The sequence below is a fragment of the Rhinolophus sinicus genome, chromosome 15 (genome assembly GCF_057876585.1).
Source record: "Rhinolophus sinicus isolate RSI-liver-muscle chromosome 15, RSI-T2T, whole genome shotgun sequence".
In the NCBI taxonomy this organism is placed as follows: Eukaryota; Metazoa; Chordata; class Mammalia; order Chiroptera; family Rhinolophidae; genus Rhinolophus; species Rhinolophus sinicus.
In genome coordinates, this window is record NC_142515.1 from 102142117 (window position 1) to 102214205 (window position 72089).

At 36.2% G+C, this 72089-nt stretch overlaps 1 protein-coding gene across 1 annotated transcript; it reads right to left on the minus strand.

Moving 5' to 3' along the window:
* Nucleotides 1-17965: 17965 nt before the first annotated feature.
* Nucleotides 17966-46347, minus strand: HPGD (15-hydroxyprostaglandin dehydrogenase). The gene is made up of 7 exons (XM_019733237.3): nt 45911-46347; nt 45464-45587; nt 42227-42333; nt 35331-35427; nt 23542-23618; nt 21248-21411; nt 17966-20238 (listed from the first exon to the last, which is right to left on the minus strand). The coding sequence occupies exons 1-7, from the start codon at nt 46001-46003 to the stop codon at nt 20100-20102; spliced, it is 801 nt and encodes a 266-aa protein (XP_019588796.1). The 5' UTR covers nt 46004-46347; the 3' UTR covers nt 17966-20099.
* Between the last annotated feature and the right edge of the window lie 25742 nt (nt 46348-72089).

Here is a 72089-nt window from a genome sequence, read left to right on the forward strand (position 1 = left end):
TCATGTTGAAATGTTGGTTTTATGAAATATAAATCTATTCACTTCTTTTTCCATGTAAAATCTGGTGGCTTCTGTACTTTTGTGTTGGTTGTTTTTCCTCTTGGAAATATGCCAGTATACTGAAAGTTAGAGATCACACTGAGAATTTATTTCTTTAAGATTTTAAAGAAATAGTCTTAAAGATTTTGGATAGTGTAGACAATTTGTGTAGACAATGGAATATACAAATGATGTATTATAAAGATCTACATCTGAAACTTATATAATGTTATTAACCAATGATCCCCCAATAAATTTAATTTTAAAAAGATATTAGCAAATGTAGCCATATTCTAAAGTTGTCATTTAAACAATCAATTCTTCTATCTTTGAGGTAGAGATTTTCAGAGGGAATTAAAAAATAAGTTCCTGAGTTTGCTTTATGCCATTTTCTCAAGTTCTTTCCGATAAGTACTTCACATATTTTCCAGAAATTGGAATCAGATTCTTTGGCTGTAAGAATGAAGTACTATAATTATCAACTGGTCATGAGGGCCATAGTGAGAGTGGTGTGCAAGTAGACTTTCTGAGTTTTAATTTTTTGGCATCATACTTATAAATGTTTTATTAGAGATTTATAAACAAATTTAAATTGATCTGTCTTCTGAGTCTGGGATTCTCTGCTACACTCCACTTGATTTAGAAACTCCAAGGTTCTTTTTCGGATTGCATTACTAATTTCTAGGGTGGGAGTGGGTCTGTGGGACGGGGAGTACTGTAACAAGGACAATTAAGACATTGTGTATCCTGTAGTTTGATAAATTTTGATATTCTACCAGGCTTAATCTACTTTTGCCAGAGCCCCTATGGAGGAAAGCAGGCTGTTGGCAAGTGAGCTGATATAAAACGTAGAAGCCTAAAATAAACAGAGTAATTTTAAAATTCCCTGATTAAACAAAATAAAAGTAAATGGTTGGAATCTCAAAAATAGGAGGATTTGACATTAATTTACTAGTAAATTAGTACTGTGGGGAAGAGGAGAAATTCTTCTTTCCTTCCTCTGGTTCTTTTGGATGGCTGAATAATCAAATCAAGACACATATTAATAAGAGAAAATCAAATTGCATTTGGACACTGGAACCCTGCATACACAAGAGAGTCAGAGACCCCACATACTTGAGAGGTTCTGAGACAGAAAGGGAAAAATGGATATATATTTATATCTCTGCAGGATTTATTACTTCAAAATAATTGTACAGGCATTAGTTTTTCTTAATAATGTAATTTGACAAAGAATTTTCTTAGTATTATACATTTTTGTAACATATTAACTCAATACCAAGTTGTCAAGTGATAGTTTTACACCTTAATATAATATTTTTTCTCTCTCTCTCTCTCTCTCTCTCTCTCTCTCTCTCTCTCTCTCTCTCTCTCTCCCTCTCTCCCTGTTAGAAATAAAAACCCATTTTTAAAGTTTTGGGTTTTTTTAGGAAGAAAAAGTTTATTTTTCCAAAGTAATTTTATAAAGATTTTTCTTTCAAGAGTATCCATAAATATTTGGAAACCTCCCTCAAATCAAATAACCTTTTATTTGGTAAGTTAGAAAAAAAAGGCAGTCAAAGATGTAGTTCATAGAGAGCAGAATGGAAGGGACAGAAGGACCCCATTTCTTTGAGAAATGCAAAGTTTATTAAAGAAGAGCTGCACAAACTTCAATTATATCTGGATGCAATCCTAGTAGTTAATCGTGTTTTGTTCCAATGAGACAAGTAGAAATTTTTTCACAAAGCTGGTTCATTTCCAGTTTAGATGGAAAGTGCAGCAGAGAAATCATGCAAATATTTTGTAAGGCCAGATTGCCAAGAAAATCATTGATTGGTGGGATCAGGTAGAGTGAGGGAGGAAGGGAAAGGAAGTAGGAAGGCAATTTGCAAAATTTTAAATGTGGCGCCTATTCAGTTTGTTTGTAGCAAGTTTCTGGCTTGAACTCTCTTCTAGTTCTAGGATATGTTCTTCTTACTTTGCCAATTGTTGGTGTCAGGTTCATACCCATATAAATAAGTAGCCCAAACATTAGGATATAATTTATCAACGTTCTCTACGTAGACTGGTTCTGGAGGAACTTAAAGTAAATGAGGTTAGTTTTTGAGTAATCTTTATCACTTTAGTACTCTTTCCTCACCCTAACCTTAATATCTGGTCTCCACTGAAATCTGCCTTCTTCTGTAGGTTATCATGGTGCAGAAATTTTTCTTCCCTGCCTTTCCTCCACCTAACAAAATTTGTAGTTTTCCAATTTCTGAGGGTTATTTCTCTGCTGGAACTAATTTGATAACTTAATGCCTGCTGAGTTGTTTAATAATAAATGATTGTTCTTACCTTGCCCATCTAAGATTATAATTTTGATTATTAAGATCTTTCAAATCCTTATCTTGTAAGCATGACTAATGTTAGATATTTTGTGCAGTAAAATAGCTCATCAGTAGAGAGAAAAATTTAGACAAAGCAATCCCTAAAAGGCTCACTCCCCTTTCTGGGAATATTTTTCTAACAGGACTTTCAAAAGTGGCATCAAACATTTATTTTAAAAAGCACTTGAATTGACTACTGCATGTATACAATATCAAATAGTGTTTGGTCCTGATTAACTGTTTTGTCTATCCGATGTTCTTGAATCCATGAAATGTTACAGTGAATGAAAATAAATAGTACTGCTCAGTTTAACCTTCACTATATTCTTGTATTCATTTCCTGGATAAATCCACATTCCCAGATGCTTCATATATTAGTTGGAATTTTTTTGGTTGCAAATTACAGAACTCCAACTCAAATTAGCATAAATAGTAAATGAGATTTATTGGCTCACATATCTGAAAAGTCCAGGCATGTTTTGATTAAAGCAGTCTCCCAGTTTTCTGTGATTCTCTTGGCTATGCCCTCCTCTCTGTATTCTGGCTTCATCCCCAGGTTGGCTTCCATCGTATTCACAAAATGGCTGTCAGTAGCAACCAGGGCAACGTGTTACTTGATTCATATCTAAGGGGAGAGATATTGTCACTTTCTATAATCATTTAACAAAAACCTTGAGATTTACTCTGATGGGGCCAATCACTGTGGTCAAGAAGAAATCAAATGCTGATAGATCTGGGCTTGGGTGAAAGCCCTTGAGACAATTTTTTTTTAAGTGGGGAAAAATCATATAGCTTGGAACTGGGATGGAGTCAATCCTTCCGAAGTTCATGGTTATAGCATAGTGGGGGAGGGGCATTTCCAAAGGAAAATCAGCGCAATTAGTAAAAGTGAACAAATTCTAATGACATAACCAAATCTTATTCACCAAGTTCCTTTATATGGAGTCCTTTCTTTCAACCTTTGAAAAAATGTACAGGAAAACAGAGGTACAGAGTTTTGTTTGTCAAACAGGAAAATTGTATGTGACTCATATTTAGTCAGGCAAAGAAAGTTCCCTTCTAGTCTGTAGTAACCGAATCTTTACTCATTTCTTAGAACTGATATACACATTTAACCATGTGAGAAATTCTAAGTACTATAACATTAAATGGCACTTTTAGCCCCCAGCCATGTGAAGTTCTGAGATGCCACATACAGTTAACTTATGAGGAAAAAGATCAAAATGATACCCAGACAAGTGTGAGTTCCACACGGTTTGGTGTATAAGGTTTACAACGCTCATCCCTGCAACAGAACACAAGGCATGTGTGAATGTCTAATTTATGAAACAGAATTCTGAGGAAAGAACCAATTTAATGCTTGAAGGGTTATCTAGGAATCAATTTCCTTGATCGTCATCTCACTTTTTGATTCTATGGTACTATTACTTCTAACAATTAGTAGTTAGAAATTTTAATCTGATATCCTTAATAATTGCTCCTACTTCATTACAGTGGTTTTCTTTTAAATAAATGAAGGGGGAATGGTAGGGGAAAATCTGTCTCCAGTTTCTTCACTTTCAGATCATCATGTTCAAATATTTAAAGACAACCCAGCTACCAGAATGCAGAAAATAACTATTTTTTTCTGCATGATATTGACATATACTTCTGTGGAAGCCATGTCCCAATCCCCAACTTTATTGCTCCCAGAGTCTCTATACCCACAAATATATCTTTACCTTCTTCTGGTGTCTAGAATTTTTATCTGTGGCATCATTTCTGATTTGCGTTTAGACCTTGTCCAGACCAGTTACTTTTTAGAATGCTTAAAACAGCTTACATAGAAAACATGTTACTATTATGCAAATTAAATCATTGTGTCATGGAATATGAAATGGTTAGCTCTTGCCTTTCTGGCCCTGGTTGCATGTCTTTTATCACCTACATGTTGCAAAGTTCTAGTTTTAAAATGGTAGAATAGATGTAGAGCTCTATTTGCTACCGCAAAAGGGCAGGCATGGTAAGATTGCTGTGGAAAAGATGTCTGAATGAAAGTGTGAGAGCTGCCCTTGAGTAGAAGGGCCAGCTGGGTAAGGAGTTGGGAAGAGTACTACTATGAAACGTCCCATTGTTAGAGCTGAAAACTTAAATTGTTTCTGTTCATCGACTTAAGTTCATGTAAATCCAATCCCACAAGTTTGAATGCTTGTGTATTAGAAATTGTATGGAGTTGTCTACCCAGCAACCCTCATTCTCATGGGACTGTAGAACTTTCTCTATAATTCCTCTCTCCTGTTGCTGTCCTGTTCAGAGACAGACACCATACCTGAACTGGATCAACTGGAATCCTTATAAGAGTTTTAGAATGAAAGTCAATATCCTTTAGTATGCCAGGGGTTTAGGGATAAAGGCAGAAATGTGGGAGCAATAGTTTTACTCTGCGGATAGAAGCCAGAATGCAATCACTAGTGTGATATTTGATTCAAACAAAGTAATGAAAGCTATGCAAGCTCCAATAGATGTTACTTAAATATCAAAAGAAACATAAAAACAGAAATACATAATCCTCACATGGTGAAAATGTTAGCTAACATCGCAAGTGGTAGAATTCCATTTATTCAATCGGATAGAAATATTAGAGAAAGGAATGTCTTGAGTCTTGTTGTCAGTGGCAGGAGCAGTATCAATCGGTATGTCTACTGTCCCAGGTGTTTCATTTTAACACACTGAGATGGCAATACCAATTCTTCTTTGAAGAGCACGATTGTCTCCTGGAAGAGGTTTAAAATAAAACATAAAAATGGTTAAGTACACCGAATTCATATACCTTGGTATCCTTATAATTTCTTTCACTTGAAGCCAAGAGCCTGAGCTCATCGATGTGTGTTTTTTTCTAGAATCTCTTCTGTATGAATGTAATTTGTGAACTGCAAACTGGAGACAATATCTTCTCTAATAATAGTAATTCTAGGAGAGCCAGTAAAAGCTCTCCAGCACGGGCATGAGGAGACTCACAGTTTCATTCCTGAGCTGCCATCATTTTTTTCTAGATCAGTCAACTTCCCCATTTATTAAAATAAAGTGGATTTCATATTTGACCCCGGCCTCATGTTGATATGGAGAAAACAAATAATAAACTTTTAGGCCAGCCCTTACCTATTCCATTCTGAACCCACCCTGAGATTGTCTTCTCAAGCACAAATCTGTTCATATTATTTCTATCAATAGCCATGAGGTTTCCCTATTCCCAACATAAAGTGCACACCACTTCACATGACACACAGGATGCGTCACACAACTTTCAACCCCAAGTTCTACCCTGAACTCACAGGGACCTGATTAGAGTTTGTTGAACTAGTTACAATTTTTCCTCTCGCTAGATCTTCCTCCCTAACGCTTAAAAATCTTTCAAGGCTGGGCTCTAGTGTCTCCTTGTTTATGAACCCTTCTCCTTTCCTGACCCCTTCAAGCAGAGTTTGCATTATAATTTTCCCATCAATCTTACAGATAAATCTATTATAATCTTTATAACATGGAATGATGACGTTTTTCCTCTACACGTTTGTTTCTGAAACATGATTGTGAGCTCCTTAAAGCCAGCCCTGTGACTCGTCTTTGGCTCCTTGGTGTACGGCACTGTGCTTGAAACAAGAGGGCTATTCAACAAATATGGGAAATTGAAGGGAGAGCTATCGATATTCTTTTTTATAGCATCTGGTTTTCTTCTTCTTTTTTTTTTTAATTAAAATGTATTGGGGTGGCAATGTAAGATTACATAGGTTTCAAGTGTACAATTCTGTAATACATCATCTACATATCACATTGTGTGTTCACTACTGAGTCAGTTTTCCTTCCATCACCATATGTTTGACCCCATTTACCTTATTCTATCACCTCCCTCCCCCATAACCCTCTTGTAACCACTAAACTGTTGTCTGTGTCTATGAGTTTTTGTTTCTTTATTTGTTTGTCTTGCTCCTTTGTTGCTTTCCCACATATGAGTGAAATCATATGGTCCTCAACTTTTTCTCTGTGACTTATTTCACTTATCATAATAATCTCAAGATCCATCCAGGTTGTCACAAATGGCATTATTTCATCCTTTCTTATGGCAAAGTAGTATTCCATTGTATATATATATACATCTTCTTTATCCAATCATCTATCAAAGGACACTTTGGTTGTTTCCATGTCTTGGCCACCGTAAACAAAGCTGGCTGTGGAGAAAAAGGAACCCTCACACACTATTGGAGGGAATGAAGATTGGTGCAGCCACTATGGAAGGCAGTGTTCCTCAAAAAATTAAGAATAGAATTACCATATGACCCAGCAATCCCTCTCCTGGGTATGTACCCAAAAAATCTGAAAACATCTATCCATAAAGATATATGTGCTACTGATATTCTTGAAATTTACAATATTAAATGTAATTTAAATTTAAAATTCAATTAAATTAAAAAATTCCCACAGTAAATATCAGGCTTAAAATATTCACAAAAAAATTAACTGGCCTCCCAAATTTCTCTTCTGTTGGGGAAAAAGCACTGTTTGTGACTATAGCAGAGCACTAAATTAGATTAAAGCACTAAATTAGATTATAGATAGTGAAATGGGAAAGAATAGAAAAGTATTTCATTACTTCAATTATTACATGCAGGTTAAAACATCATTAAAATATGATTTGTCACAGATAAATTGAAATACAACAGTGTTGACTGACTAGATTTAAGTTAAATAAGGGGATTTTAAAGAAGGGTTACTTTCACTTTATTTACTTTTTGTTTCAATGTTAAAGGGGAGAAGCCCAACAGAGATGGAATCAGGGAAGCTTGAGTGAAAATTGCTATGAGGATGACTCAGCTTCTTTTCTCTTCTATAAAATGCTTAAGTAGCCAAGAGGAGGGAATGAAAAAGACACGAGCATTTTGCCTTCGAAACCTTGAGAAATAAGTAGCCTTTCAAAAGAGAAAAATTTATTGGAGATTGCCATTTCTATCTTTTCTGGCTTTCTACTCATCAAGCTGTGTATTTGTGTGTGTCTGTTTATGTGTGTGAAGAGCTCTCCAACTGGTGTTATTTGGCTTAGGTTTTTTTGTGTGGGGGGGTTTTTTTTTTTTGTTTTTTTTCAAGTTTTGAATATTTTACAGCAATGATGAAAAACAGAATTGTTTGGAGTTCAGCATTCCTTATTAGTCACCCACCACAATTTGAATAAGATGAAAAAAATTATGGAAAGCAGAGATCAATCACTGCTCTGTTGCACTGTGTGAAATGATATTGAGAGACAGAGCAACTCAACAACCCAGCAACGCCGGGGCTTGATAGATGTGATGTTTTAGAACCACAAGAAAAAAGAACTGTCCAGGATTAAGTCCTGTGATGGATGGACAGTTTGGGATTATGACTGATAACCTTTCCCTACCACCAAACAGTTCAAATCAACCAGCAAGTAATAAGCATTTTCTATGTACCAATGAGGTATTGGGAACCATAGACAGGCCTACTTTTCTGTGTTAGGTGCTACGATTATCATATAAAAAGCTTATTCACTGTTTCATTGAATCTGAAGCAACAATGATTACAAACATCTGTATGCATACAATGAAATTCAAAAATATGTTCCTTATGCTTTTATACTAGGCTAAATATGAAAAACATATTTCTCTGAAATTCATTTAAGTCTCTTCCTAGTATCTTTACCCTCAAATGTCCATTACACCCTACCCCCATCCCTGATTTTAATTTTCTTCCATTTGCAGGAATTCTATCCTACCCATCTCCCTTGCACTTTCTCCTACTCCCTCCGAAGAAGATTTACAGATGAAGATAAAAAGCTAATAGAGTAAGCAAAAGTCAGGGGTGGAATTTGGGGAAGGCTGTAATTTGATAAGGATTAACCCTGATAAGGCAGGAATGGTAAATTGTGGTCTGGTTATGAAAGGCTTGGAATGTCTGTCTGGAGGTCTGGACTTCATGACTGGAAATAGAAGGTAGAAGGTTTTGAGCTACGGAATGACAATTAGAGGCATGTGTTAGATTACACCAACGCAGTATTTAGGGTTAATTGACTAGGACAGACACTGGAGGCTGGAGAGTAGTTATGAGAAAAGTCCAAATACATTAGCACATGTAAGACGTTGTGAGAATTTGATTTGGGGTAGTAGAAGTGGATCAGAGAAAAAAGGGGGGGGGGGGGAACAAAAGATCCTAGCCTAGAAAGATCCAATTTTCTGAGTCAATTTCATAAAAGGCAGCATGGTCACCCCCATAAACTCTAGGTGTCTGCTTGTGTGACTGCCATAAACTTACAAAATCCTCTTACTGATAAGATATAGGAAGAGGAGACAACAAAAAAAGATAAATGTATGGTAACACTTCAGTGGCCATCACAAAAGGATGATAAAATTTACTTAAGAAAACTGATACTTAAAACATCCTCCTTATCAAGGAAATCTTCCCACCCTTATCTCCATGGACAGAAAGAATGGAGCAGATCATTTATTACGTAACATTTTGTAAGCATTTTGCCTTGAAATCTGATTCAAACAGCATTGGATTGATCCAAAATTAGATGGTCATTGTGACTCATTTGGAGAGATCTTTGTCAGAGACTGGAATTAAGCACCTACATGATTATAAGAGGGTGTAGCAGCCACAGAACATGGTGTAGGGCCACACATTCTGGAAAGGCTCTTATCAAAATATTCCTGATATTAAATAAATAGGAGAAACCGGACATTAACAAGAATTAATAAAAAAGCAAAACAGTGAATGGAAATCATGACTCTTTATGACTAAGAAAAGCAATACCAAGTGGTATTTACTTGGTATAAACTTAACTGAAAAGACTATTCTATAGCACTGTAGAATAAAAACAAAGTTAAAAGGGATTTAAAGCTCTTTTGGTCCAACTTCTCCTTTATGCAGAAAAACTGTCTACAAGATTTCTAATAGGTGGATATCAGCCTCAACCATTTCAATGATCAGTGAAGTTTCTGTTTCCAGGACAAATGGTTTTCATTTGGAGTATCCTACATCTGATGGTACCTTACACCACATCCCTTGTACCTCCACCTACTCATAGCTCTAGTCCCTGGAGAAAACTGTGTCTATTCCATCTTCCTTACAACCACTCCAAAAATTTGAAGTTCTGTGTACTTCTCCCATTGTGCTTAAGATAGAATCCAAACTCCAGATTTCCAAGCCCTCTTAAAATGTGGTACTTAGACTCAAACACGATATCCCAGAAGTCCAACACAAAAAGGATTGAAAATATTAACTTCTGGTGTTTGAGGGAACTTACATTTTTTAAGACAGCTTAGAATGCTTTAGCCATTTAACAGACATTTCATTCATTCATTCAACAATATATACTTGATGCACACCGTGTGCTAGGTGCTGTTTTATATACTGGGATTAGATGGAGAACAGAAACAGATAAAGTCCTTGTTTCTACAGAGCTTATATTGTGGTAGAGTAGAAAAACCATAATGAAGTATAAACAAACAAACAAACAAACAAACAAACCACCAAGACAAATTCACAGAGAATCAATCCTCTGAAGGCAAAAATAAAAACAAGGGTGATGTAATAGCCTAGGATAGCATTGCTAAATGGTTAATTTAGACTGGTGTTCATGGAAGACCCTACTGAGGAGGTAGTATTAGAGCCCAGCCAACAATATTTGGGAAGAGAGCCATCTAGGTGGAAGAGTGAAGGGCCCAGAGGGGAGACAAAGTTTGACATATTCAAGGGTAGGAGAGCAAGCCTAGAGAGAAGTCAGAAAGAGGGGAATGAAAATAGGTGAGATCAGAGCAGGATTTTATTCTAACTGCAATGGGAAGCCACTGTGGGGTGTGAAGAGAAGTGTGGGATGCTTTCATTTACGATTTTATCCCTCATGCACCCATTTGTTTTCTATTGGGTCTCCCATTATACGTACTGTTTTTCATTCTTTCTTTCCTTTGGACTCAACTAATTTTTATTATTATTATAAGAATTTCTTCTGAATTAGCTTATACATTATTAGTTATACATTATTCATCTTATATATTACACTAGGCATTCTTAATTTATTAATATCTAATATTAGTTAGTTTTTTACCAAATCCTAGACAATGTGGATAACTTAGAATACTTTATTCGCACCCTCTTCACTTTTGTGCTTTCATATATTTTTAATCTTACAAGTCATTTTTCTCATTGCTTAATAAAATAAATATTTTTATTTCCTTATACCTTTTCATTTTAATTACACTTTATACTTCCCTACATTTCTCTTCCTCCAACAGCGGATCTTTTTTGGTGCCTGAAAAACTCTTTGTATTTCTTTGAATGTAGATCTGTTGTGACAAATTCTCTCTGCTTTTGTTTGTTGTTGTTGTTGTTTTCTGAAAATACCTTCTTTATTGCGCTTTCAATTTTGAAAGTTTTTTTTTAATTGCATATATAGAACTCTGGGTGTTTGTTTGTTATGGAACTTTGAAATATTATTTCATTTACTTCTGACTTATGTAGTTTCTGTTAAGAAGACAGTTACCAATTTTATTTTTGCTACCTTGAGGATATTTTATCTTTTTTTTCCCTCTGGCTGGGTTTTAGATTTTTTCTGGTCATTAGTTCTCAGTGAGTTTTACTATCATTTGATAAGGTGTGCTTTTCTTCTTGTCATTTGTATTGTTTCTTAAATCAGACGCTTGAATTACTTTTGGAAAATTCTTGAACATTACTTTCAAATTTTGCTTCTTTGTATCCTTCTTTTCAGAGCCTTCCTGCATTAGTATTTGATTCATAACAAAGAAACCATACATTAGTGGATTAAAACTATTTATCTCACAATTCTGTGGGTTGGCAATTTGGGCTGGGTTTAGCGAACAGTTCTGCTGCTGTGAGTAAGGCATGACTAATCTTGTATGGGGCTCACTCATGTATCTGCTGCTGGCTGCTGGGTTGGCTAGAAACTGATTGAAGTGTTTTGGTTCTTCTCTAGGTGGTCTCTCATTCACCAGCAGATATCCTCACACTTGGTAATGAGGTGGCAAGATTGCACACACAAAAGCAGAAGCATGAATCCAAAAAAATCTCTTCAGAAATCATGCACTATTGATTCTCCATAAAATAGACTGGCTCTACCTCTTGTTGGGAGAAGCTGCAAAGAATTGTGGCCATAGTTTTCATCTATAACACTTGTGAAAGTCATCATTAATTCTAATATTTCAATCTCTTGGACTTGTACATTGATAGCCAGATCCACTGCAAGTCATAATACTGTGTTTTCCCAAAAATAAGACTGGGTCTTATATTAATTTTTGCTCCAAAAGACACATTAGGTGTCTTATGGTCAGGGGAATGGCCTCCTGAAAAATCATGCTAGGACTTATTTTCCAGTTAGGTCTTATTTTCGGGGAAACACGGTAATTTTATTTCTTCCTTCCCATTGCTATTTCCTTTCATTGCCTGATTACACTAGATCGACCACCTCGTACAATTTCCAATAAAAGCAGAGATAGTGGACATCCTTGATTTGTTCCCAATAGCAGAGAGAAAGTGTTTTTAAACATTTCACCATTAACATGCTGTACTTTTGTGCTGAATGTTTTTTATGAGACTAAGAAATTACTCTTCTATTGTTAGGTTTTTTTTGTTGTTGTAAGTAGAATGGATGTTGAATTTTATCAAATGTTTTTTTTTTGCATGTAGGATGATCATATAGTTTTTAAAAGTTTTGTTAATATGGTAATTTTCACTGGTTAAATTTGAATGTCAGACCAAATCCAGTTGCTATAATAACCCAATGTGTTGATTTCTGCTATTTTGTGATGTGGAAGAATTTGGTGTTGTTTTTTTTTTTTGCTAACTTATTTAGGATTTTTCTATTTATGTTCATTATGGCAAAAGTATGATTTGCTTTTATTTTTTATAATGTCCTTGGGAGGTTTTGAAATCAAGCTTATAAGTTGAGAATTGTCCTCTTTACTCTGATAGAGTCCATGTAAAGTTGGAATTGCTTTTTCTTTAAATATTTGGGAAAATTAACCAATGAAGCGATCTGGGCAAAGAATTTTCTTTTTGAGAAAGCATTTAATTATAATAAGTTGGCTAGTTTGCAGTCTCTTTAGTAGTTATCCGACTAATCCAATTTCCTCTCTCCTCTTGTGTCCGTCTTAATAAATTGTATATTTCTAGGTATTTGCCCATTTTATGTAAATATACAAGTTTACTATTGTAAATTTGTTAATAATATCCTTGTGCTATCTTTACATTTTTTGTAGGATCTGTTTTTATTTCTGAAGTTAGTTATTCATGAATTCTCCTTTTATTTCCAACACTGTGAGGTGCTTTACCCCAGTTTCATCTAATTTTAACTCCATCAACAGGATGCTGCTGAGTGAAAGAGTAACATCTATAGTTAATGGTCGTTGGATAAGTTGTAGTTTATTAGCGATGGTTCTGGCAAGAAACAAATGGCATTCTCAAACCGGGCGATTTGAAGAGAGTTCAGTAAAACAATTATTTATAAAGTTATCTGTAAGGGTAGGGACACAGCAAGACATCATGTAGGACCCTGGCTGTAGTAACTGCAGGAGGTTGTTACCACCCCTGGACCCGGAGGAGCAAAGGAGAGAATGATTACCGGAATATGCTGTGAGTAACTATATGGAAAGAACTTCCTGACAGACGCTGATACAAACAACTCAGCAATGAAGCCAAGGGAAAACACCCCAATCAGAGTGAGTAGGTCTCCAAATGTGAGCAGGCTGGAGTGGATAAGAAGCAAATACACCATGTTGGCTCTCTGAGTGGAGCTATAAAACGGAGGAAACCCGAATCCTTGAATCACCCTCTTGAACTGCTGCCCACTTTACACCTGTATTGAATTCTTGTGTCCGAGAGGAATATATTTCTATTCTGTTAAGTTCCTTTGATGATGGGCTTTATCCTCTATAGCACTGAGCATTAACTATGCCAACGCAGATTGATACCACGATGGAATGTAGCTGAACAAGAACAACAACAAACCAACCTAAAATATGTGGCATTGGCTTAGTGGATGGGTAGTGGGCGGTGAGGCTAGAACAATGAAGAAGCGTGTTAAACAAAGATGAAACATTTGATAAGTACATTGTCTTCCACGCCTACTCAGGCTGATTCTAGGTGAAGAGGTTGGAAGACAGAATACTCGTGGTATGTTTTGGTGTTTTCTGGTTACAGTTAGCAAGGATGGAACTAAGAGGTAAGCAAGAGGATGGAATTGGCTAGTTTGCAATAAAAATGAAAATAAAAGAAGATCTTTTCTTTAGGTTGGAAAAGTCAACTTGTTTTAGACTCCAAATGCAAAAAAATACAATATGAAAATGTTTTCTACACTAAATGTCCACTTAAGCGTAGTTCTGCCACCAATCACTAGTGTGGCACTCCATCCAAGCCTGCTTTTCTCAATGTACTGCCATTATGTTGAAAGAAGAGCAGAATGGGAGGAGGAGGTGCAATATATATATATATATACATATACATATATGTGTGTGTATGTATATATATATATAACATATGTATATGTGTATATATATATGTATATACATACATATATATATATATTTGTATATATATAATGTATCAGGCTTAACAATTATATATATGTATCAATTATATTTATATAATTAACAATTATATATATGTAGCAGGCTTAACAATTATGATTATTGACTATTAATTACGACTATTAAGCATATTTGGGTGTATTTTTCAAGCAAATGAAATTGACAGGGAGCAAATAGATCAGAAATCTATTAATTTTTTAAGGAATTGCATAGCTAAAGAAATTATAAGCCAGACTGGAAAAGACTTTAATTGTTTAAGACTTAAAACAAACTTGTATGGACAGCACAGAGCATGTGAAAAACGACACAACTTCCTGAAGATTTGGTACCAAGAAAAAAAAAAAAAGGAGAAAAGAGACCAAAAAGAACTTCCCTTAGGGCAGAGCCAGAGGATTCCCCCACACTCCAGTATAATTGTAAAATTATTAACCCCAAACTGAAGATTGAGGTAATGTCAAGGAAATCTTCCAGGGCAGAGAGCTCACCATGCCTACTTGTAGGGTTGTATCATTACTATTTACCAGTGATCGCATTCTTTCCTTTTCCAATCAGACATTTTATTGTAGATTTTTTTATCTATGGTCTAGTATGTGTGTTTGTGCAGAGGTTAGATAAAATGTCTTTTATGTTTATAAGTCACCAGGCCATGAAAAGGCACACCATTCCAATGAAGAAGACTGCATCTACTGGAGACTGGATTTGAGTGGGATAAAGAAACTACATGGGATGTTAGATGTTTCCCTTGAGTGAGAGTGAGTGTACTCAATGTGAGGAACAAGGAGTTTATAGAGGTGTTAGATATGTCAAAAGACACAAAAGATGTGTTTGTGCGTCAAAAAGTCATGCTCCCTTTCTATTGTAGAGAGTGTTTTTCTGGAAGGCATGTGTCTGCAGGGTCTACATTTCCCAGCATCGCTTGCACTTAGATAGGGCCCTGGGACCAGTTCTCACCAATGGGCTATGACTAAGAATAATGAATGTTACTCCTAGGCTAAAATGTTTAAGAAGCAGGTACGCCTTCTTTCCTTTTTCTTCTCTGGTCCACTGGCTAGAAGTGAATGACTCCAAAGCCCTCTACAGTGAAGCTACAAGGCTAAAGGATCCTGAACCACTTCATGGAAAGCTGCTCACTGAAAACCAGCATTGGATTCTGGTGTGAGCAAAGAAAAAAAAACTCTATTGTTTTAAACCATGAACTTCAAGGCTATCTGAATCCTTTGCTAATCTTACTGAATGATTAAAGGATACATAGTTATAAAAATTACTGTGTGGGTACAGGAGCAAAATATTTGAAAGCCACTTATCTAATCCAGTTCTTTCATCTGGATATAGTGTGTGTGTGTGTGTGTGTGTGTGTGTGTGTGTGTGTGTGTGTGATTATATATGTATTATATATATATAATCACACACACACATATATAATCACATGTGTGATTATATATAATATATATATATATATATATATATATATACACACACACACACATATATATCACACACAGATGAATTTAAGGTCAAAGAAGTAAAACTTTTTATTTAAATCCATACATTTTTACTCAAATGTATACATTTTGATTTTAGACAATGGTGACTGATTAGAATGCAATCGCTTTAGGGCTACCTAAATGCAGGCATTTACCAGTTTATCCTCTTACAATTTAAATTTAGCAGCTGAGCCCAAAGATATGATAGGATTTAATAAGAGTCATTCATGGAAATCTATGTAATTTTATTAACCAGTATCTCCCCAATAAATTGAATTAAAAATAAATAATACCATCAATTTGTACTGGTATCCTTTATAGCAGCTACACAATGATGGTGAGAGAGTATTTCCTGAGTATATACCTAAGGTCACAGTATCAGACAAATATGACAAATGATGTAAAGGATTAGTGATAGGAATTAGGAATGCATACATCTCTATGCCTAAATGCATAGGCTGTTACGTACAAGATGACTGCAGTGTCATTAGCTATTGTGGAACTAGACCCCAGCAAATCATATCATTTTATTCCTGTGGAGTTAGAGTAATATCTTTATTTATGTCTCTTAAAAACAAAAACTTTAATAAGTTTTAATGGGTGCAAGGTCAAATCTATGATTGTAGCAGGAAAATGTCAAATGTATGTCGTACCTGTAATTTGCTTGTTTATTCTCAAATCCATTCTCTTCCATTACACTGCTCAGCTCTGCATCACAAGAGGTTGACCCTGTAAACTGCCTTTTCCCAACTCTCTTCTCAATTGGGATACACTGACAGGATACTTAATGGTGATCAGATGGAAGATTTCAGGGTATTTCCTCCTCCTCTTCTTATCTCTGGCAGTGGCTGCCTCCTTCCTGGTTCCAGCTCCCACCAGACAGCCCCTACTCTGTGGTCCCAGCTTTGCTTGCCAGCCTCCTCATTAATTCCTGAATGCCTGGTAGTCTCCTGAGTCCCACTGATTTGGAAGTGGTAGTGCCCTCCTGTTGCTGGTGATAAAAAGTATGACAAAGACCTTAACTGGGCATAATCAATTGGGAGCATCCGTGGGAAGAGTCAGGGTATATGGGAGGGGTTCTCACCATCTGTTATCGCCAGATCCTTATAGGAAGAACTATTTATTTACAACGGAGTTCTATGTTTATAACTGCCCCTCCCCTTCCTTTTCCCTTCTAGAAGTTTCTTCATCTTTGAGGACAGTGTGGCTCACCATGTCTGCCTGCTCTGGATTGCAATCCTTTCTTTTTCTCGAATAAACCCTTTCTGGTGGTGGAATACCTAGTGAATTCTGTTTTCCAGTTGACATTGGGTTGGATCATCATTCCATGTTTGGTTCTTTAGTTCTTCCAATACTTTTATAACCAGTTCCTCGTATTAGATTCCTTCAGACTTCAGTGTTTTCCAGACCCGAACTTAATCAATATATGTCTGCACTAATATCTAAATAGATCAGAATATACTGAAACATGTGTATGTAAATTTTACCAAAAAAAATTGTTCAGGACTTATTTGTAGAATGAGCGAATATATGTGTGAAAGTGTTATTTGAAAACTGGGGATGGGGTTATTTTAATCGTTCAAAGTTGAACTTATAAATTCCTATTAAAATTTAGTGTAACTATATGTTGACAATGAAATTTTAGTAAAAGAAATTATAAATGGTGTGAACAAGTTTAAATAGTACTGTAGGATTAAAATAGTAAACATAGAAATTCAGAAATGAAGTCTAGGGGCAATGATTGCAGTCACTATTAAAGCAAGTAGCTTTTGAATCTTGTTCACTTTGACTCACTATAAGAAATATATTTTATATTGAAAATGAGCACAATCATATATGCATGAGATGCCTGCTGTATTTTCTATTCATTTTCTTGTATTATATCCTATTCAATGTGACACACAGTTTGAAAAAGATGGATCAAGTCATGTTACAGGGACCATGATAGTATGAAAATTCATCTAACAGATTAAGGCATAATTAATCCTTTGTTCACTTTTTGTTCTTCCTCTTCAGTGGTTATCTTGTTTTTGCTGGCTCAGCATGTATTCACCCTCTTTCTGGTAATGACAGAATAATTTTCCTCTTGGAAATTATCCCTCTCCTTTTCTTAGTCCATAGAGTTCAGGTCAATTTCTTGCCCACCTCTTGTGTCCCCCACCATTCTCCAATTCTCCCAGCTCTGAGGAAGCCATATCATTTGGTTCAGGTCAAGCAGAGTAGTCACCTCTCTCACTACAAGGAATTTCTCACTAATTGTCACATAGCTAAGAAAGGTCAATGAGCTCTGTAGCCAAAAACAAGTTCTTGTTTTGCCAGATTGCAAGTTGATAAGAATCAGACTTAATATTGGAAGAATCACATGGAGAGAGCTGCCTGGGGGGAAGCCAATAAGAGGAAAGAAATGGAGGACCAATGAGAACATTTGTGACTTTGGATCCAGTCACTGTTCCTTGTGCACAGTAAATGTGCCTTTTGAAATTCTAATGTAAGGAAAAAGCTACTCAGCAAATAATATTTAGTATGTGAATGACTTAAATTTTATTAAAAATTTACATTTTCAGACCTCGTCATTATTCTAAATTTATGAACAGATAGAGCAAAACCCAACCGAAATCATCAAATAATCACTTGTATCTTAAACAGTACTACAAGTATCTAAAATTTTTTTTATATGGAAAAAATAAGTTTGTTGGACATTTCAATGTCATTCTCAAGTCTCAATCTTTACTCAGTGTCCACATATTTTTGTTTCTGCCTCTCTGGGAGCCCTACTTCATTTATTAAGAAAAACACATTTGAAAACATACATATTATTTACATTCAGATTTTCACTGAAAAATACAATTAAGGAAACTAAGATTCTCTACCCCCAATTTAATATTTATTTTTTTCTCAACCAGCATCTAGAGATAGATCATATAACGTTATAGATTTATTTAAAGCTATTTATAGAAGATAAATTTTAATGTTAAATCACCTTTAAAATATAAATCACATTTTTTTCAGTCCTACTCAGTATTTGATTTTAAAGGTTTGCATAGTTTCTTGATTTGAAAAAGATTAATTCAAAACACAAAGTATACTGAAGGCTGCAATACAAAGAATTATCCATAAATGAAAAATTTAAGCTATAGTTTTGAACATAACAGTGTAAAAATATGTGATAAGAGATGCAAAACATACAGTATTCATACTGTTCACTGATTAGTCACTGCTGGAATGTATGAACAAGTTTGTTCATATACTATACAACTTCCTTATTAGACATTTACTGATGTTCATTTCTTGGTGTTTTTTAAATACATTGTGTGAAGATGTAGACAATAGTTATTCATATTCAAATTACTTCTTAAAAGTGATGGCAATGGTTCTCTATAGCAGAATTAAAACGGAGCAAGATATGATAATACTCCAGTATCTCTAGGAAATATTTCTTAATCTCACACGGATGGATTTTCCTCCCAGCTGGGAGCTCCGGAGTTAGCAGACAGAGTGAATCACTTATATAATATGTCTATTTTGTATAAGTGATAAGAGGAAATGACTGAATTGGAAATCTTGTGCTTTTACTATTATTAGCATGAATTATTGCTCACAAATAACATTACCCAAAGCAGGTGCATTTAATGATCCTATCTTAAAATACCTGACAGGGAAACCAGCAAAGCATCACAGCTATTTTTACTTCTTGTGATTATGGCTTTGAACATACAAAAATATTTACAGTTGAGGCTGTGACAAAGTTGGTTTCTTCTCCTTAATAGCTATACACAGAATACTAAGTAAGTTCTGGAGACTAGGAAAAAAAGGTGGTTTTTTTGAAGGGTAGGCACTTTTAAAGTTGATACAAAAAAAGAAGCAAAAAAATTGTATTTATATATTTTTTTCTTAATGAGCAATCTTAAATATAATATTTTAGGAACACTGACTATCCTTTTTGCTACAACTATTAAACGTTTCGTTCCTGAGATTTTTGGAATCAGCTAAAGTTCTTAAAGCAAGCAGAGGAAAATGTTTTTCACAGATGGGAAGGTGAACTGTGGGTCACCATCTCAGCCAGTTACTTTCTGTCATTTTTCTCATATATCAGACTTTTCATTTAGGATATAGTCACACTATAATTTACATCATAACTACTGGTCCCAAAATATGCCACATCTTTAAAGAGCTGGAATGTTCAGCTGAAAGATGGTATGCAAGGTGAAAGGTTATTGTTACTAAACACTGTGGGTAGCTTCCCTCTTTTAAAATGTTAGTATCAAAACAAAATGAGTTTGTTTACATCTGGTTTGATTTCAATAACAATTCAAGTATCTCCTTTAAAATGATGTTCTGAAAAATAATACGAACCACAGATTCAAATACATTTTCTGAAAAGCATAATGTTCTTTGAACATCCTTCATTTTAATCATTACTTAGACTATAAGGACCACAGTCTAGCTTTGGTCACATTGTATTTTTGACAGTTTCTAATTTTTTTTACCTATGTATTTAACTAATCATTTAGGAAAAAATTAACATCAAATACATGAAAGAAAGCTTCAAACAATAACGTTTCATTTAAAAAGCTATATTCAAATGAAGACATGGTCTGAATATGTCATTTGTGCTTATTTTCTGTTATGGCTGATATATAAGATATTCACTGGGCTTTTACATGAAATGGAGTTGTATCGTAGTCTTGAAAATGAATTCCCTTAGAAGTTGTGATCTTCATAATAGCGCCATTTAAAGCATCATCTTCAATGAGTGTTATTAATCCATTGGCAATCATTGATGGGCTGAAAGTGAAGGAAACATTGTTCTCTTAAAACCAAAAATCAGGCATAATTATTACATCATTTTGAGTTACTTTTGAATAATCTACTACCTTTAACATGTAATAGGGAAATGTATACTATGAAATATTGCTACCTCCATTTTTTTATTCAATTAGATATTAACTAAATTATGTGATAAATTTAGTGGTAGATTTCATTGGCTAACCTGTCATTTTGACAGGAAGGATTTATGAATTTATACTTATTATTTACATTGAGAAAATGATTATTCTCTCATCTTTATCCTATCAGTAGATCTTAGACTTATCAGATAGAAATGTAATTAGAGTAGAAATGGGAAGAATTGTAGCTAACATTTATTGAATATCTATTATTTATTTGTTGCTCTTTTAAGTACTTTACATGTGTCAACTTATTCACGGACTTTCAAAATTCCCTGAATTTGTTTTAGTTTTATATTATCTCCATTTTACATATGAGAAAACTGAGCTTGATGTGTAAGTTCAGGGTCAGTGGTGGAGCCAGGATATGAACCCAGATGGTCTGACTCCTTCAACATGACAGCTATGAGTTTGTACTGTGAAACTGCAACTACTCTAACTCAGACGTCATTCAACAAACATGTATGTTGATCAATTCTTTCTTAACAAAATTGTGGAAGTTAGGGAGTCATATGAAATTTCACAAAGGGTATAAGTGAATATTACTTGGAATTTAGGTACATAAGGTATCACTGCTTCGGCAAGTAACTAAACATCACCTTTTAAAAAAATATCTGATTAACGATGCATTGTCTGTATCTCAAAGCAAAATTCATACCATATAAACACATTCTATTCAGAAACCCAGAAAAAGTATTTTCTTTCAGAGTTCGCCAAATCAAAACTTTGAAGCTTGTATTCATTTCTCCAATTGAAAGCCTTAGTTTTTCGCTTTTTATTGCTTATGTCTAGAAAGTACTTAGCACCCTCATATTAGGGGGGGAAAAGATAGGTATAGTTTTACTTACTCCAAAATCCCATAGTATTTCATCATATCCTTTATGTGATCCTTATATTCAATATATTGTCCCATGTTTTCTTCTTTTTCAATGGATTCGAGGATGGGAGTATTAACAAAGCCTGGGCAAATGGCATTCATTCTCACACCACTTTTCATGAGATTAGCAGCCATCTGCCAATTGGAAGGAGAAGGTTGCAAGTTTCAGTAGTTTTATAAATGCACAGCACAGGACACACTGATAATTAAAGCTGTTTAAAAGGCTCTGATGTGAAAAATACTAGTCAGATATCCTTCTAGCTTTATAACAATGGCAGTGTTAAGGTTGGCTGGTAGCAGAAAGCAAAAGAATATATAGCTAAGGTGCTGAATTAATTCCCAAAAGCCTCACCTAATTAATTTTTTTGTAAAAAATCAGTATTACTGGGCAACACCTGAAATTACTTAATTATCTAAGCTGTTCTTATCTATTGAACTCTGTGGGAACCTGAAGGTAAGAAGCTGAGGCTTAAAATTAATATCCCAAGTTTTCTTTTTTGTATAACAGAGACTATTTACCCAAAAATTACTGTTAGTGGAAAGTTTTAGGATTTTGATTGACTCTAAAGATAGTCAACTCTCTGGAAGGCTATTTAAGTACTTTCAGATTAATATTCTTGGGCTTGATTTTCAATCTATTGATTGTATTTGAACTATCTGTAAAACAAAATATAGTTGATTGAGGATTCCATTTGCTTACTTGCTAAAATGTACTTGTAACCCCTCAATAATCAATTCTTATGGAGCTTTCGGGGTCATTTGTGGACAAGCACAGACCAATGAGAAATCTGAGTTGCCCGACACGGATGCTCCAACATTGAGGTCAAACAAAACAACGCTTTGTTTCCTTGTTTCAGCTCTTCTAACTATAAACAACTGTCCTTTTCATGGAGTATTTAGTCCATGTTTTCCTTATTTTTGTGCTTTTTGTTGGTGATTTTGCTATTTGAACACTGTGCTGAAGTGCTGTCTAGTATTCTTAAGTGTAAGGCTGTGATGTACCCTATGGAGAAAATAATGTGTGTTAGATAGGCTTTGCTCAAGCATGAGGTAAAAATGCTGTTGGCCATAATACCATAATGCATAAGGTCTCTTTAAACAGAAAATCACATAAAACTTTAAGCAGAAATTGACATACGTATTGATGGGTTGATCAAAATGTGATCAGAGGCTTGCAGGAACTTAACCCAGTACTCTAGAAGCAATTGTTCGGTATTCTCTAACTCAGTGTTCGCAAGTGATTTTTATAGAACATAACTACCAGAATCAACTGTACAAGTTTCCAGTTTTATAAATGTAAATATAAAATTTCTAGTCTTTGAGATTTGTTTTGCTTTTTAATAGCTTTATGTGGGCATTGAAAGTTGATTTAAAGATGAAGTCTTTGCAAATTCAAAATGTCCAGTCAATTTAAGATTGTGGGAGCTGCGTATCTTCCTTTTTGATTGAACATTTACTGGTCACACATCTGTCTTCTTCATCCTTAGTATTTATTCGATTATTAATATTTTTCTCTTCATCTGTCTGGTCTCTCTATCTCACCTAGACTAACTAACCACTGCAGAGATCTCCCCATTTCCCTTTCCTCTTCCACCCTTGTCCTCTCCAACACATTCTTTGAATAACAAACCAGAATGGTCTTCCTAAAATGGAAATCTGATCTTGTCATTCCTAGGCATAAAATAATCCACCGATGTCTGTACTTTGAATAAAATCTAAGCTCATTCCATGGACCATAAACCCCTCTTGATCTGGCTCCTGCTTACGTAGCCAGTTATCCCTCATCCTACTTTCCTGTTCCTCCAAGCTACTTTTTTCCCAGTGATTATGAAAAGGCAAGCATTCCCATTTCACACTATCAATGCATGTGGTCAATTAGGTCTAAAATATTTTTCTAAACTCTGTACACCCTTCACCCTAGGCCTCCATGGAGACGTTGTCCTTGACTACGAAGTAAATTCCTGCCCCACCCCTCCAGCCTGCCCCCCATTCTCTCACTCATTTATAAGACTATCTTCCCATTATTTAGCCTTAGGATATTTTTCAAGAACACATCTACTTCGTTTTAAAGTTATCTATTCTTGACTTGGTCCTTTGTGTGATCTGAAATTATTTTCTACAATAAAGATTGTAGTATAATATTATTTTTCTATCTTTTACCCAGCTGTATTGAATTCTGAATTTATTCCCCTTGACTTTACGGAACTCATGTTTCATATAGATACAGAAAGAGACAAAGAGATACTGTGGTTGTTATATCCTCACCGCTGCTGAGCGTGTGAATCCAATTATGCCATGCTTTGAAGCACAATAAACAGGCTGCTGTGCAACAGGCATGAGCCCTGAAACAAACACAAAATGTAAATAATTTTATTAAAAAATAAGCAGATAAAACCCAATGATTGCTATGCAAATGAATAATTTGTGCCTATTCATTTTAAAATTAATCTAGAAAATACACTAAAATAATTACCAGACAACTTTGTAAAAATCACTAGTCTTAGCATAGTTTATTCCTTTCATGATCTCTACTGTACTGTCCAGAATTTATGGTAGGTAAGTTACAGCCTAGGGATGCAGCCACGAGTGTGATATGTAAGTTTTTTTGTCTCCCTGACTTTCTGTCAACAGAAGTCAGTGTTATCTAAAACAGAAAGATAATCATCTTTAGATTCACAGAGTTACCATCTAATTTTGTTTTTAACTCATGATTTTAAAAAGTACATATTCTACATTTTTAAAGTCTTCAAATGGCTGAAGGAGTTTAAATTACTGAAGTGGAATTTGGAGATGAGTTTTGTCTTCATTATATATTAGTATGCGTTTCCCTGTCACTAATCACACTAAATGATGCCTCTAAGTGTTTAAGAAAATTAAAAGTTAACTTCTTTTGATTTTGATCTATAGTCGGTGCCTAGATGTCCTCACTCTATGACCTTGGAAAAGAAAACCAGAAATAAAAACCTATGGTCCTATTTTATTTCCTTTCATAATTATGTACTCAACAACAGAATTCAAGCAATTGTAAAATTTGTTTAATTTTCCACATATACACAATAGTAATGTTCAAGCATGTGATTAAATTCATGGTCTGGAGAAAAAGTAGTATCCTTGCATGTGTAACAAAAGTAGCAGTGTTGTATTTTTTCTCCCCTACCTCCTGGCCCACCCCTTCACCCAAAGAAATAACAACAGCAACAACAACAACAAACCTATTTTACTGTAGTAACTATTACTATCACACTTATTTCTCATAATTTCAATTCTCCATCTACTCAATGGTAATACGTTTAATGAGAGCCATTTGTATATTTCAATTTTTAATTAGTTTCTTGAATTAACTAGTTTTCACATTTTTTTAATTTGTAATTTCTCTGAGTCAAGAAAGAGTGCTCCCTGATGACTCTGTTATTAATATCAAAAATCATGCTAATAATACTCAATTATTCTGCTGCGGCATACTCATCTCCACCCAGCTAACTAGTCCCAGAACACCACCAGTCAGTTCAGCATGTTGTGCCAAAGTTCAGCAACAAATGCAGATCTTAACCACTCCCTGGGTGCCTGCCAGGTCTCAATTTATAAAGAATGTTTGCTCAAGAGCAGTTTAAATCCCTGAGAATGACAGTTCACATATTGTGCGTCCACCCAATAATCTTAAAGTACTGTAACATGTGATTCTCTTCTTGTTTTGTTTTTAGGTTAACTCAAATGTGTAAGTTAATTAAGTTTGGCGGTGTCAGTTAACAAGACGTCATGATGTCTGTACAGGGTACATACACAGTTGTATTAGGAGTTTGAGATAAGGGAATAAGTAGGTGCACCAGACATTGCTGCTGCTTGTTCTTTTAAGTTAGTCGCTGTTTTACACTCTCCTTAAGTGTTTCAGAGACTAAGGCAGTGGTTGTGGGATGGTGTTCATGGGCTGCAGGAAATGCAGAGTGAACCTTCATCAGAGATAAGCTCGCTGACACAGCCACAAAAAAGCACAAAGAAGCTGTTCATACATGTTCATGAAGTGAATTTGGAACAAAGTTTTGTTATGTATGTGGAGGTACTGAACTTCTGAACCCAAACTAGTTCGAAGTGTCACAGAAGTGAAATAAATACTGTTATGTTGGTTCTGCTGAAGAAGCAAGCACAAGACATACTTCCCTTTAAAGGTAGAATTGGAAATGCAACCAGAACGTGAAGGAATTTGTTTGCATTTTCAAAGTGGCACTTGGTTTTATGAATCTTGGTGTCATATACTAATGATATTTTCACTGTTGGGCTGCAAAATGTTTCCTCTTGCATTGTTTTCACATTCTGACACTAGATCAAAGGCTGCCTAAATTAATTTCATACATGCAGAAATCAAGAGTCCTTTTTGCTTTATTTTTTAACAGCTTTTTGACGTATAACTGACATACAGTGAACGGCATATATTTAAAGTACATGGTTTGATAAGTTTTGACATATGTATACACCCATGAAACCACAACCACAATCAGGATAAGGAATATATCTATCACCTGCGTTAGTTTCCTCATGTACCTTTGTCATCCTTTCCTTTTGCCTTTTCCTTCTCCCTGGGCTACCACTGATCCGCTGCTTTGTGTCACGATAGATTAGTTGACCTTTCCTGGAAGTTCATATAAATGTAATCACACAGTGTAAACTCTTTTTGTCTAACTTTTTTCACTTAGCGTAATTATTTTGAGGTTCACCCATGTTGTAGTGTGTTATCAACAGATACAGATCATATTCCACTGTAAGTTAAACCCACCAATTGTATATACATTCACCTGTTGAATGTATTTGGGTTCTTTCCAGTTTGGGGGTATTACAAATAAAGAGAATCCTATTATTCAATTACTTTATTTAGGCAAGTCAGAATGAATTAAATAGATTAAACCAGTTAAATAGAGAGCTTTTCTTTATCTCTCCATGTAGATTTTAACTGTTGTTTCCTGTTTCCAATAGGCAGGGTGGGTTAGTGATCTGTAGTGCTTTGTCCCCAACTTGCCAAGTGACTCTAAATGTGAAGACTTACTATTTCTACCTCTGTTTGCTGCTTTGAAAAGGGAGGCTACATGGAGGGAAAAAAGCTCCTTTTTTTCTTTTTTTCTTTTTTTTTTTTTTTACAATGATTTTAGTTGGGGTGAAAGTTTTTCAGAAATCCAACATTTTCTATTGGATCTCAAGACCCATTTTTCCTTCACAAGTATATTATTACTGCTACTGTGGCTTAGCTTTAGTATTGATTAACCATACTTCTATTACTTACTTTAAACCCACAACATCAACATATAAAATTTCTATGTGTTTCAAATAGAAATGCATTCTGAGGCTGGTGATAAGGGTCCACACAGAGAATTGCGCCAAGTGTGCATGGTGTGACTCTGGGACACCATTCATGGGGTAGTTTGTATAATATAAACGGTGCCCCCTAATGTTCCTGATTTACAACCTGCACAACTATACAGAGCAGCCCTCTGTGGTAGAGAATGACTAAGCAGAAGAGACTGAGAAGGAGGAACCAGTGGAGGTAGGAATATAAGCTAAGTGTTGTGTCATAAGAATTAAAGTATTTTAAGAGGCCTAGAGTGGTCACTGTTATCAAATGAGAATCCCTCTCTTCGAGATATTAACATGTCTCAGTATCACTCATCTGAAAATGGTATCTCTCTTGATTTCACATCTTTTCCCAGCTATCATGCCATTTCTCTTGACAACAGGAAGTCCTCAAAAGAGTTATTATATTCATCGTCTCTACTCCGCACCTCCCATTTGCTCCATAACTCACTCTAATCATACTTTCATCTGACCACTCCAGTCAAACAGATCTTAGGGAGGTTGCCAACGGCCAACATCTTGTTAAGGTGAAATTTCTTGTCTTCATCTTGCTTGATCCCTTCCTCAATAGCAATCAATACCGTTAATTCTGCTTAAAATAATAATCCCTGAAACACTTCCCTCTAAATTTACACTGGTCCTTCTACCTCACACTCGCTAGTGGCTCTTTCTCATGTCCTTTGTTGGCTCTTCCTCCTTGACCAGGCCCATGAATATGCTGGAGAAGTCCAGAGCGGTCCCTGGTCCTCTTTGCTTTTCTATGCACATGCTTTCCCTAGGTGACCATACCCATTCCTGAGGATGAAATTCATTTAATATCTCTCTCTCTCTCTCTCTCAGACACACACGCGCACACGCACACACACACACACACACACACACACACACACACTATTCTCAAATTTAAATTCTAGATTTCCAACCAGGATCTCTTACTCTGTATTGAGCTCCTGAGAGGGAAGTTTGGGTTCTTTATTGCCATATATCTCATTAGTTTTCTTTCCTGAAAATATAGTGTGTCCTAATTCAAAAGGTTTTATAGGAGTGAATTGATTTTAGAAATACGTGTTTAGTAACCAATTAAGTGCCAAATGAAGTGAAAACATGTTTTAAATATAGTCAACTGAAACACATAAAACTAATGGGAGGACCACCATTTTACCAGAATGTTATTTCTTATAATATTTAACCATTTTAAAATGTCCTCTTAATCAAGTTTGTCAATCGGGATTACAGCACAGTGGTTTTAGACTTTGGGTGCCAGACAGGCTGAGCTCACCTGAGTCAAACACAGTTACCGGGTGGTGGACCCAGTCTTATTTTACTATAATATAAGACCTGGTCTTTAATATAATATAAAAGATGCATTAGAGCTGATTGTCCGGCTAGGTCTTATTTTCGGGGAAACACGGTATAATGAAGCAGCACTTCAGGGGACTTTTGCCAGTGTAATGACTACACCAATTAGTTGCTAGAATTAAGTTGGGTTTTTAAAATCTTCCAAATTAATTCCCATATGCACAAGGAACTTATTTTGTCTTAATTGATTTCCCTAAACTGAGTTTCTTTAGCACTTCTATATAGTCTATTTTAAAATGTTTAAGAATAACAATGAAACAAAGGATTGTGACAATGAGAAAGCAGTCTCTAAAGAAAGAAATGTCACATTTTGTTTAATGTTGTGAGAAATCTTTTATTTGTGCTTAAAAATGGATACCTTACATTAAAAAATAATAGATGTTTCAATACTTATTCTTGGCCCAATATTGTGCAAGTTTACTTATAGAATTGCAAAATGGCTCTCTACTAAATATAACATGTCTAACTAGTAACATGTTTAGTCTCTCATAACTGCACATTTAGAAATAAAAAGAAAGACCAAGAGAAGGAGAAATTCTACCCACAAAAAAGAAATATTTTTTATAACCATTCAGGATAATAACACCAAATGGCCACCGACTAATGAAATAATTATTAAAAAAATTTAAAAGCCTAAAAATTACATAGATAATTATAGAACAAATAAGGAAGTCACTTAGAAAAATAAAACATAATTTCCATTTCCACATTAGTTCTTCCATCTTTAATGTCCTTTCTATCCATGTTTTACAAGAGATAAACTTAATCTCTACATCTCATTGATCAGGGGTGTCCAAACTTTTTTCAACATTTTTCACCAAGGGCCATATTCGGTAAAATGCACAAACAGCCGGGCCACTCACTCTAGGTGACGTACGGATTGCCTCACCTGGTTTATTTAAGTAAACTAAATATACTTTTGGAATTTGCTGCGGGCAAATGAAAAATGGATTGCAGGCCGCAGTTGGCCCACGGGCCGCAGTTTGGACACCCCTGTCACAGATAATAAAAACCTCAAAAAGATTTTGTGCAAAAAACCAAAATTTGCTCAGACAGGGCAATTGTACTGAATCATCAAACATATTTTCTTTTAAATGGCTAGAAACCATGTAAAATAGACTATACAGAAGTGCTAAAGAAATTCAATTTAGGAAAATCAATTGAGAATCTAAGGATACTGACTGGTCTTTGTCTGACAAACTTGAGCTCAGCAGCTGTGCCAAAAAGCAGGCATCTGAATCCCTCACATTTTCTTTACAATCAAAAAAGAAACTGTCTACCCATCTTTCTGTGTTTAACCATCACTTCTCTAACATGAGGAAGAAAGGAGAACTACTGAGAATCTATGTCGTGCAGAGAGCTGACCAAAGTAACTGGTGAACTTCCTCCTCATGTGATTTTTTTCCACATAAGAAAACACTTTATCTGATGCTGCTTTCCCCTCAGTCTCATGTTTGCCATAAACAAATCATGTTTTAAAGTGTGACATGACATAAAAAAAGGCATAAGCTTTCATAAAACTACTACACATCTTCTATAATAAAAATCTTTCCAGAAAGGTAACTTTAAGAATTAACTTAGTTAATTCTCAGAAAGTTGCTCCTCGTGTTCCACCAAAACCCTTCCTAACAGTCCAGTCACTGCCTATGCTGTGATCAAAGGAAACTGAGATGAGCTTCCCAGCCACTCAAAGAATATCCTATGTAAAACCAGAGACTAGCTCCTCAAAGTGTGGTCCAAGGACCAGCATTAGGACCCACTCCCAGACCTACTGTGTCAGAATCTGCATCTGAACAAAGTCCCTAGGTAATGTCTATGTTAAATTCTAGAAGATTATTCATTTCCTAAGAGTCTTTTTTTCTTTTTCACCAAGGCTAGGGAACTCTAAATCTTTTATCCATCCCTCAAAAGGCCGATTTATAAATATTTAATCTTTCCTACTGATACCTTCTAGTCTGTGTCTTCTTAACAATTTCAAGCCATAAGACAACAAAAGGGACACCATGGAGAACTTTGCCAGTACTAAGCAAGAAAGATGGCTCACATTTTCATACTAGTTGGCCTCTGCCCAATTATGATCCAGACAATGTCGGTGCATCCATTCCATGACATACACTAAAATATAGCAAAATAAAATTGCTTTTATTATTACTTCTAATTCTCACTGCATTTTCCAAGTTAGGTAGCCTGTCTGAGATTAGCTGTTCAACTATAAATTGATGATTATTAAATTGACCTCTATTGTAGGGACTTGTAAAAGTTAAATGTAATACATATAACCAAGAGTTTATCACAATGCCTGGAACTTGGTAGATGCTATGTTAGGCTCCCTGCCTAATATCAAAAATAGTGATTTTTTTTTTTTTTTTACTTTTGCCCTGGGTAAGACAAAAGGTGATCAATATTTTTTGCCTGAAATTTCTGATCTGTGGTGACATTTCAGTCAAACTACTGCTCTTCAGGCCATGGGAGTCCTGATGCCTTGCAACTCAATATCATGTTTCTGTTTAAATGGTCTATGCCATGCTAACTATTTAGTTCTGCCATATTGATATGAGGTACTGATACACACACACATACACACACACTCTTGGAGTAGAAACTTTGCCTAATTACTTTTATATCCCCACTCCCTTTCTGTAAATGTCCAACATATGTTTGAGTAACTTGAATTTGTTAAAGTGGTAACTTTAGCACTTCCAAACTAATTACATTATTTTACATAAAACTTACAGCTCAAATATGTATGTCACTGGGATGATATTTAAGATATGCTAAAAAAAATTCTATGCTGTTCCAGTATTTTCTTTGAGACTCTAATATTTTCAACTTAGAATAAATAGGCTCTCATGGGATGTCTCACAAAATGCGACTGCGTGACTTGTCGTCTTAGAGGCACAAAGAATGCCCCCAGTGAACACCAAGACCTCAGTAGCTGAGTATGTAGGGAGGTGGAAGCAGGACTGGTGGACAGATTCCTTTTTTCTATGAAAACTACTTTGTCCTTCCCATTGTTTTCAGTAACTAAATATTTACGAAGCACACTTGACTCTCATGGGATGTTTTATGGGAACACAGCTGTTTAATTATGTACATTAAACCACGCTTCACTCTTTTCTGTTGTTCCTTCCAACTTTTTCTTTTTTTAATAGTTACGGATGAATGTGACAAAATGAGTGCAGGTTTATATATTATGTTTACAAATGAAACCTTGCATAGAAGAGTCTATATGGTTAACAATGATCAAAACAACTTCTGGGGCTCCGGACTGGAGCACACCCTTCCCTCCATATGCTGAGGAATCACTCTCCACATTAACTACTCCTCTGTTTGTTAAACTTATTAATTGCATTTGATACTCGGTCTGCGTCAGTGGCCATTACTCATTAACTTCTCTGCCCAAACCAGTGTGTCAAGGTTTTTACTATGACAGTGGAGGACTCCACTGAATCTATGCAAGAGATCGTAACATAAGGATACACTTGGGTTGCATTGAATGTAACCCACAGCTATGCCTTTAATAGAGTGAGCAGCAGGGATAAAAGAGGAAAAATGTGTAAAGAAGGAGAGTTGGGAAAACACAAGGAAGCAAACATTGGAAATACTTTTCCTACACTTTTGTTCATTATACATCAATAAAGTTGGGGAAAATACGTTGACTCCGGAATGCCTCAAAGACTTTTTTTGGTTGACCTCTACCAACATGCTATGACTTCAAAGGTATGAAATTGTTGAAAGCATTTCTGAGGAAAGTGTGAAGATGGAGAGGTCCACATTTACCTTCTACTTTTACAAAACCCTTAATTTTGTCAAACTAATCTCATTATGGGAAGACTAATCTCATTTTGTCAAACTAATCTCATTATGCGTAAGTAGATAAAATACAAGCTAATATGGTTTAATGCTCTGAGATGAGGATACCTTAGTGAGAAAGCCCTGGGTGGACTGAGATATATATAGCAGGGGCTGTCCTGAGTGGCCAGTGGCAACAGGAAGCAGTATAAATGCACCAGGTGTGGGTGTGGAGGCTGGACATTAAGAAGGGAGGGTGCCTCCTTCATACTGATGAAGGCACCGAAGCAAGTAAAGCATAAAGATAAACTGTTTAATCATTATAAATAGAGTCACCCTGCCTGTCAGAAGGATTATCAAGAGGGAAAAACAGTTTGGAATGTTATGGTATTCATTAAACTGTAAAGGGTGCTAGAAAGGTAATTTAAAAACCAAAACAATCTTATCGTTGAATTTATATCCATTCATTATTTTATCTGCATGATTACAGAAAGGTCCACACATGGCTCTGAGATGGGTAAGAAGAGAATCAACACCCAGGGATGTGTAGTGTGATAAACCGAGCTCTTAGCCAGGAAAGCAAAGTGGACCTCTAATTGTAATCCTTAAATTGCTCTTCTCAATGGCGTGTTTTGACTTGTGACTTTGGTAAGCTCCTCAAATGTTTTCAGGGCTCTACTCTGTGTGTCAACTGGGGCAAAAGCTTAACATTTCATTGAACGTTTAGTAATGTAGTGTTAAGATTAAAGCAGTGCCCAGGAGGCCTGAAGGTACTAGCAAATTACACTGGCTTAATCAAGTTATAGGAATTCAGTGTCTTCTACTTCACAGGCTAACATAGACATGGATAGAGAGACAGATTAACAAACTCATAGATAGAAGAGATAGATAATCTGGTGGTTAAGACATAAGACGTTTTTATCAGGCTGTTTGTACTGTGAATTCCAACTCTACTGCTTGCTGTGTAAGCTTATGCAGATACTGATTTTTTTTCCTGCCATGGTTTCTTCATCTACAAAATGGAGATTATAGAATTTACTTCACAGGTTGTTGTATTAAATGAGACAGTGCATGCACAGTGTTTGAAATAGTATCATGTAAACAGTGGGTGCCCAATGAAAGTTAATTACACAGTTAAATATTTTTATTGGCTAAAAGACAGTACGACATTGCATTTCTCTATTCATGGTCTTTAGGGCGAGTAAGCTTCCTCCTCTTATGGTACAGAATCTCTCTCAGAGAGTCCTAAATTGATTCAACCCCGAGGCCTTCCAGCCTTCCGGAGATGAAATCACTGCCTCCAGTGACAGGGCAAAGGGCTCCCTGTACAGTTAGTGTTCGTGGTTCTCCAAGCTTTGCTCACCCTTTAGCTTTAGAGAGAGACTCCACGGAATGGAATCTCTTGATTACCTCCTCAAGTTTTTACATTTCTAGTTTTGATAAAATATTAAATATTTCTTGTCAATTCTCCCATCACTCATGTTTTGTTTCTTATGGTTTTATTTCAAAATCATGTAGATTTAGCCTTGACTATTTGTCTTCAGGGTTTCGGCCTCCCAGAATAAACGTTGGTCCTCTCTGGGGCTAACTAGCTTAAATATTGCCATGTTCTTACCATTGAATGTATCTTTAGAACGGAAATGTTATAATTTACAAGTTGATTATCCTGAAAAATTTACAGAATTAGGTCTATGGTAACTTTAGGGGTGCCATTCTGTCTTTCAGCAACTCACAAAGTGAGTCTATTTTTGAGAACTTATAAAGGAGATTTTGAAGTCTCCACTGGTATCAGGTTTACAGTGGTTTAAGGACCACCTGACAATGATTCCCAGAGGAATGAGAAAAAAGTCACAGGTACCTCCAAACCTGACTCCTCAGATACTCCTGGAGCTGAGAGATAGAGGACAAGGTATGTGTGTGTGTGTAGGTGGCGGGGGGGTCGGGGGGGGACACCTATTCTGAAATGACCACGCTAACTGAAACCAACCAGATAATTTAAGAAAGTTGCACTATTTTGGGACATGAATAATTTAGAACTTGCTGTCACTATTGATCAGACTTTTACAACTTTATAATATCCCTAGAACTATTCAAGAACATTGAGTTTTTTTCTAACATGTTAAAAGTACAGCATCTGGCTAAGTTGCCCCAAAAGTTCCTGCCAAAAGTTTATAGTTACTATTGAGTAATACATTATCAGCTGATACTAAATCCTACTGCCTTGAAAGAAACAGTTTGGATTGCATGTTGTGGCAGAGATGATTAACTGTCCACTGAAGTCCATTCTTTCCTTAGGCACACACAACTAGGCTATATTTCCCAGACGCTCTTGTAGTTAGGTGAGCCCTGAAATTAAATTCTAGACTGGAACGTGAGCGGAAGTGAGGTTTGCATTACTGGAAGGAGGGATAAGAGAGCAGCTACGCCTCCTCAGTGTTCTCTTTCTCTTTCTGTTGGAGAGGTGTCCACCAATGCCACATGAAAGCTCCATGATGATGACAGCAGAGCTTCTGCCAGCCTCATTTTCCAAATGAATGCATACAGCAGAGGTTCCCTGTAATAAGAATCTTGCCTTGGGCTGATATATGAATGTGAAATAAACTTGTGCTAATATGTAAGCCATTATGTGTTTGGATCTATTTATTATAGCACTTCAGCATTTGAAGGGTGGCAGAATAGGCCACCACAAAATATGCTACTTTGGCCTAAGGATTATTTTGAGGTAGAAGCACTTGAAAAACAGCAGATGTGAGAAAAGCACTCTGACCTCCCATTTTCTTCCTGAAAGCAGGAGCTAAAACTCTAATGTAAAAGATGCCCTACCTATACCAGGAGGAAAGCAACATTCTTATCACCAGAGACCGGAGTCAAGGCTGAGAGAAATCTGTACAAACAGACCTCCTTAAAATAAAATAACTCTTATCTTCCTTTAGCCTCCCCGTATATATTAGTTGCTTTCCCACAACTGCTTCTCTTTGTTCAACCTAGTTTAGAAACACATAGGCCTAGCTACTTCTGGGGTCTTCATTTTCCTCTGGCGGTTCCCACATACATGTAAAACTCCATGCTTTTCTCCTGTTAATCTATCTCATGTTGATTTAATTCTCAGGCCCAATCATAGACCCTAAGAGAGTAGAGGTAAAGTTTGGCCTCTCCACAGCACATCCCAACTACTACATGCCCCACACTTTACAATTACACGCTTTTACTAAAATCACCTAGGAGATCAGACACCTTATCTTCATTTTGTACTTTCCACTTTGTCAAAGGTGCTTTCACATGTATTACTGCTTAGGAGTCTTAAAACAACTCTGAAAATATATATAAATGTTTTTTAAAATAGTACTGCTATAAGATAATGTACAAAGTCATAATTTAGAATAATAGAAATAAGCATATAGTTCAAACTTTTGACATTATGCAATAGAAAATTCCATAGAGCCATTAAAGATAAATCAAAAATTAAAGTTTCAATTCCAAACCCAAGTTGATAATAAATATACTTTGAAGATTTGTGGCCCAAATTACCAGTAAGAAATTATTGTTAACATAGTAAGTGTTCTTACCTGCTAAAGATGACATATTGATAATGATGCCGCCTTCACCTCCATGTTGCTTACTCATGTAATCCAAACCAAGGTAGGTTCCACTGATAACAGAAACCTAATCCAGACACATGAATGGGAAAAGCAACATAACCATTAGACTCTGCCATATAACCACATGCCAGTGTTCTTATTGCTATCTCAGGCACCGAAGGAGACTTCTGTAAAAACTAGGCCTTTAAAAGGTTCAGAAATGGCTTTTTTCTAAAGCTAGTCACTGGACCTGGATTCTCTTTTTTCTGCCTAACATTGTAGAACTTATCACATCTCTGCAAAACTTCACTCAGTTGCCCAATCTGAGGTTTTATGATAAAGGCTGTATTCCCATAGTGTTTTGTCAACTTTAACTCAATTCTTAACCTCTTTAAAAATTCTATATATTCTTTTTCTTTTATAAATATTGGATACAAAATGTATTACCCTTCTTAGAAGCATATGTTTCTTATGTCTGGAGAGTCCACATTCATCTGCTCTGTTTAATTCTCTAAGATCTTGCAATATATAAATAGTTGATAGCCCTTAATTTCCTACACAGTTTTTATTTGCTTTTTTCCCTAATAAAAACTCTATTTTTCATTTGTATCTACTTCTTCCCCATGTGATACAGAGAAAGGTGATCTCCCAGCTTTAGTGTAGACACTGATTAATCTAATTCAGTCATGGAAAGCCCATTCTCCTTGCCATTGATTGGTTTTTGGAACTGGCATATGACTCATTTCCGGCCAGTGAGACCTGAGGAGGAGTCAGCTGGAGGTGGGGTCTGGGTTGGGGAAGGCAGGTGGAAGAGGATGCTGATGAGAAAATTTTCGTTACTCTTAAGAAAACCAGAAAGAAATGATGACATTACTCCTTTTTCATTGCTTTGTATGGATGCACTGACTGGGACAAACAGTGATATCGCTAGCATCCTTATGATGAAACCAGCATGAAGAATGGCGGGTGGGAGAGATGAAAAGAAACTGGGTCCTGATGATGTCACTGAGCTGCAGTGTCAAGCAATCCTGACACCGCAATCCTATTGTGTGAGGTCACATAACTGTGCTACCCAGTTTGAATGGGAGATGTTCTGTTACTTGGACATAGAATCTCCAGTAATGTCTATCACTTAATTTTGTTCATCACTGCTTGCAATGTCCTTTTGATGGTTTACTCTGCTTCACTACTCATCTCTACATGTAAGCACCTTTTCTGTTTTATTCTAACATCGAAGAATTCACCAGTGCCAAAAACAACCTGTGATAAGAAACATATTTGAAACCCTTTTTTTTTTTTTTTTTTTGCCCCTTTTGGGTTTAAGAACTCCTCTCCCTTCCAACTCAGTTCTAAAAGGTGAAAATTTTCTGTGGACATCTTAAGTCCTCCTTTTTCCATTCTTTACAATACTGCAAAGAAAATAATACGATAGATAACGAGTGTGTAAATGAAGGCACATATTGGTGTTTACCTTCTTTTTATTTTAAAAAGTCCTTTGGGAGTTTCTTGACAAGCATTCAGCGTTGCCTCTCTACCTAGTAAGAGGAGTTCTAGAACATAAAGGTAAACTGAAGATTCTGTTCATTTAAGCCATGTGTCAGTTTGATATTAAGTAAGCTTAGGGAGAATGCGTAAAATCTCCACGTGATTCCTTTTAAAATGGAAACACAAAACATTAATGGTTTACGTAAGAAGGAAAAAATGTAGATGGCTGAAATTACTGAAGTCAGTTAAATGTTGTTAGTTTCTGCCCGGGTCTCCAGCATGTCTGGACAGAATTTCTGTTTACGCATATTGGTGCTACGCTTTTATTCTCAGGTATTTACAGCTTTGCTGACACCCCACTTTTGTGTTTTCGACATCTGCAAGAGGCAGCTAGATAGAAAATCTGAGACTATGTAAACTTTATTTATTTATATTTTTAAAAAAGCAATATTTATTCCCAGATCTTTGGTGAAGGAAGACAAAGGATAATTTTCTCATCCATTATCAGGGTAAGAAGTGAGTAATTTTTCAAATGAAAGTGTTCTTGGTATAAATCTACATGACAAGGTCTAATGCTTTCACTGTGCATAGATGATATAGATGATATTTTCACTGCTTTTCTTTTACTATAATAATGTCTTCCCTTTCCCAGATAATATATCAAAGAAATTATTAGGAAACAATTGTTAGGAATTGTTAGGAAATAAAATATTTTCTGTTAATATTCTAAGTATGGATTTTTACCCTTTGGCAATGTCTCTATATCTTATAGTTTGAGTCATTATAATATCAAGCATCTAGGGAAAAAAAGAAAATGAAAATTATAGACATCTTCTAGCCACACACACAAAATAGCTGGACTCTACAGTATATTTTAATCCATTTTGTAAAGGAAGTTAAAATTTTATACTTAATTCTCAAAAAAATTCCTATGTCTATTTTTACATAGTGAGAATAAATAAAAATCCAGTTATTGACAAAATTATCTAATTAAAGCATGCTTTCTCAATATTTTTGGTTATGAAGAGACAATTTTTATATATAATACTTAAATTGTAATTGTGTTATATTCGAAATCTGAAATTATTTTTTTTCACTACATCATTCTATAACTTAAAACCACTCTCATCAATTCCCCTATACTGGGAATAGTTCTTCAGTAATACAGATAAATGGACAAATAGCTTACTTGTTTAACTCTTCTTATCAGGCATCATGTCTTCCTACATTTTTACATACACACATATATAACGTGTGTGCATGCTACTAAAATTTTCTAATCTGGCATTTCCCTTATCTCATCTCCCTCCACGCTGGGATTCCTTTTAGTTTATTTATGGATCTCATCCTACACTGCAACTTTTTTTTTTTTTTAATTCTGTCATTTAAATCATGAAACTTTGCCTTTCAGGTTCTTGTCTTTTCTCCAGCCCAGTTCTCAAGGAATATACTAATATAGATGACCATTTTTTTCTGAAATCCTTTTTCATCTTTTGTTTTTCATGTTCAGTCTTTTTAAATTTTTGCTTGTGTAGGGGGTAAATATTATGTCTTTGCCTTTGCAGAAGCTATTTATAATCTAGTAAATTCTGCCTAAGTACAATAGTTTAATTGGATCTTTAGATATTACAGAGTAACATTAACAAAAGTAGTTACTAATTTAATTTGTAATCAACATCTTGGGAACCAAGAAAAGGGAGCACATTGACAACAGCATTTCTATCCATTTCCTCGACTCTTCATTTAGAGGTAGAGCAGGGAAGAGGAAACTACCTCATATAGAAATGAGGTAGTGAGAATGAAGAAAGTGTAGGTTTTTATACTCAAGACGAGAAGTACAATTTATTGAGTGAATACTATGTAGTAGCACTGTGCTGGATGCTTCATACAAATTTATGTAAACTTAATCATCCTTAGAGGTTATCGTCATCCTTTCACAAACTGGGAAATTTAAGATCAGAGAAATACAACAGAAGTTCATGAATTCTAAATTCAGGACTAAAATCTACTTTTGACTAATTCTAAATGCATACCCTTTCCAAGTTCAAATCTTTTAATTCTGAAAAAAAAATCACCAGCAATAGCTATCTATTTTGTTTAATTTTTATTGAATATACTAAAGAATTCAATATATGTTATTATATGTCCAAATTAGATTGTAAATCCTACTTGGATGGGGATGAATTATTTAGGTTTACTAAAGCTTCAAAACGTAAAATCAGTACATTACTGAATGTCCTTATCAATATTCAAAGTTAAATCTACCTTGTCCAATTGCCAGAGTAACCTTTGATAGTTACACAAAGACTTCTTTCTGAACATTCCCAGTGAACTCTGAGCTGCTATAATAAGGCTGGTGTGGTTGGCTTCCGGACTAAGGAGGAAGTACAGAATAACTTAATGGAAACAAAAGACTGGGAAGAGGTTTAATGTATCTGTTGTGTGGGAGGAGTGGTGAGATCAAAAAATAAGGAAGGGATAAATTTAGTAAGGAGTAAAAGTGGAAGGATAGATAATACTGTTTAGCAATGCTGATGTAATAAGAAATCATCCCAACATGCATTAAAACACAAAATTGAATATCCATTGTAGGTGAAACATCAAAGAATGGCAGTTTACCCAATAAATATTAATTGAACATCTACTCTGTACACAAAACAATAATTTTCTGTCTTAAAAGAGCTTATATAGCATACTAGCAAAATTACACATATATAAAAATAATTCTATAAAATAATAATTCTAAAAAAATTGAAAAATAGGTACATCCTATAAGAATGGTATAAAGATGTATGAGATTTCAGAAGAGGGAGAGATATGTAGTGGGGTCCTTTAACAAAGTGGCTACTCTCTGACATGGACAGGAACATGGAAAAATGTGCAAAAGTACACACAGGATTTTATAAGGAGGCCAATTACATTCAGAGCAGAATCTAAAAATATTATTGTACAAACCACACACAAATATTTGCATTATACTAACAGAGATAATCAAGTTGGAAAGACAATGATTGGTCATATTCTAATCTACCCTTGCAATGGGTGTCCTAGGTAGGAGGTGAAGTAACACGATGTTTTAAAGTTACAAACATGGGGAACAAAGGTTATATCTTTTTCTATGTAAATTAAATAAATGTTATCAGTCCCTAGAGTTAGACTAAGGAGTGGCCTATATTAGCAGAGTCCAAAGAAAAATAAAGGCCAGCTAAATTTCAATGAGGAAGGATCCAGGAGAGTGAATTGTAATCAAAGGGGTCAAATAACATTCCACTGGTCTTCAGATTTTTCTACTTTCAGACAATGTAGGAAGTTCCCAGGTTGGAGCAGATGTTTATTCACCTAGGCTATATTCAAGCAAACATACTCTCTTAGCTGGATGAAGACAGATAATTCGAATTCTATAATCTTTTCATTTTTTTCACGTTTCTTATATTAACTCGTTTCACACTGTTTTCTGACATCTGACTTCTCAGAGAAAAGACCCAGTAGGTGTCTGTTACGAATGCATTGTATATAGTGGCCTCTATTTATAAATGTGACCTTTATCTGTAGATACGTATTCATGATAAAACTATTAAAAATATCAGTAGTGATGCTAAAGGGAGAAAGCTGCTGCATGATTTGTGCTTTTTCACTAGGATAGCCTGATTCAAAAAATGTGTCACTAGGTGGTTTTGGAGAGTGGAATAAGTTTATAAAAATATATTCTTAAAAATTCCTGAAGCTCCCAATTGGTTGTATATTCAATTTTTTTTTTAATCTGACAACCAAAGGACTTAATGAAATATGGTTCATAAGTCAGGGTAACCACCAAAGGTTAAATAAATAATACTGTTTTCTTACCAGCAGAAGAAAATTAAAGCTATCCAATGGAATGCAAGAAAGAAACAGAAAAAGAAAGAAAACTTAGTAAATATAAAATGTGAAGTAAAGTGGAAGAAATAAATCCTAATAGAAGCGTAAAAGTAAATATAAGTGGCTTAAATTCACAAATATAAAAAGCAGATGTTCCCAAATGGGATTTATAAAATGAGATCTCATACTATACTGTCAGTAAAAGACAAAGCTGACATAAAACGTTACTTATATTTTCAACATAATGTAATAGAAAAAAGATTTGCCTAGGTAAATGTGAACCAAAAGAAAACATCAGCATTGATTTTACATATGGAAATACAGAATGGATCAAAACATCACATGTTGTAAAAGGGGATACAACTTAAAAACCAAATCAAAAATCAATAAATTATAATCACTAGCAATTTATGCTCCAAATACTATAAGTTTATAATATAGAATCCAAACTGACAGAATTACTGAAAAAGGTAGGCAAATTAAAATTAACATTTGTCATTTGAGAAATGATTACATTCTGTTCAAAAAATGATATATCAGGAGAGAAAAGTCAGTAAAAGAATAATTGAAACTCAAACCAAATAGGAATATTGTAAGAAAAGAAAATTATAAGCTACTGTCATTTAAAAGCAAAGAGACACAAATACAAAATTAAATTAGGTATAAATAAGCAAATTAAATGGTGTATTAAAAAATATATCTCGATAAAGTATGATTAAGCCAAGAGATATAGGTATGGTTCACAGTCAGAAATTTTTCATTTTAGTTCACTTACATTACTAGCCTAAAGTAGAAGAAAATCATAGAATTGTCTTAACTCAGGAAAAGCAGTTATCAGGTTTCTTTAAACATTCTCTCTCTCTCTCTCTCTCTCTCTCTCTCGCTCGCTTTCTCTCTCTCTCTCTCTCTCTCTCTCTCTCTGACTTTCAGGACAAAAATCTTAATAACTGCAGAGTTCAAAAGTCATTTTAGTCTTGGTTTGTTATCTTCCTGGAATTAAGTTAAGATTTATTTTTTAAATAAATTAGGCCAGGGTTAGCAATCTTTTGAGAATGATAAATATTTTATGTGTTACACATTATAGGATCTCTAACACAATTATTCAATTCCACTGTTGTAGCATAAAAGTAGCCAGAGACAATGTGTAAATGTCACATGCTGTCATCCTTTTTACACTTCTTTTTACTTTTCTTCAACCATTTAAATATCTAAACCCATTTTTAGCTTGTGGATGATATAAAACCAGATGGCAGGCTAGTGTGTCCTGTGGGCGATACTTTGCCAACTCCTAAGTTATGTAATAAACCATGTTCTTTTTCATATTTCCTTTTAATATTTTAAGACAGATTTATTTTCATAATTGAACGTCTCAAATGTCTTGCTATTTGTAAAAGGAAATGCTTTTTTTCCTAGTTGTCTGTAACTTCTCTCTTCCTATATTACAAGTCATTGTATTGTTTCCATGAATATAAGAACTGTTTTTCCTTTAAAAATATCACATTATTAAGCCATTTTAGGCAAAAAGCATGGCTAAGATAGCTTACCAAATTAATTTGCAGCGTTTTTTCCCAGTTTTTCTCATTATTCACTCCAGCATTATTGACCAAAATGTCCAGTCTTCCAAAGTGGTCTACAACTTTTCTGAAAGTATCTAGTTAAAAAAAGAGATATTACAGATATGTTCTTATTTCCATGTATACATTTAAGTCCTATCTTATGCCATGAAATCAATTTTTATGTATCCACTGTGATAGTGAAAATTACACTCTTAGAGTATCACTTAATGCCTTGCTCCTCAAAGTATGGTTTGTGAGTGAGTAACATCAACCAACAGTACCTGGGAACTTGTTAGAAAGTCAGAATTTGTGGCTACCACAGACCTACTGAATCAGAATCTTAACTTGAGTAAGATCTACAGATGATTTGTATGCACCTTACAGTTCTTCAAGCAGTGATATCATGGAATACATTTTAGAGAACTGACCTGCCTAAGCTAAGAGCTCTTGGAAGTCAGTTGGGCAGCCAGCATCTCTCTAAGAAGTTACTGAAGCTCTGTGGTTTAGACTATGACAAATATCCTTTTCTTAATGTCATATTATCTTCATAAAGTGTTATATTAAACACAAGTCTTCTTGTGTTTTCAGATCCATTATGGTCACTAGGTTTTGCTATCCTAGTAAGTAAAATCAACTTTTTATTCAGTTGATTTTATTTGATCACTGTAACTTTAATGTTTACTATTTCATCATTTTTTCTTTCTATTATTACTACTTGGTATTACTAGTTTGCAAAGATTCAAAGGCCTGAAGGTCACTCATTTCATTGTCCAACCACATATCCAGTCCTGGCAAACTGTCCTAAGGCAGTTCATGATAGGCTTTTTACTACCTTTGTATTGAGAAACACATTATTTCTCAAAGTTGACTTTTACATAGTTCTATTAATTTAAATTGTCTCCCTGGGCCTTTTACTATTGATTTTAGTTCTATTACTTGAGGCTATCGATAACCATTGTTAGTGCTCTTCCAAATGACAGATATGTGTTCTCTGGTCTTGGGGCCAACATGTGAATTCCTTGAAAAAAGTACATTCACACAAACTTTACTTTGATTGAAATAAAATCATAGAATTTTTAACCACAACCAGACATACTGAGGAGGGCATGGATTAATCAGTTCCCAAATAGATAAAATATTATGCAAGTTAATTGACAAAAATAGTGGCAAGATTTTCTAATATGTGCCCTTTACACTACCCTTTACCATAATGGAATGGAAAACAACAAAATAAATACCGTTTCACAGAATTTTTTAAATGCGTCTGAAGATCTCAAACTGATTCCAGAAAAGGTCCTCCAATGGAAAACATCTAAGGAATACTTTTTTCTTTTTCTTTCCTTCTTTCCCAAGTATGCCCTACTCTTCAGAACTCTACATTCACATTATAGGAAATTAGGTTGTTAAATATGTATATCTAATTGCTTCTTTAATTTTCTTTCCTCATTTTGATCTCTACTGCATTCCTTAGATTCTTCTCTTAGCAATGTATAATACATCATCTTCTTTCTGACCTACCACTGAATTTGGGGCTCAAGCAATTTACAATCTAGCTCTTGCTGACATGTATCTGTGGGACTCTTTATAATTGAGCTAAACCCTCCATGTTGCACTTTTTTCATTTGTAAAATGAGTTATGTCTTGGTCATCTCCAAGAACATTTTTACCTCTGGATTTTTATGATTTCAATGCAGTCTCCCTTGGTCACAGTCTAAGCCGTTTCAAAAGCTGTAGTCAGCATTAAATTCTGAAATTGGAAGAGTCAAAGCCATGTTTTCCTCAAGTGCAAATAAGTGCTGATTTCCAGACAACATGTGGATTTCTCATGACCACATGCCTTTCCCTGGCCACTCATTATGTATCTGAGTGTCCTCCTCCACAATCACTTATCCTTAAGGAATGTGTTTACAGTCAAGGTACTAATTTTAAATACAGAAAAGCAAAACAATTAAGGTTAAATGTCACATGTGAAACTACATAAATTCAGACAGAAATAGCTTCCAGATGATCTATACTGTTTCCTATTCCATCAGCATGGAAACTGAGATTTGACATGCCTCTGTTCTGGATCCAAGATATCACATGCAACCAACAAACTTTATCCTCTGGTGAAATATATTCCACCAGCATTGTCTACAGATCTCGTCTACTCATGCTTGTAATCCATGGTATAGATTTTTATTAGCATTTCCAGATTCTAATTACGTATCTTCCTTTAAAGCAATTTTCCTTAACTGTAGGGGAACATTCCCTTCTTAACATGCCGCTTCATTTTCAGTCGTCACATAATATCCCAACATTGTCAAAGAAAGTCATACTTCCCTGTCCCTTTAAGACCAGGAGTACTAGAATGATTTTTATGGAAGTTTTTTTTTTTTTTTTTTTTTTTTTTGCTTAAATATGTACTTAACAATTACTCAGTCTTTCAATAAAACTTTGTGAAGTATTTGTACAAATATTTTCTTTTTCTATTTTTTCCTCGGAAAAAAAAAAGTATTTTTTCATGTAAATCTATTGGGCCTCTATATGACCAAATCTGTTTATTGTGTACACCGATACTGTCCCTGATATTTCACAAGTAGATTGTTCTATTTTAAGTGAGTAGACGGAAACAGGAAAGCATTGAGGAAAGTCTGATAGAAACTTTTCTTCTGCCATTCTAACACTGCCGTACAGCTACTATTACGTTTAAAGTGGGGGGAAAAACCAAAGAGAACATCTGGTTCAAAGCACCTCGCACGTCTGTGATGATGAACTTTAATCCTGCATTCTCCTACGTTTAAAAGAGAAAGGCTGCCACATTTCATTGTAACTGGACTCGGTGTCTTCCAGCTTTCTGGGAGAAGTTGTTTGTCACAGTCCCTTAGCCTACATTTAACTTTCCAAGTTCCAGCTGCAATTTCAATCATTTAATAATTACTGTAGCAGCACTGTCTTTGAATACCCAAAGGAATTTTGATTACATTATGCGCTGCCAAATGACTGGAAAAAAAAAGGGTTTCTCAAGCAGACTTGGGTTTTCCCCCGCTTTGTTTTTGTGGCTATTGGGATGTCAGTAGGAAACATAACACTCCAAGCTATATCTTGGAGCTTAGAGGTAGCTGCTCTCCAGGAGCAGGCCCGACCGCCTGCCCCAGGGTGGCTCTCTGACTCCGGGCTGCTTCAGGTTATTGCTTGTTGAAGGCTGTTGCGTGCTCCGCGTTGATAGATGGATCCCCCTCTTACCTCTCAGTCGTTCCTGGTCAGCTACATCACACTGTATGAATAGAGTCTTCTGAGGTTCAAACTGCTCATCCAGGGCAGCTTTACACTTCATACCTGCTTCCAGATTCCAATCTACCAGCGCTACCTGTAGATAGAGGAAAGGAGTCCACGTCCTGCGCAGCTCGTGAAACAGACACACGGACGAACAGTAAATAAACCACAGGACTCTCCTCTTTGGGACCTGACATTCGGCATTTAAAGTTCAGGTTCTCTCCCAGTCACTTCTGAGGTCTGCTCAAGAGCATCAGCCTCAGCAGCTTTTGGAAGTGGCAAGGTGGGCACTTGGGGGGCAGCCTCCCTGTCTTCCCGGGGACCCCTGGGTTTTGGCGCGGGGGGACGGGGTGCGCGGGGAGAGCGGCGAGTCTCCCGGTGAGCAGACAAGTTTCCGCGGCCGGGCGCCGCTCTTACCTTGGCGCCTTTGTGCAGCAGCGCCTCTGCAACGGCTCTGCCGATGCCCTGCGCTGCGCCGGTCACCAGAGCCACTTTGCCGTTCACGTGCATGATGTGGCCGCAGCTCGGGCGGTGGGCGAGCTCGGTGTCTCCGCGCCGCCGCAGCTTTTATGTTCCCCTGCGCGCGCGTGCACCCCGGCTGGGCGCTCTCCAGCGAGTGGGCGGGGATGAAACTGTCAAGCCAACGCCGGGACACCCAAGGCTGTGTCACCTGGTCTGAGCGCTCCCAGGAGCCAAGCTGCGCGATCTTTGCCTTCCTGACTCTCAGCCAATCCAGGTCACAGCCTCGGTCAACCTTCTGGCGGTGAGCTGATAGAAAAAGCAGAAAGGTTCTTTCTAAAAGAGATTTCCCTTCAGTGCGCTGAAGACCACCCAGATAAAAGGAAGGCAGAGGAGAGGCTTGGGAGCTTGGTTTCCGCCTCCTGACTCCAAGTCCCCTCCTACCCCCGCCACCCTCCCCTCCCCCAAACAAAAACAAGCAAACAAAGCAAAATTTTAGGGATGTTGCTCTTTTGTGTCAATTTAAGTTATTGTCTGAATTCCAATCTCATGGCCATTGGGGTGGAGATGAGGGAGCAGAGATAACCAACACCAGTTTTTGTTTTTGTTTTTACTTAGTTGTGTTTTTGACAAACTTGTACAGCTTTTGGAAATGAGAAGTGAACTGTGCTCTGACCAGAAACCTGGAATCTTATTTCAAGGCTGGGACTTTGGGAATCGTGACGGCACTTCTGTTTCAGATCAATATCAATTGTGTTTCATCTTGAGACTGCTCCGCAAGAACTGTCATCATTGACTTGCACAGCACTTCCAGATCGCTGTTAGCCTGGTGAATTCTTGGCTCAATGGAATCTTTGCTAGTTGAATCATACTAGCTTTGGAGGCTTGAAGTGTGGAACAGAGGTTCCCTAACCTCCAGGAACTTGAGTACAGCTGTGTACTGAGATGCATTCAGCTGGGGCTATTTCGCTGACCTCGTCACTTTATTTTGTCTTTTTTCATGTTATCACCCACAGGCTTCGATTTTATTTCTGTAAACTTAATACCTGTTGGCATTTGTTTCCAGGAACAAAGAAATCTAAGCACTTGGGGAAATGAACTTTGTGTACTTCTTTGCTGCTTAGCGGACAGAGAGGGGTGATTGGCTCAGCAGGGAAGGCATGTTTGGGGAGGCTGTGTAACATATATGTTGGCAGTAAGCCACTGAAGCAGGTCCTCAAAGTTGATTTGAAGTTGAGTCTCGAAAAAAATATTGAGAAATTAAGACAAGAAGAGAGAGATTAATATTTTATCATGATCATTAAAATTGCAATGTGAAGAGTAAGTTGAGGTATTATATTGAAAGAGACTAGCAGAGGACCAAACAAAAAAGGGGGTGGGGACAAAAGTCCAACACCTCTAGTGGCAAGCACAGAACATAGAAGAAAAGGAACCATTTATTTATCAGGAAAGAACTTACACAAGAGACAGAAGGAACCACTAAAGTTGCTACTGTAGGTAGAAGTTAGAAAATGTAGGCAGCGAAGTAGGAGGGGTTGGAGGGGGTCCATGGTGCCTACAGAAAAAGCTCAGAAATAGCTTTGATTAACTGCCTCCAGCCACTGTATCTGTTTTTACAACAGATGACAAGAGGTGGTCTGGAGCAAGATTAGGATCTGAGTGAACAGACCTCCACCCAACTTAGGAGGTCACGTCCTCCCGTGGAAGAGCATGCACCACCTTTTCCTGCCAAGTCAATCTGTAACTCCCTCACCCTACCCACCAAACTACAAATCCTGGACAAGAGGACCAGGAGCCTATGTCTCTCTCACACTTTGGCTAGGCCTGTTTTCTTCCCTGAGACCATATCACTAATAAACCCTGTTTGCATACTCATCAGCTTGCTGACCTTTGATTCTTAACTGCATGGGCAAGAAGAACGGAGACTTCCACAACAGAGTGACCCTGAAGCATGCTGGGAGAGCAAAGTGTTGCACCACATATGGGGAAAAACAGTTTCAAGAAGAAAGGAGTGGTAAATGCTGCCAAGTACTCTGATGAGCACAAGGGAAAGAAGGATGGAAAAAAAATGCTTTGAATTGTTCAGGGCAATAATTAGCAGTAAGTTTAGAAGGCACATTAAATACTAGTTCTAACTAATTATTCTTGATGATTAATAAATAATACCTGTGCGATAGAGAAAAATTTAAGAAACAGTTTTGTTTTCTGTGGGGTTTTTTGTTTTTTTGTTTGTTTGTTTTGCTTTTGTTTTGCTTTTAGCACATAGGAAAGACTGGAATCTAAGTCATCGTTAGTACCTTTTAATCCTTTTCTTCTCAGTTTCTACTGCCACTGCCTTTGTTTAGACCCTTATACTTTCTGCTGGGATAGTAACAGCAGTTAGCCTTCTGAATAACGTCTTTGCTCCCAAAATTGTCAACTCCAATTAAATTTCCACAGTCCTCCCACTATGTTCTAAAATAGATCTAATGATTTTTAAAATCCTTAAAATAGTTAAACTCCAGGGCATTGCCTAGGAGGCACTCCATGCCCCAGATCTTCATTGTAGCCCTTCTTTGCACTCTAAGAAGCTTTGTCTGTTAAAACCTACCCCACTCTCTCAGCCTCAGGCCTGTGACTTACAAAATCTGCTCACCTGACTGTCCTTCCCCTCCCACTTTCTTCACTCATCTTCCAACTCAGCTGTGAAAACTTAACTGTGTGTACACCGATCACATTATTGTAATTACCTCACTATCTCCGAGTGTCTCAAAGAGAGCTGTGTCTTTACCGCTGGATGTCACCAGCATCCAGCGCAGGGTCATGCAAAGTATGTGCTTGTACATGTTGAATAAAGGACAGATAAATATGAGATATGTGTTCAAGAGAAGTTGGAAAACTTAAACTGGATGGTGGGATGTCCCATATACCATGATTACCTTTTAACACGACTTAAAAATAAAATTGGGAAAAAAAAAACATTGGTATGGTATTTTTGAAGAAGAATATTTTGATATTTTATATTTTACGTTAAATGTACATACTGGCTTAAAGATATCTACAGGACATGATGTATCGTATATTCTAAAACGGAAAAGCACTCTTTACCCAGTAAACACATCCCTGCCTATTCCTGAGAGCTTTGCTATGTATTTCTCAGCTTCTATGTTCATAACATTATTGAGTTTTATTTACATTAGCTATATATTTCTATTGTCAATGTGATTTGTGTCATTAAAAGTAGGATTCTTAGCTAAAACTAAGTGAAATCTGAAATAAACAATCATTCGTACAATTTTGTGAAAGCACTCCTATTCACAGGTTATATTTTATTTAGTTGTTTAAAGTTCTTTTAAAATGAAAATTAACAAAATGATGCAAAATTAAATAACAGTAAAATTAAAAGGGATGATTTTTTTCCTTCACACAGTGGCAGGTCCCGGGCATTGAACATTTACTGAGGCAGACACCCTGTAGAGGGGAAAAGCACTGCCCCTGGAAGCAGATTGTCCAGGTCTGAATGCAGCCACACCACCTCCAAGCTTTGTGATCTTGAGCACATTATTTAACTTCCCTGAATCTCAGCTTCCTCATCAGGAAAATGAGGATGATAATAGTACCTATTTCATAAAGTTGTTGTGAAGACTATACTGAGTTAAATAAATACAGTGCTTAGATCAGTGCCTGGCACATAGCAAATGTTATGTAAATGCTATTATCACTAAGCACTATGCATGTATAATTGCATTTATTATTCACAACCAAACTGTGAGGTAGTTATTATTGTGGTCATTTTACAGATGAGGCAAACCGGTTTGGGGAGGTTAGGGAATTGGGCCAAGGTCACTAACATAGAATACTGAAGGAGGTGACTTTGACTCAGGGTATGACTGACTCCTGAGTGGCACTTCTTCTTTTTTTAAATTAAACCTTTTATTTTGAGATCATTGTAGCTGAGCAGTACTTTTAGCCATGATTAAATAGTAATTTCTTTAAGAAATACAAGTCAAAAATAGGTTCAAATCAGAATTTCTTGATCGAATACAGAGAGTGTCAAAAAAAAATGTGTACACATTTTAAGAAAGGAAAACTCTATTAAAATTGTAATACTCGATATATACTGATAACAAAAGGTGAATACAAGTCACATTTGACTTCTGCAATTACAAGAGGTGCTCAGAGTGGTTACCATCAGCGTCCAGACACTTCTGATTACAGCGAACTACTGCTTGAGCAATGTTTTGACCAGAGTCCACTTGTAGACACTTTTTTGGCACCCCCAGTATATTTTCACACACACTAGTCTTAGTTGGCTCAGTTCTGACCTGCTAAGTCAGGCCAATCTTAACTCGATTGTCTTTCATTCTGTGCCCAGGAAAGAGCACAGATATCCCAAGGTGCAGCTAATCACAGGCCCCAGCTCAGACACGGGTCAGTCACCTGATAGGTATAAGCTTATTTACTTTTGAAATGATCACATATAAATCAATACTGAAATGACTTTTTTTCTTTACTAAAACCCAAAGCCCTGCTGAAATAAGGCAGTTTCTGTTAGTATTGGTGTCTAGGGTTCCTGTCTTTGCTTTGCCTCCACAAACTGCAATAAAGGAGCTATTTTCTATTATCTACTATGTTCTTGTTCCTTTGTGTGTTATCTCATGTAATTGTTTTACCAACTCTGAAAGGTAGATATTATTATTCTTGTTTTTACAGATGAAGAAACTGAGGCTCATGGAAGACAAATGACCTATCCCAACACTCTGACACTCTGAATTTTAAAACAAACCTGGGTTCAAACCCAAGTCATGTGGCTCCAAAGCTTTTGTTGTTTCTGCCACACTCGGCTGTCTTAGACAGAAGTATGTTTAAGTGCAGTCTCTTCTTTGCTAATTGTATGCTCTAGGTCTGGTTAATCAACCAGACCAAGTGCTAAGTTTCCTGAGCTGTTTGTGGTCCTAAGTTTCCTGAGCTACTAAGTGGAGAATAATTTGATATGTCATGAAGCACCCAGTATAGTACCTGGCACATATTTGGTGATCGATAAATTATTGGGTTACTCCTTAATGTTCATATTTATTTCTGGATTTAGAGATAAAGACTTAGTAAACAATGGAAAAATAATGATAATAAGGATAGATTTTCAGCTCCAGAATTCAGGTGACATATTCTAACTTTTAATAGTGTATTAGTCTGCTAGGGCTGTTGTAACACAATACCACAGACTCCGGTGTAAACAACAGAAATTTATTTTTCATGCTTCTGGAGGCTTGAAGTCCAAGATCAAGTGTTGGCAAGGCTGGTTTCTTCTGAGGCCTCTCTTCTTGGCTGGCAGATGGTTGCCTTCTAGCTGTGTCCTCACATGGATTTTCCTGTGCACACCACCCCCTGGTGTCTTCCTGCCTGTTCTAATTTCCTCTTTTTATAAGGATACTAGTTAGATTGGATTAGGCCCACCCTAACAGCCTCAATTTAACTTAATCACCTCTTTAAAGGCCTTATCTCCAAATACAGTCATATTCTGGGGGGGGCGGGGTTAGTGTGGGGGGGAAGGGCAGGATTAGGCCTCTAATATGAATTTTTTTTTGGAGGGGGATGAGGAGCGCAATTCATCTCACAACAAATAAGTTTCCCAATTTGGAAATGGAAGCTGTTTATTGACTAAACTATAACAGGGAACCTTATAAATGCTGATAAAAGTGAACTGACATCTTAAGATGCTTAACCATAGAGCTGGGAGGACTACAGGGGAAGCTGAGCCCCTTGTTAACTCTCTAGTCCTGACTTCCTGTTAAAAGTTAGTGGTAACTTTCAGGGGAGGGAAGCTAATAAATAGAATAGCTATCTTGGAATTGGGACTTTTCTTCTTCTTCACCTGGGTGGCCGGTTGGAGTGCCAGTCGGAAGTGTGCATTTGCACACTCCTGGGGTGATCTCGTCTCTTTTTTCTTTTCCCGAATAAACTGTTCTTTTGGTGGATTTTCTGGAGAGTTATTTTTGCTGGTCGACAATGTATTAAGGATTGAGTCAGTCTTGTGAACTGTAAATGACAAGGCATCACATACTCCTGTGAATAGTAAGAACTGGAAGGCAAGGGAAAGGAGGAAAGAATTGAATGGTCAGGATTGCAGCTGCCACATGGTCATGTGGAAGTGCTCTGTGACAGGGGGTAGAGAAAAACAAATTTCTCTCCTGGAGGTGGCCTGAGGATTGAGGAAGAGGAACCTCTGAATAATTGCTACACCCTGTGTTGTGTTCTAATATTGGCTGGCATCAATTGTGAACAACTGCTCTAAAGTAACTTCTACTTCACTTGTTAAGCATATATAATTTGTACAATGTATTCAACAAATGTTTCTTAAGTACCAAAAATATATCCTGCACTAGCACATGAAGACATGCAGTAAATAAAACAAATGGTTCCACCCCAATGGAGCTTGTAACTAAGCTGGCTGGAGAGGTAGACGGTAATTTGGACACAGGCAGGTGGATGGAAGCACATGTCAGAAAGACTGAACAGTGAGGTGGGGTGAGGCGAGATAAGGCTCTTATAGGAAGTACTGTGACTTCTGAAACTTGACAGATGTTTAGGAGTCATCCAGAGAGGAAGAGAAAGGGTAGTGCAAACTTTCAGAAGCCCATTGCCTAAACTTTGAAGAGACATTTTAAATACATGATTTTCCATCTTTCATAACTTCTCAGAGTTTTTAAGGTAGTCAATTTAATAACCCTTATACTGTGTTTCCCCCAAAATAAGACCAGTCTTATATTTATTTTTGCTCCAAAAAATGCATTAGGGCGTATTTTCAGGGGATGTCTTATTTTTTCACGTACAACAATATACATTTATTAAAATACAGTCATGTCATCTTCTTCTGGAATATTGTCATAACGTACTAAATGTGTCCGTCTGGCTGACGATCTTAACTGGGGCTTATTTTCAGGGCAGGTCTTATTTTCAGGGAAACACAGCAAATTAAGATTGAAAAACATGAATCAGCAAATCTATTTTTGGTTCTGAGAGTTAGAATACATAACTGAAAAACAGATTCAGAAACTTCTAGAATCTGTGACTTGGATGTCAGGAGAATTTGCCCTAGAGTAGGCTGATGTGATTGAGTTATGTGGGCATTTGCAGATAAAATCTTTAGTTTCCTTATCTGTAACATTACTGCTTGGGTAAATAGGAGAGCCCAAATATCTAGCTGATTGTCCTCCCTTTTCCAAGCCCCTGCCTCTCCTCTGCTCTCCTCTCCTCTCCTCTCTTCTCTCCTCTCTTTCTCTCTCTCTCCCCTCACCCCCATACTCTTTCTAAGCCATGCTTGGAATTCCTTGCAAATAGGAAACAAAGAATAAGAATAGGATGGGGAAGAACTACCTGTTCTGGGAGATTTCTAGAAGCTATATCCACGTTCCCAGGGAGTACATTTTGTGCTCTACAGCTATCTTCCTGAAGAAAGCTAACAGGATTTATGGGTACTGAAAGTTACCCAGAAACTGAAAGTTAAGCAGAAACTGAAAGTTGCCCATAATGCCTAGTGTATTATGGTGTTCAGGGTTACAGGGGCTTGATATGGTTAAATAAATGTGCATTACTTTCCTAGAGCATGTTTCCAAAATAGTGGTAATGATGATGATGATAATCATTTATTAAGGGCTTGCTCTGTGATAGGCATTATACTTAGAGGTTTACACACATTTTCTCTTTTATTCCCTAAAATAATGCCATGAGGTTGGAACTATTATTTCTTCTGATTTACAGAAAAGGAAAGTGAGGCTTAGGAATATTTAGTCAATTGTCTGACTTCACACCATCAGTAAGTAAATGGCAGAGATGACCATGTTACTATATTATTCTGCTATACATTTGAGAGTCTGCCACATTTTATGATGCTTACCATGTTTCCCAGAAAATAAGACCTAGCCGGACAATCAGCTCTAACACATCTTTTGGAGCAGAAGTTAATATAAGACCCGGTCTTATTTTACTATAATATAAGACTGAATCTTATCTAATATGATATAAGACCGGGTCTTATATTAATTTTTGCTCAAAAAGACGCATTAGAGCTAATTGTCCATCTAGGTCTTATTTTCGGGGAAACACGAAAGCTATTACCATTTTTTCTGATTTGTGTTGTAATGAATAGCATTTCTGGAAGACATCATTGATATATTTAGGCAAATTTTAGAATTATATGATAGAAGTAAGATCCTGGGCATTGAGTAACTATGTGATTAGGTGATGCAGAGTACCAAGATTTTTCTGGACTGAGTTTTAGAAAGAAGAATGGGAAGGGAAGTCTTCCTAAACAGAATGACCTGTAGACATGGATCCCAGCTTACCACTTGCCAGCTGTATAACCAGAGGCAAGCTACTTAATTTTCCTCAGGTCAGTTGTATGAAATTTGAGACAAGGATAATAGTTTTTTATAACAATGTCAACAGGAAGGGTAAGTGATAAGATGTATGGAAAGTATCTAGCAGAGTACTAGGAAAATCATTAAATCTCAGTTAATCCCAGGGAGTTCCTGGCCAAGTTGGAACACACTTCAAAAGACTGGATATTAGCAAAATGTTTAGAGGAAGGGGAAAATAATTAGATAAAATTAAACCCCAGATATTTTGAAAGAGTTCCCTGGTGATTCTTAAGTGAAAACAACAGGAAAAATAATTAGAAAATGTTAGTGACTATGAGTAATGAATAAAATGAAATTTAAATATCACCATAAATAGGTAAGCATGATCTCAATTGTTACTGTGAACTAGTAGACAGCAGTCAGAACTGGGATACGGCACGGTAAGGGTATCCCTCTTAAAAATAGATCTGAAAGCTGGGACAGGGGAGTAGAAAGCATATGCACAATTGAAATTCCAAAAATCTGAAGGAGAAATTATTTGGGCCAAGAAAGAAGGAAAAGCAAAAATATGAAATTAATAATTGTATACAGTACATATTGGAATCCAGCTAAGATAAATCAATTCAATTGAACTTAAAGTTTCTTCTCCCACCAGGTGCCTGGTGACAAGGATTTTTTTTTTTTAATGAAGAAATGAGTCCTGACTTTAAACAATTTATTACCTGGTGGATGTGAGTAGATGCAAGAAGGTAGGCAACAGTTGGCACAGAGTGAAGGCTCTATAGTGATGAGAGTGGTATATTTTGTCTACTTTCAACTGAAAGAACAAAGCATGTGAATAATATTCGACTTATGTTGTTGTTGTCAGTTTTGAGTTCCTGAAGATAGAGGAAGCAAAACAGGAAAAGTATAACTGTATTGAATTCCAATCCAAAAGGAAGAACAGATTTATATACTGAGACTTGATAATAAATTTGTCATCTCTGTATTCATACTGTCCAAAGAAAGAAAGGCTGAAATTAGAATTAGTCTTTCAAAAGCCAGATTAGGAAAAATTCAGAGAAAATATGAGAAAGATCCCATGACTAGGGATCAATATAAAGAAATATTATTGGACATATTTGTGAAGTTTGCAATAATAAAGTTCTGCTGTACAACTAAAAGTGATCACTATTATAGGTACAAATTTGAAAAGCATCCTTAAAAAGCCAATAAAGAAAGCAATAATAAGTTCCTAGATAGGAGACAGATGACATAAGCTTAGGTTCTCTTATTCATTAACTAGGGCTAATGTTCAGTCTGTACAGTCCTGTAGCAAAAATTCAGTTGTTCACATATGGCATCTGTTCAGTTGTTCACATCTGGCATCTGTTCTAATTATTCAGTGTTTGTGCCAGTTAATGTTTTGAATATTAGCACTGTATTTAACAGATGCTTATTTGATATTTACTACCTGTGTGGGGCAGTAATAAGCCCTAGGACAACAGTAATATCCCTGCTTTCATGGAGCTCATCTTCTAGTTGAAGGAGACAGAAAAAACAATTATTGCAGGTAGTTGGGTAAGTGACACAAAAACAATAAAACAGGATTGAGGTAAAGTGACGTGGGGGTGGGGGGAGGAAGAGGGAGGATTCCAAGACATCCAGTGGTAAAAGGAGGCCTCGGAGGAAGCAACACTGGACTTGATAAGGGAATAAGGAAGAGCTAGCTATGTTAAGACTGGTAGAAGAATGAAAAAAAGGCCCAGGATTTGAAGAAGAGTTTTACAAAGGCCATAGCCTGTCACGGCCTGAGATTTCTAAATCATGGGGCTAGAAATAAAATGTCCTTTAAAATATGTGGAGCAAAACAAAACAAAACTATAAATATAAGGTGGAGAGGAACGAGAGTAGCTGATTTAATAGATGATTCTTGAAAATCCATAGCTTCTACGATGTTATTTTGTTTGTAGTTTTCTTTATCCAGGAGAACATTGTTTGAACTAGAAAGAACAAAGCAGACATGGTCTGAAGATCCCAGGAAGTTTAGAAGATTTAAAGGCATCATCTGGATACTTTTAAAATGAATTAATTATTAATGCATACATTTTTCAGTGTCTAAGCATTTTCTTTTGTGATTGAAGAGCTTCTGTGAACAAACTTGGAGGAAAATGTGACAACTGCCAAAAACCAGAAATGCACAAATGGCTATGTTTTCAAAAGACAAGTCAAGATGAGGGTAGGGGAGAGAGGTTATCTATGCTAAGACGTTAGCATAGATAAATTCCAGAAGTTTTACTGGGATGACTTTGATTATCCATCTCTAGCATAATTTTGTGCCTGAATATTGAACCAATTATTTTTGAGTTCTTAGTGAGGCAAGATGTTTACTGCTAGGGGCCAGCCGGGGTTCAATAAGAATTTCTCATACCAAGCTAACCTAATATAATTTCCACACTGAAAAGTCAAGTAGGCAAACTAATTCTAGATTTGAGAAAAGCATAGGAAGAAAAAGTATTTAGGTTTAATGGCTTGCTTTTTAAAGTTAATGTTTTTCAAATTTTGTTCAGTTTCAAAAAATACACAACTACATTAGAAATGACAAATGTATTTGCTGATGGTAACATGCAATAGAATTTCATTATTAATAGTTCTCTTTAACTTTTCCTCCTTTATAAATTTACGTTCTAAGTAAAATGTGTAAAGTAAATGGCAAACATAAAGTGTTTTTATCATTTTTTAAAGTGGTGAAAGTAAATTATTAGAAGAGATAGTACACTCCAAAAAGCGTTTTTACTAAATGGAATATTCATTAAAAAAAAATTTACCAAATTCCAAATTTGCCTTTGATGGGTATAAGACAATAGAAATCTATTCATAATGAATATACCGTAGTAATTACATTTGGTAAAACATAGTGACAAGATGTGAAGTTAAACAATATACTTCAATTTGTTATAAACAAAATAACTTACAGAGGTGAAATTTGTAAATTGTGCCAGTGACCTATATAACATTACACGGGTGATTTATGAGTGAGTTCACTTAATAAGATTTTAAAATTATTCCCTTTTGAAATAGTCTCAAACTTAGAGAAATGTCATAAAATTAGTACAAGAAAACTTTTTTTCCCCCAAAACTGTTTGAGAGTAAATTGTCAACATAATGCCCATCATCCTATAATATTTTGGATCAACAAGCAAGGACATTCTCCTATATAAGTATAGTATAACCATCACAATTAAATTTTAACAAGGCTAAGGTATGATGGATCAGTTGAGGAATAATGCCAGAAAAAGCTTTCTTTGATATTAAGTTACTAATACTGTCTTATCTTATTGTTGTCATTATTATTTTATTACAAATTGTGGTTTAATAAATGTTTTGGTACGTATAAATTTGTAATTTCTTTTCTAACAGTATTTTTATAAACAGTATTTAGGTTATTTGCATTTTACGTTTTGCTTTTTACTTTTATAATTGTTTTTTCAGGTGAAATTCCTAAAAGTAAAATTTCTGAGTTAGAAGAATGTGCTAAATTAACCTTCCAGATATGTGGTACCAGTGTATATTCCTACCAACTGGTATGAGACTGATCATTTCCCTATTAGCTTTTCAATCTTGCCAAATGTGGTCAAATAAAATTAAATAGTTGTTTTTATTTGACTTTGTATATTTTTATTGCTAGTGATGTTGGATATTTCTCAGATGCTTATTTGTCTTTTTTAGTTGTTTTTTTTTTAATTCTATGAGTCATTCACTCATCCACCTTACCCATTTTTTGTCATAGTTTAAATATTTTTATGTTGTGTGATAGTTACTAAGGTTATGAAATTACATTTTAGAAAAGCATTCTAAAGAGGCTGTGCATTGCATGACATGATAGCTGGGATTATAAATAAAACACTTCAGTAATGTGGTAGAGACATGAAATAAGATTGGCCATGAGATGCTAGCTAATGGTGGAAGATGGAGGAAGAATTCAGAGAATGTCATAGCACATTCCTTTTTATTAGTGTATATATATATATGAAAATATCCATTCCGAAGGTGGGGTATGTCCTTGTATTAATAATTTGATGTCACAAGCGATAGATTAAAAAGGGCAAGAGGGAACTTTTGGTTTCAAGGGTTTAAGCCTGTATTAATACTTCAAATTGCACACTTAAAATAGGCAGCTTTATTTATAATAGCCCCAAATTGGAAACAGCCCAAATGTCTATTAACCGATAAATAGATAAATAAATAGTGGTACATCCATACAGTGGAATACTACTCAGCAATAAAATTAGTAAATGTTAGATTTGTGAATATTCACATATGTTAGATTTATGAATATTAAAATAATTATACATGATGAAGGATGCCAGAATTTAATAAAGCAAACACTTTATGATTCTGATCATGCAAAATTTTAGAAAGCACAATTTATTGTAAAAGAAAGGCAATCAAGGCTGGTGAGGGCAGATGGAGATTAGACAAGAGCACGCAGTAAGCGTATTGGTGATGGATTTATTCATTAGTATGATTATGATGGTTTCATGGGTTTATATATACGTCAAGGCTAATTCAATTTTACAGTTTAAATATATGTAATTTGTATTATGTCAGTTAGGGTGACCACCTTAGGGTGACCGCTTGACCAACAACAATTCCTGTCCTCCTGGCTACAAAATAGGACCACAAAGTGCTGTAGTCTTTCCTAGGAGGCCTTTGTCAGTAATGCAAGTTAGACCAAAACTGGAAGAAGACAAACTTCTTTGCAAGTTGCCAGCAATATCCAGTATCTTGGCCAAAATGATGTCACAATCAAGCCCAAACTACTCTCAGAGAGGAGGGAATGAAGCCTCCTAAGGGCTCAGACTATTCATAATTTTCTCCAGGGAATGGGAAAAGGAAACATCAGCCTTCCTTTATTACACTGGGGTGACTAATACACATGGTAAGGACCTACCAGGTGGCAGAAGTGAAATGGCTTATGCCACAGAAACTGGCGGTGACAAAGATCTTGCAAGGGCCTTGGCCAGGCAGGTTAAAACATATAATGTTGCTCATTAAAGCTTTCCATGTTTCTAGAGCTTATGGTAAATCTGCCACTGTGTATGTTTTGATTTATGGCATCCAATTCTGGTAGATGGCTCCTTCACAAGGGTCCTCCTCCAATGTTCTTACACTGAACAAAGTTCCATTATCTGGGCCCCTTCCTTCGACTTACCCAAAGGCCCATCTGGGCTGGTGGACATCCACATGCAAAAAAAAAAAAAAGAATCTAGACATAGACCTTTATAGTACCCTTCACAAAATCAACATAAAATGGATCACAGACCTAAATGTAAAATGCAAAACCTACAAAATTCTTGGAAGATAACAAAGGAGCAAATCTAAATGCTCCTAAAGTATTTGGCAATACTTTGTAGATCCCACACCAGAGGCACAACTCATGAAAGAAAGCATTGATAAGCTGGACTTCATTGAAATTAAAAACTTTCTTCTTTATGAAAGACACTTTCCAGAAAATGAGAATGCAAACTGCAGACTGGGAGAATAAGATTTGCAAAAGACACATCTGATAAAGAACCGTAATTCAAAATTTATAAAGAACCATTTGTTCTTAAAAAACTCAACAATAAGAAAATGAATAACCTGAGTTTAAAATGGGCCAAAGACCTTAATAATCACTTCACTAATGAAGTTACACAGATGGCAAATATGAAAAGTTTCTCCACATCATGTATCATTAGAGAAATGCAAATTAAAACAACAATGAGATACCACTACACAGCTATTACATCATGTATCATTAGAGAAATGCAAATTAAAACAACAATGAGATACCACTACACAGCTATTAGAATGGCCAAAATCCAGAACATGGACAACACCAAATGCTGATAAAGATACGGAGCAACACAAACTCTTATTCATTGCTGGTGGAAATACAAAATGGTGCAGCCACTTTGAAGGACAGTTTGGTTCTTTCTCACAAAACGAAACATAATCTTACCATAAGATCCAACAAACATGCTCCTTGGTACTTACCCAAAGGAGTTGAAAATATTTTCATACAAAAACCTGCACACAGATGTTTATAGAAGCTTTAGTTATAATTGCCAAAACTTGGAAGCAACCAAGATGTGAGTGGATAAACTGTGGTACATCTAGACAATGAAATATTACTCTGTGCTGAAAAGAAATGAGCAGTCAAGCTATTGAAACACATTTAGGAACCTTAAATGTATGTTAGTAAGTGAAAGAAGCCAATCTGAAAAGGCTACATACTGCATAATTCCAACTAAATGACATTCTGGAAAAAGCAGAACTATGGAGACAAGAAAAAGATTACTGGTTGCCAGGCCTTCGTGGGAAGAAAGAGATGAAAAAGGTAGCACACAGCATTTTTTTAGAGCAGTGAAACTGTCCTGCATGGTACTATCACGGTGGTACATGTCATTATACATTTGTCCACAACAGCAAGAGTGAACCCTGATTCAAAATACAGTTTTGGTTGATAATAATGTGTCAGTATAGGTCCATCAACTATAACAAATGTACCACTCTGGTAAGTATTAGCTGGCTGACAGTGAAACAGGCTATGCATGTGGAGGCAGGGGTATAGCGTATATAGGAAATCTCTATACCTTTTGCTTTTTTGTTGTTGTTGTTTTGTGAACCTAAAACTGCTCTAAAAAACAGTGTGGTTTTTTTAAGTGAACTAAAGCACATCCCTTTTCTCATCTTCCTTTATCTCCCTAAGAATTGCTCGCAAATATGAAACCAATCCCTCCCTAGCACATGTCTGCTTTCCATTTGACTTTGCTCTTGAAGTTCTGTATTTACTTCTCTGCATGAGCAAATGAACAAAAAAGAGTCCGTACAACTCTCTGTCCAGTCATCTTCTAGGGTTTTTTTTCCTATAAAATTTCATCTAAATCAACAAATCAAAAATCTTCTAAATCTTTTCTATGTTCAACAAGTTCACATTCATCCACTGTTTTCTCTGTACATACCTGAATTTCTTTTTTTATTCCTATTTGCAGGTGTACAAAACAACATAATGATTAGACATTTACACCCCTCACAAAGTGATAACCCCAACAAGTCTACTACCCATCTGATACCGTACATATTTATTATAATATGTACCTGAATTTCTTGGTGCATTAATTTTTAAAACCTAATAAAATATTGGAAATTATTTAAGACATAATGGAAGATAGTTTTAAAAATATTTATGCAAAATATGCTGCTATAAAACTATTTTTTTCAAATAAATATTAAGTTGTTTACCTTTTTTAACTTTTCCCCTTACTTAGGCATTCATTATTCAAAATGTGTTATTATAATCTTTTTGAGGCTTTTAAACTTTAGACCTTCGGATCTTTGGACATTCTACTTCTTGCCTATCAGGACTCTCTTGCCTTTTCTCTATTCCTCATCTTTTTTAGAGTCCACAACCTTTATTTGCATTACTTTCTTGCCAAATAGTGCCGTCATCCATCTATTGGATCCACACTGACAAACCTATCCATCTTCTCTATTTTCAAACTTAAGCTGCTAGGGTGCTATGCGGGCAAATCATAAACTATAACAACAAGAGTGGACCCCTCTGGTTTTCCCTCTAACGCCCTACTGTAGCTAAATCAAGTGTTAGAACACTTTTATAATTCCTTTATCTCTGTATTTCCGTTTCACTGTCAGGAGGAAAGATTTTACTTTCTCTGAAAGTATAAAGCAGAATTCCTCTACTACTATCAACATACCAGTGACTCTACCTCCTTTCTCCTTGTTCCCAGATTATGCTAGCAATGTCACTTCTTTGGCATAATTCTAATCTCTCCATTCGTACTTTGGAATCTAGTCCTTTCCCTCTTCATAGGAACACTATTTCACCATTTATTTACTTTATTTTCCCCTTATTTTCAGTTCTTCTTTCTCTACTAGCATCAATCTTAGGGCATGTAAACATTTTCAATTTTCTTTTCTGTTAAATAAAAAAAAAAGTAAGAAATAAATCCCTCATGTTATATATATTTAGTTAATTTATTTTGCTATTGGTGCATATTCACGATCTCAAATTCATCATTTACATTCATTCTTCAATCCATTAATATTTGGCTTCCCCTTCACTTCTTTTTTATTGTTTCTTTTCCCTATTTCCGGAATGGATGCACTGCCAGGGAGGAGGTTTCGGTCTGTTTTGTTTTGTTTTGTTTTGTTTTTGACGTATCCCAAACACCTGAAAGAATTTACTTTCTCTTTCTAAAGAACTCCATTTCATGAGACATAATGGGCCTCAATATTTTTTGAATTCATCCCTATAATAAACTCATGACCTAATAGGGCAAACAGATATGTAAATAAATAAATTACAATAGATGGGGTAAGTACAGGAGTCTTTTTAAAAATACATAGAAGGAGCACAATAGAATAAATAAATAATCTATAGATGGGGGATAATGGAGAGTAGTTTAGTTAAGCTTCCCAGAGGAAATGATTTCTAACATTAGTCTGAGAGATGAGTAAGTTTTTGCCAGAACAAAGGAGTCATCATTCTCTAGTTTCTTTATTTTGACAATTCCAGGAGTCATTTATACTATATACATTTCATATATATATATATATATATATATATATATATATATATATATATATATCCACTTAGAAACTACCTCCCTTCCATATATCCTTGGTACAATATAGGATTATATTTCCAATATAGCCTAGGCATATGACGAATAGAAACAAGTGAGCACAATTTAAAAGACTTGCCACAAATATGCAAATAATGATGTTATTGGCCCAATCTGCTTGTACTTTGACTTGTTTTCCTGTCCATGATCATAAATGTGTGACCAATATGCCTGGAATTAAGGGTGTTGTCAGAGACTGTAAAAGAAAGTCATCTGTCACACACTGAGACTAAACATATAACCTTCAGTTCTATACCAGAATAAAACTGTCAAAATGGCTTAATGGTGGTTCAAACATAAATACATGCACATATATACACAATATATGTCCAAAAATACTGCTGATTTTTCCTGTAGGCAAATTTCTATTCTGATCAAATTAATACATTAAAATAATTATAGATTATTTGAATTTTTTTTTAGTCCCCTTATTATGTTTTGGGTATCTGTAATTTTGTGAATCGGATGAAAACATTCCATCACGAGTAAAAGATTTATAATTCAGAGAATGAAAGCTATGCAGCAAAATCACATTGAAATATTTAAAAAAAACATTTTGATATTTCCTCTAATTCGTTATTCATACCCTCTAATTTAAACCATATAGACTGGATCACTGCAAATAACTTTGAAAACATGAGGGGAAGTCTTATCATCCACCTGTTACTTTAGGTAATTGAAGTAATAACACTTTGGGTTATTGTGCACAGTTATCTCACAGAGAAATTTGCAGAGATGAGCATAGTTTTAAATGGCTATTTGCCTCAGATCTTCTGAAAGACTCAACCTTTAGTCATGCTTTAAATAAAAAGAAATGCGGAGTGGCTCAAGTCATTTCCTGTACTTCCCACATTTGGCGAAAATGTGTTCCAGGATGGTTAAAACTGATGTGTTTAATTTTGGCAGCTTCTTTGGTCCTCAGGGTACATTGTAACATGAGCTATTCCATAGTGCATCTTGCTAATCAAGAGAGGCCTTGGTTTGTTATTGTTTTTCAGTCCTTAAATATATACGGAAAACCAAATTCACACAAGCCTTTTAGGGTGAATGATATTGTAAAATTATTTTTTTGGCCAAGTATGGGAAAAACACATTTTGCTCTTCATGTAAATCTAAAGCATATGAATTGGACACCTACACAATAAAATTTCTTGTTTTCCCATGCAAAGACCTTAATAAAATGAAGAAATACATTTCAGAGTTGCTTCATTGAAGAAAGTTTGTGATGACCTTGAAAGGTAGCAGAATATGCCACCCCAAAATACAACCTTTTAACATAAGAATTTTTTCAGCTGAAGGCAATTGAAAAGTAGATATGAGAAAAGCTCTCCGCACTCCCACTATTTGCCTAAAAGCAGAACCTAAATTTATAGAGGTGTCACTTCTCTCTACCAGGAAGAACAGAAGTTAATCATTGGAGACTACGCCAGACACTTATCAGTCCAGAGTCAGCACCATAGGAATTTATATAACAAACTTTGCTAAAACTAGCCCTTATCTACATTAGTTTCCTCATATATTTGCCTTTTCACAATTTGCCTCCCCTAGAAGCTCAAAGTCTTGTTTTCTGTCTTGCCACTTCTCTACAAAATTATTGTTCTTTTGTTAAGATGCTATATAAACCCAAGTTCTAACCACCCCATTCGTTGAGTTACTCATCACTGAGTTTCTCCTATGTGTATGCACAGTGTATGTTAATGTACTTCTGCTTCTTTTTCTCTCATTAATTTGTCTTTTGTCTTATAGGGCCCCAGCAATGAACCTCTAAAATGGATAAAGGGGGAATTTTTTTTCTTCACCTGCGACCTTAACTCCCATTGATAGGCCTAGAGTGACAGTTCTTATTAAATTTCTTTGCAGACCTGGGCATTTCCTGGTATCTCTAGCTGGGAAAGATTAGCCCCGTAAGGCCCAGATGGGCAGAATGAGTCCTTCTGCAACTGTTTCTATGATGACAGAACAAACACCTATTCCAGCCTCATTGAGCTGTATGTTGAAGAGAAATTACAAGCCACTCACTTGCTAGCCAAAAAGTCTTGATGTTTATAAATTAATTTCTCTCATCATTACCCTAGGAAAAAAGTAGACATTCTTTAACCCTAGCATCCCACAATCCCAGTGTGCACACACTTGTGTGTGTACCTGTGTGTTATATGAATTAAACTTTATCTAAGTAAGATTTCAGATGCATAGTTTGCTATAGTGTCATATGTGCATATATCTATATTAAACCGTTGAACAATGTTTTGGTCATTTGTCACATTTATTGGGGTAACTTTAGTTAATAACATTATGTAAATTTCAGGTGTACAACTTTATAGTACTACATCTGTGTACTCTACTGTGTGCTCACCACCCGTCACCATGTATCCGACCCCCTATACCCTCTTTGTCCTCCCCCACCTCCCTTACCCTCCATTCTATTGTCTATATCTATGAGTATTTTTGTTTTGTTTCTTCATTTGTTGCTTTCTGCTTTACAGACCACGTATTAGTGAAATCATATGGTTCTGGTCCCTTTTCATCTGGCTTATTTCACTTAGGGTGATACTTTCAATATCCATCCACGTTGTCTCAAATGCCAATATTTCATCTTTTTTATGGCTGAGTAATATTCCATTGTATATATGTACCACCTCGTCTTTACCCATTCTTCCATCGACAGACATCCAGGCTGCCTCCACATCTTGGCCGTTGTACACAACGTTGCAATGAACATATCGATGCATATGTCCCCACAAGGTATTTGGGTTTTTTCAGATAAATAACCTTAAGTGGGATTACTGGGTCCTTTTGTCTCTTGTTATAGCCTTTGTTTTAATGTCTATTTTGACTGGTATAAGTATTGGTACCCCAGCTTTTTTTGTTTTGTTTTGTTTTGGTTTTGTTTCCATTTTCATGAAATATCTTTTTCCTTTCCTTTACTTTGCATCTGTGTGTGTCTTTCAATCTGAAGTGAGTCTCTTATGGATAGCATATGTAAAGGTTTTGTTTTTTCATCCATTCAGCCCTACTGTGACTTTGGGGTGGAGCATTTATTCCATTTACATAGAAAGTAATTGTTGATAGATAGGTAGCTATTGCCATTTTATTATTTATAATTTTGATCTTTTTTTTTTTCCATTTTAAAGAAGTCCCTCTAACATTGCTTCTAATACTGGTTTGGTGGTGATGAATTCCTTTAGCTTTTTCTTTTCTGGGAAGATCTTTATCTGTCCTTTGATTCTAAATGATAGCTTTGCTGGGTAGAGTAATCTTGATTGTAGGTCCTTGCTATTCATCACATTGAATATTTTGTGCCAATCCCTTCTGGCCTGCAAAGTTTCTGTTGAGAAATCATCTGACAATCTTTTGGGAGCTCCCGTATAAGTTACTAGTGACCTTTCTGTTGCTGCTTTTAGTATTCTCTCTTTGTCTTTAACTTTTGCCATTCTAACTATTAACATAACGTGTCTTGGTGTGGATCTGTTTGAGTTCATCTTGTTTGGGACTCTCTGCGGTTCATGGATTTGTATGAATATTTCCTTCACCAGGTTAGGAAAGTTTTCAGTCATTATTTCTTCAAATAGGTTCTCAATCCCTTGCTTTCTCTCTTCTTCTGGTACCCCTATGGTGCAAATGTTACGCTTGATGTTATCCCGGTGGTCTCCTAAACTATCCTCATTTATTTGGATTCCTTTTTGTTTTTGCTGTTCTGATTGGTGTTTCTCTGCTACCTTGTCTGCCAAATTACTGATTCAATCCTCTGCTTCATCTATTCTGCTGCTGATTGCTTCTAGTGTTGTCTTCATTTCAGTTATTATATTCTTCACTTCTAAGTGGTTCTTTTTTATGGTTTATATGTCCTTTTCTATGCTTTCTATCTCTCTGTTGAAGTTCTCAGTAAGTTCCTTGAGCATCCTGATAACCATTGTTTTTAAGTCTGTCTTGGTAGATTGCTTGTGTCCATTTCATTTAGTTCTTTTTCTGGAGTTTTCTGTTTTTTCATTTGGGACACATTTCTTTTTCCTCATTTTTGCTGTCTTTCTTTTTGTTCATGTGTATTAGATAGATCTGTTATGTCTCCCAGACTTGGCCAGGTGGCCTTATGTAGTAGGTGCCCTGTGGGGCCCCGGCACAGTCTTCCTAGTAACCTACTTCAGGTGCTCCAGGAGTATTCCTTGTGTGGGTTGTGTGTGCTCCCCTGTTATTGTTGAGCCTTGATTGCTATTGGCATGTAAGTGGGTGGGATTGATGCTCAGGTTGATGGGCTGTGGCGTTTGGCCATGTTCACAGCTTATAGGCTGCTCTGCAGGGGACTTATCCCATTGAGTGGAGTTTGCCCCAGTGGGCTCTGGTGCCTGTTGAGACCACCTGTCGTGTATGCCACTTTGCAGCTAATTACCTGGTGCTCTGGGGTGGTCTGAGCCAACCTCCAATATATTGTCTCTGGGACCTCTTGGGAGGGGCTCCAGTGCAGCCCCAGGTTACCCACTGACTGTGACTGGTTGCAGACTACCTGATAGGAGCTACAAAGTGATTCTCAGTTATTTGCTCCCTGTGCTAACCCTGGAGGCATGTGACAGAGGCCACACTGTGAACCAAGGATGTGTGCCACGAGTATCTGGCCTAGGGTAGTTCTGCAAGATGCCAGGACATCCTGAGGTCTGCTATCACCTGTTAAGGTTCAGTCACTGATAAAGCCTCCTGCAGTAAACAATTGGGTGTGGTGGGGTCTCAGTGAGTCACTAGTTTGGGAAGAGTTGTGGTGAACAGGTTATTTTAGACTTATAATTTGGTGTCAGTGCTGAGCCTGAAGCTACTCGGCAAAAGTCTCAGAGCACACCGAGGCCAGTTGCCACCTACAGGGGTCCATGGACTCTGATAGTTATTATTTTTTTTTTCTTAAAGACTGCAATTTGAGCAGGGCTGGCTGCTCATGGAGAAATTGCCTCAGGTGTTGGGAGAGTTGGGTGGGGGCGGGGTCCCAGTGAATCAGCAGAGTGGAACGAGCAGAGCTCACCAGGCCAATCAGATTCAGATTTGGCCTGTGGGGGAAGGCTCAACACAGGAAAGATGGTGCCTGCCTGCCAACTGCATGGGAGTAGGACCCCACACAGGGAAAATTGTGACTGTGCTCCAGCCCTTGCTATGAAGTCACACACCTCAGTCTGTCCCCCGTATGCCTCCAATACCCCCGAGCCACTGTCCCTCTGCTGGAGCCCAAGGTGAGTGCCTGCGAGTAAGAGAGTCTGTGTGGGCCATTTAACAAGACATCTGGGTTTTCTGCGGCCTTCTGTCCCACACGGATAATAGGAATTCCCTGTTTTACACAGCCAGATGTTGTGGGGTCTCCTCTTCCCGGCACCAGTACTCTTGGCTGGGGAGACTGGTTTGTGGCTGGGGTATATAGCTCCTCCAGGGGGAACCTCCATGGCCAAGATCTCCTTCCCAGTTCTCAATCACCACACAGAGGTTTGGGGCTAGCCAATTTCGCATCTATGCTCCTCCTACCAGTTTTGATGTAGCTTCTTCTTTATATCCTTAGTTATAAGATAATTCCAGGCCAATTGTTCTATAATTTAGTTGTAATTTTAATGTGTTCATGGAAGGAAGCAGGCACAGTGTTTATCTAGCCCACTGTCTTGGTTCAAGATGAGTGCATATATATTGATAGGTCTTATGTCTTCTTGAGGAATTGTCCCCTTTATTATTATAAAATGTCAATTTTTTGTCTCCTATTACCTTTTTTATCCAGAAATCGATTTTGTCTGATGTATGTACAGCTGCACCCACTTTCCTCTGGATGTGATTTGCTTGAAGTATCACCTTTCACCCCTTCATTTTGAGACTGTTTGTCTTTGGAGCTAAGTTGAATCTCCTTCAGGCAACATATAGTTAGGTCTTGTTTTTTAATCCATCCAGCTACTCTGTGCCTTTTGATTGGTGAGTTCCTTCTATTTACATGCAGGGTGATTATTAATAGATAAGGACTTACTACAGTGTTGTAAATTGAAGGTGAGAAACAATGGAGTTTTCTTACTCTGCCATGATGCTGACATCACTCTTGAACAATTTTTAAAATAAATTTTATTTTTAAAAACAGTTTTAGATTTATAGAAGGATTGTGAGAGTACAGAATTTTCCTATACCCTGCACCACTTTCCACCATTATTAACATCATACATTAGTATAGAACATTTGTTATAGTTAATGTACCAATATTACCAGTTATTATTAATAAGATCTATGTTATGCAGATTGTCCTAATTTTTAACCTGGTATCTTTTTTCTGTTCAAGGATTCTACCCAAGATAGTACATTACATTTAATTGTCATGTCTCCATAAGCTCCTCTTGTCTGTGGTAGTTTCTCAGACTTTGTTTTAGATGACCTTGAGAGTTTTGATGAGTAATGGTGAGGTGTTTTGCTTACTTTTCCCATGACTCACCCTTTAAAAAAATTACTTAGGCCATAGCCAGTGGGCAAATTTCCCTTATCTAAGTTGAGGAATCGAAAAGAGTGACACTGATTTCCTTGAGGTGATTTCAATATTCCCATTGCCAGATCTCATCAGCAAACACTTCCTTGGTATAAAAGACTAGATATATTTTCAGGATTTCTGCTTTATGAAACAATATCTTCACATTTGTTGGGACCCTGTTTTTAAAATACATTTTTTGAGCAGATGTCCTTGTACACTGTGAAGGTACTTATGTGATGATCTAAGTGGCTGTAGAGACAATTATATGCTTTCACCTGGTAACGTTCAGGTATCATCAGGTATTATTCTTAATCTAAATCATGGCTCTTTTGCAGTTCTCTCACTTCATTGAAACATTGCTTTATAATCAGTAGGAGAAAAGAGTGTGTGTGTGTGTGTGTGTGTGTGTGTGTGTGTGTGTTTCCAACAGAATATTTTTACTCATTCAACAAATATTCATTGAGCTCCTGTTCTATGTCAGGCACTAGGCTAGTTCCACTGATGATTTAGCTCATGAGCCATTGTCGTGTCTCTATTCTGGTGACTAACTAGCCTCTCTGTTCTCTAGTCCCTGACATTCCCAGTAAACCCTTCAAGATCAAATCTTAAAGAAACCAAATGAAATTGACTTTACATTATAAAAAGTTAGATCAGACGTAAATGTCTTTTTTCAATAAATTTTATTGGGGAATACTGTGTTTCTCCAGGGCTCATTAGCTCCAAGTCATTGTCCTTCAAACTAGTTGCGGAGGGTGCAGCTCAGCTCCAAGTCCAGTCGCCATTTTCAATCTTTGGGGAGCGTAGCCCACCATGCCATGTGGGAATTAAACCAGCAACCTTGTTGTTGAGAGCTCGCGCTCTAACCAACTGAGCCATCTGGCCACCCCCAGAAGTAAATATTTTTAAAGTGGAAGAAGTACAGTTCAAACCATAACACTTAATAATTTTTTTGTTTTGTTTGTCAATTGTATGTTGCATGACCATGACTTGTTCTGAAAAGTGGAGTTACATTTACAACGGTAATAGTCATTCAGCAAATCTGAGCAGACAATGTTTGGAGATACCAAGAAGAGACAGGCTTCTAGTCCTTAAAAATGTTAGAATTCAGTTGAGGAAACTGACCATTTACAACTATTGTATATAAAGTGATAAGTCCTATAATAGCAATGGTGACAAAGTGCTGTCAGCCAGTTGATGGAGTGACAAATTTTTCTTGGCTTGAAGTGATTTTTATTTTTTGATGCTTTAATGTTTTCTAAGTTTTCTACAATGAACAGTTATTTGTTCAAAAAGATATTAAGGCAAAACAACAGACAAAGAAATATGGTTCAAGTTATGTAAGATATATGCCATAACCAAGCTATCCACTGTTGTGGAGAGAGAGATTGTAGGGAGATTGTTTTCTGTACCTTCATTTCTTCACCCAGCCATTTATTCATTCAACAAATACCAAATGAGTACCTACCTGCCAAGCACTTTTTCAGGTGCTGAAGATATAATGCTGAACAAGATAGATTACATTCTTGCTTTCAAGAAGTTTATGGTCTAGTGGAGAAGTAGACAAAAAAAAAAAAAAAAAAAGTTAGAGACAAGCTAAATGATTACAATTTATAAAAAAAAGTCCAACTGGTGGTAGGAAAGCAGGAAAAGTCTCCATTAAGCAAGAATACTTAAACTCTGAATCCTGAAGGAAGAGAAGGTGCTGACCATGCAAAAAAGCAGGAAAGTTTTGAAAGAGACTTTTGTTGGAGTGGATTAGTACAACATTGATAGTGAAGGTCAAGTACAACAACTTCCAAAATCCTTTACCTAAGTGTCAGTTGTAGGCAAAAAAGACAAAAATAGAACAGTAGAGAAACAAATAGATGAAAGAGATTGAGGAAAGGTGAAGGGAGAGACGAACAGTGAGTTGTTAGTAATATTGAATCATAGGGGCCGGCCCGGTGGCTCAGGCTGTTAGAGCTCCGTGCTCCTAACTCCGAAGGCTGCCAGTTCGATTCCCACATGGGCCAGTGGGCGCTCAACCACAAGGTTTCCGGTTCAACTCCTCGAGTCCCGCAAGGGATGGTGGGCAGTGCCCCCTGCAACTAAGATTGAACATGGCACCTTGAGCTGAGCTGCCGCTGAGCTCCCAGATGACTCAGTTGGTTGGAGTGCATCCTCTCAACCACAAGGTTGCCGGTTCGACTCCCGCAAGGGATGGTGGGCTGTGCCCCCTGCAACAAGAAAACGGCAACTGGACCTGGAGCTGAGCTGCGCCCTCCACAACTAAGACTGAAAGGACAACAACTTAAAGCTGAATGGCACCCTCCACAACTAAGATTGATGAAAGGACAACAAACTTAACTTGGGAAAAAAAAAAAAAGGCCTGGAAGTACACACTGTTCCCTAATAAAGTCCTGTTCCCCTTCCCCAATTAAAAAAAAAAAAAAAAAAAAAAAAAAAAAATATATATATATATATATATATATATATATATATATATATAATCATAGAGCAGTCTAGAAATGATGCTGACAAAAGTCTAGGAAGGTATCAAGTAATTTTTCTACACATGAATAAACACGTAGAACTTATTATTGTGTATACTTTTTGCTTCAGCAGTTCTACTTCTATAATCTATCTTAAGACATTTTTAGAAATGTGTGCAAAGGTGCCTATACAAAGAA

Bases quoted from the DNA above. Each gene is read 5' to 3' on its own strand.
- HPGD (XM_019733237.3), bottom strand. From the start codon at position 46,003: ATGCACGTGAACGGCAAAGTGGCTCTGGTGACCGGCGCAGCGCAGGGC. The intron at 35,428-42,226 runs GTAAGCTATCTT...TGTCTGGATTAG, and splicing joins AAACGCTGCAAATTAATTTG to GTTTCTGTTATCAGTGGAAC. The intron at 23,619-35,330 runs GTAAGAACACTT...TGTTTGTTTCAG, and splicing joins CAATATGTCATCTTTAGCAG to GGCTCATGCCTGTTGCACAG.